This window comes from Bufo gargarizans, chromosome 1, assembly GCF_014858855.1.
Source record: "Bufo gargarizans isolate SCDJY-AF-19 chromosome 1, ASM1485885v1, whole genome shotgun sequence".
NCBI lineage: Eukaryota > Metazoa > Chordata > Amphibia > Anura > Bufonidae > Bufo > Bufo gargarizans.
The window spans coordinates 313,549,885-313,621,973 of record NC_058080.1 but is presented as its reverse complement, the minus strand read 5'-3'; the positions used below and the strand labels follow the sequence as shown (position 1 = coordinate 313,621,973).

At 40.9% G+C, this 72,089-nt stretch overlaps 1 protein-coding gene across 6 annotated transcripts; it reads left to right on the top strand.

Annotated features, from left to right (window-relative positions):
* The first annotated feature begins 15,982 nt into the window (after positions 1 to 15,982).
* TBC1D2 (TBC1 domain family member 2) lies at positions 15,983 to 69,651 on the top strand. Of its 6 annotated transcripts, none has more exons than XM_044305360.1 (14): positions 15,983 to 16,073; positions 17,482 to 17,904; positions 18,245 to 18,374; positions 27,240 to 27,369; positions 32,704 to 32,792; positions 37,646 to 37,818; positions 40,207 to 40,587; positions 40,697 to 40,807; positions 43,057 to 43,247; positions 46,752 to 47,222; positions 52,871 to 52,991; positions 61,514 to 61,699; positions 64,508 to 64,629; positions 68,675 to 69,651. In XM_044305360.1, the coding sequence occupies exons 2-14, from the start codon at positions 17,488 to 17,490 to the stop codon at positions 68,874 to 68,876; spliced, it is 2,724 nt and encodes a 907-aa protein (XP_044161295.1). In that variant the 5' UTR covers positions 15,983 to 16,073; positions 17,482 to 17,487; the 3' UTR covers positions 68,877 to 69,651. The 6 variants fall into 6 exon arrangements, with proteins under 6 accessions (XP_044161295.1, XP_044161303.1, XP_044161275.1 ...); XM_044305368.1 differs by lacking the exon at positions 15,983 to 16,073 and adding an exon at positions 16,082 to 16,262 and having other exon boundaries at positions 37,649 to 37,818; XM_044305340.1 differs by lacking the exon at positions 15,983 to 16,073 and adding an exon at positions 16,082 to 16,262.
* The last annotated feature ends 2,438 nt before the right edge of the window (positions 69,652 to 72,089 follow it).

Here is a 72,089-nt window from a genome sequence, read left to right as displayed (position 1 = left end):
TTGCTTTCTGGATCTCTTACGAGGACCGACGGGGCTTCAGCATTCTCTCATACTGGACGGCTCTCTTTGGCGCCTGGCATGCAGGATTTCGGGAACTCCCGCGGAATCGAGGGAATTTCGGAAGTGACTCTGCGTCTTTTGGAGGACGCACGGGCTCCCGGCACAAGTAGATCTTATAGAGCGGCCTGGAGATCTTGGACTAACTGGTGCCTGGCTCGGGACTTGGATCCCTTTTCGGCTCCTGTAGCGGAAATTTTGCAGTTCCTTACTTCCTTGTTCGAAGAGGGCAAGGCTTACCGCACAATTAATTTGTTCAGGTCGGCTATCTCCTCCTCTCACCAAGGATACGACGGGCAGGCTGGCACCCCTTGGTGTGTTGTCCACTCCGTGGTTCACGCCTGGCCAGGCCCCCGAAGCCTCGGTTCTCCATGACTTGTGTCTTGTCTCTTTTTTCTACCTGCCAGTCCAACCTAGATCTCTCTTTGTGCCAGTTGTCGGCCAAGCTAGTTACACTTCTGTGTCGCATCTCTTGTAAGAGAGTGTCCGATGTCCGGGCTCTGAACTACGATGCCTATTCATTCACCCCAGAAGGCATTACTTTCAACATTACGCGCCGCACCAAGACGCACATTCACGTGGTTCATTATCCTGATTTTCCTTCTACCCCAGCGCTCTGTCCGGTACTCTGCCTCAGGGAATATGAGGCTCATATGTTGGCATATCGCTCTCCCGCGTCTCCCCAGCTTTTTCTCTCGTTCCATCAGCCCTTCTCCCCTGTCACCAGCACTACGTTGGCTCGATAGGTTAAGTGGGTTATGTCCTTAGCAGGAGTGGATACGTCAGTCTTCATGGCTCATTCCACCAGAGGAGCGGCAGCCACTTCTATGTCGGTAGCAGGTGCTAAACTGGAAGACGTCATGAGATTGGCAGATTGGTCCAGAGTTTCCACCTTCAGGGAATTCTACTTTCGGCCGCCACTTCATGCTTTCTCGTCGGTTACGGGTCGTCTTTGAACTCGCAATAGGAGCCTCTGTGTCTTGAAATAAAATTGCATGATTTTCCTATTTTATGACGTAAAGTCATCTAAAATGTACATCTAACCGTTTGTGGTCATAAAAATACAGTGTCAAAAGAAACATTATTATATGTTGAATGTGGTGCCCTGTGCCTATAAACATATGTTTATTTGCCAGATAACCAATTGCAGTCATCTACAATATTTATCTATTTGTGGGACATATTTTAGCTAATACCCAATATAAAAGTTAAGTTTTAAGTAGGTAAATTTTTCAGTGATAAACATGGGAGATGGGACTTGAACACAAGGAAAGCATCCTCCAATTTCAAGGAGTTAAAGGCAGAAGAGATGGCACTGAAGTTGGCTATACCAGAGGTAAAACACAGGAAAATTGTCTTCTATTCCGACAATTCTACAACAGTGGCCTAAATAAACCGTCAAGGGGAAACGAGAGTCCCTTCCCTTTTACTTCTATGCCAGAAGATCTTTTATATAGCGGAGGAAAGAAGGCTTTTTCTGTCAGCAGTGCATCTGAAGGGGAAGGAGAATGTCATAGCAAACTTCCTAAGTCGAGTCTCCTTAAAACAAGGAAAATGGTGTTTAAACAAAGATTTTTTTTTGCAAATAGTCAAGAGGTATGGTCTTCCCACAGTTCTTCCCTCAAGAGTCAACAGAAAACTAGAGAGGTTCTTCTCCCTCAACCATTTGGACGGCCCATTAGCAATAGATGGGTTAGCACAGGACTGGAAACAGGAGTAAGGGTATGCCTTTCCTCCATTTTGCCTTATTGCCCAGGTATTGAAGAAATTAGAAAGACAGGGGGCCTCGGTTATCCAGATAGCTCCAATGTGGCCAAAGAGGTCCTGGTACTCCAGTCTGCTAAAGTTGGCAGTAGAGCCTCCGTGGCCCCTTCCGTTGAAAGAGGATCTTCTGTACCAGGGTCCGCTAGTCCATCCTAGCCCAGGAATTCTCCATCTCTCGGTGTGGATTTGGAAAGGGAAGTTTGGTCTAGAAGGGGATTATCCGCCAAAGTAGTCTCCACTGTGCTGAAGAGTAGGAAGGTGGTTACCTCAAGAAAATATAACAAAGTTTGGAATGTTTTTTCAGCCTTCTTAGGACATACCCCAGACCCTTTAAGTCTCCTGAACGAAGATCAAAGATCCTAGAATTTTTGCAAGGAGGGCTAGACAGGAAACTTAAAGCATCTACATTGAAAGTCCAGATAGCTGCTTTAAGTTATTTATTTGATCCCAGTTTAGCAGATCATCTATGGATTAAAAGATTCTTGTCGGCAGAATCAAGAATGCCCCCTTCTTTAGGACCCTTGTCTCCCCCTTGGGATTTGAATACTGTCCTTTCGGCCCTATCGCAAAAGCCGTTTGAACCATTAAGTGAGATTTCTATTAAAATGCTTACTTTCAAAATGGCCTTCCTTTTAGCTATAACATCTGCTAGACGGGTTTCAGAAATTCAGGCTTTCTCTGCCTTTCCTCCCTATACTACCATTTTAGAGGACAAGGTGATTATTAGACCGCTTCCATCATTTCAGCCTAAGGTGGTCATAGAAGTCAGGTTTGTTTCTTCCCTCCTTCTGTCCAAATCCAACCAATATGTTGGAAGAAAGATTCCATTACCTGGATGTCAGAAGGTGTTTAGTATTTTACCTAGACTCCATTTCATCTTGGAGAATAGATGAGAATCTCCTTATTCAGTTTTTGGGTAACGCTAGAGGGTGCAAAGTCTCTACTAGTGTTATTGCTAGATGGGTAAAGAATTCCGATTCCCTGGCCTATTCTTCCCTTAACCTGACTCCTCCTTCAGGGTTCAGGCTCATTCCACCAGATCTGTGGCAGCCTCTTGGGCAGAAAGAGCGATTGCTTCTCTGGCCCAGATATGCAGATTTGCTACTTGGAGCTCTCCCCATACCATTTTTAGACATTACAGACTGCATCTTGACTCAGATGCAGCCCCATCTTGACTCAGATGCAGCCCCCTAAATTCTTTATCTTCTATTTTTCTCTCGCAAATAGAATTTTTTTTTTTTTAAAGGGAGGTATATAGATATACAGTACAGACCAAAAGTTTGGACACACCTTCTCATTCAAAGAGTTTTCTTTATTTTCATGACTATGAAAATTGTAGATTCACACTGAAGGCATCAAAACTATGAATTAACACATGTGGAATTATATACATAACAAAAAAGTGTGAAACAACTGAAAATATGTCATATTCTAGGTTCTTCAAAGTAGCCACCTTTTGCTTTGATTACTGCTTTGCACACTCTTGGCATTCTCTTGATGAGCTTCAAGAGGTAGTCACCTGAAATGGTCTTCCAACAGTCTTAACGGAGTTCCCAGAGATGTTTAGCACTTGTTGGCCCTTTTGCCTTCACTCTGAGGTCCAGCTCACCCCAAACCATCTCGATTGGGTTCAGGTCCGGTGACTGTGGAGGCCAGGTCATCTGGCGCAGCACCCCATCACTCTCCTTCATGGTCAAATAGCCCTTACACAGCCTGGAGGTGTGTTTGGGGTCATTGTCCTGTTGAAAAATAAATGATGGTCCAACTAAACGCAAAACGGATGGAATAGCATGCCATATCTCTTTAGGTTTCCTGTCCTGGATAGGAGGTCCTAGTTGCATGGGTGTCATCATGGGTTTCAAGAAAAACAAAACAATTACCGGTAAGAGTAACTATTGTTTTCCCTCTCATGTGTTCTCTTCTGTCCCTTATACTAGGTACCTTGATGCAACTACAAGGCCCTTGGATTTCTAGTGATGATAATCAGTTCTTCCCTCTCCTGTGTTTTTTCTTATCCTTATACTATAAATAGTGATAAACAGGATGTTCTAGTGGTAGCTCTCTCCTCCTGTGTTCTTCCCTGTCCTTATACTATAAACATTGATGAGCATGATGCTCTAGTGAAGATAGAAAATCAGTTCTGAGCTCTCCTGTGTTCTTTGCTGTCTTTATACTATAAACAGTGATAAGCACTGTTTTCTAGTGGTGATAGATAATCAGTTCTCACCTCTCCTGTGTTCTCCCCTGTCCATTATACTATAAACATTGATAAGCAAGATGTTCTAGTGATGATAGAAAATCAGTTAGCACCTTTCCTGTGTTTTATCTATCACCACTATAACAGCCTGCTTATCACTGTTTATAGTATAAGGACAGCAGAAAACACAGGAAAGGTGATAACTGATTTTCTATCATCACTAGAGCATCCTGCTTATCAATGCTTATAGTATAATGGACAGGGAAGAACACAGGAGGTTCTAGTGGTGATAGATAAACAGTTCTCATCTCTCCTCTCCTTATACTATAAACAGTGATAAGCAGGGTGTTCTAGTGATGATAGAAAATCAGTTCTCACCTCTCCTGTGTTCTCTGCTGTCCTTATACTATAAACAGTGATGAGCAAGGTGTTCTAGTGGTGAGAGAAACTCAGTTCTCACCTCTCCTGTGCTCTCTCCTGTCCCTATACTTTAAACAGTGATAAGCAGGCTGGTCTAGTGGTTATAGACAATCAGTTCTCATCTCTCCTGTGTTCTCTTCTATCCTTATACTATAAACAGTGATTAGCAGGCTGTTCTAGTGGTGATAGAAACTCAGTTCTCATCTCTCCTGTGTTCTCTCCTGTCCTTATACTATAAACAGTGATAAGCAGAGTGTCCTAGTGGTTATAGACAAATAGTTCTCCCCTCCCCTGTGTTCTCTCCTGTCCTTATACTATAAATAGTGATAAGCAGGATGTTCTAGTGGTTATAGACAATTAGTTCTCCCCTCCCCTGTGTTCTCTCCCGTCCTTATACTATAAACAGTAATAAGCAGGATGTTCTAGTGGTTATAGACAATCAGTTCTTCCCTCTCCTGTTCTTATACTATAAACAGTGATAAGCAGGGTGTTCTAGTGATGATAGAAAATCTGTTATCACCTCTTCTGTCCCTTATACTCCTCTAGGTATCTTCATGCTGCTCTAAGGCGCTCAGTTACATTGACTGAAACTGCTGCACATGCTCGTTAGTAAGTTCCTTCTCTAAAGACAAGAAGTGGAAGTTCACTACTGGGCATGCCTGCACTCATCTCCGAACTGCTAAACAGAACATAAGACAGCATTATAAGTGTTGTCTGGGAATAAGTAACTTTTAACAGGTGCCCGCAGTCTGCCTCCTCAATGGAAAAAATCATACTTGCTTACTCCCCACCCCTCTGGTCCTGCATTCCAGCTGGCATGTGTACATCTCCTGGTCCTCGGCTTGTGTAATTTGTCCTTGGCACAGGCATGATCATCTGCACCTCTGCAGCCAGAGTCCTTAGTGGTGGTGTCTCTTGTGGACACGTCATCGCTGAAGCCAATCATTGGCTGCAGCAGAGCAGATGATCATGCAGGAAGCAGCAGGCAGCTGTGAAAATGTAATTATTCCCAGACAACCCTTTTATGGCAAGCAGTGAATATGACAGCTACGCTTTTTACATGTTTCTTTTATTTTCATTCAGACTTGCACATGATTCTCAGCATTTCCAGGACATACATATAGAGCTTTTCTAAATTTTCTAGGACAAATAACAGTGTATAACATGTATAAGGCTCCATTCACACACACAGTGTGCTGTCCGCATCCGCATTTCCGTGCCGCAGACCCGAACTTCCAGGCTTCGGCCCCGAACTTCCAGTCCACAGCTCCGCAAAAAATAGAACATGTCCTAGTCTTGTCTTGCAATTGCGGACAAGAATAGGCAGTTCTATGGGGGGTGCCAGCCGGGTGTATTGCAGATCCGCAATTTGCAGATCTGCAATACACTATGGACGTGTAAATGGACCCTAACAGTGTTTTCCAGTTATTAAACACATCATGCATTGCATATTTACATAAAAGAAATTAGAAAATTTCAGACATTTTATTCCAATAAATATGGTTTTAAGTTCTGTCTAAGTGGCCTAATTACTTACATGATAGTAAGAAAATGCCCAATCCAACCAATATGTTGGAAGAAAGATTCCATTACCTGGATGTCAGAAGGTGTTTAGTATTTTGTATATAAAGTGAATGGGCACTCTGATAGATGGAGTCATATACAGAATTAATACCAGATTTATCCAATTTAATAATACAAGTATAAAATCCTAGCATAGATTACCATAAAAAATATATAAAATACATATATAAAATACACAACTTAAAATATTGGCACTGTATGGTACTGTAATATACTGAATAATATTGGCTGATGTTAGTCCGACAATTAATATCCTCACAATTGTTCGATGGACTTATACAATGTTCATGTAGAAAAAGGAAGAAAAAAGGAAAAAAAAAAGGAAAATCCGGAGTTCCTCAATATGGTTATGAATGCAGATTATTATACAGACTCATAGTGATCTTTGCAGAAAAATGATGATGGTAGCAATTGATATTGTTATTTTCAATATATGATGGTATATGTTAGTAATACCGCACTCAGACAGTTTCTATATAGATCTTTCCCAAAGAAAAAGGATGACAGCAAGCAATGCTTGCACAAATTTTGCTCAGCTCTCGGTATGAGCAGCTATTACTCACAGTTAGCAGCTTCGGTTCGTGGCGTCCCACGAGCTGTCCTTAAGTGGTGAGATTGCTTCTTTCTTGGAAATTTTTCATACAGTTGGTATACCGAATCTTTGTTCTTTCTATTGGAACACGGCTGTGTGGAACTGTAACACACGCGGTCTCAATATTTGAGCTGACTTCCTTTGGCGTTCCACGTGTCTCCGAATGTATGGAGCTTCAGTGTTTGCTGAAATACCTGCTGTAGACCGGTAGTTTGCAGGCTGTGGATACCGCCAGTGGATTTCTTTAGTGAAGCGCTTCACTTGTGGGCCATCTAGTCGATGTTATCCAACATATGTCCGGCTATTTGAGTCTGATGACCGAAGGTTACCGCCAGACGCGTTTCGGGGACTATACTCGTCTCCTTCCTCAGTGGCTATGTTCGGTCTCTGTATGTGGCCGGATTTTATACGTTTCCTCTCTGGATTGTCTGGAAAAAGTGGACTGAAAATCCATGGTGAGTCAATGTTAGAATGTCTTTGTAATTGGCTCACCCTGTTAGTGCGATATATGTGCGTCTTTCTATGATTTCAGAGGGGTCTGTGTCTCTTATTTCTCCAGTTTCTGTGCGTTATATGCAATCAGTTTGTGACATTTGTATAGCTCATTGTATCTAAAATAATAGATTGTTCGAATATTTATTCGGCATTATAAAAAGTTGCCAATTCAAATACAGTCTGGAATAGGTATCAATGTAAGATCAATATAAAAAGTGCGATCAATGTTTAAAATCATTGCAATATATATTTATAAAATGTTTATACACAGTCATTCTCAAAGTTTCTAGACAATAATTTAAAAAATATTTTTAAAAAAAATATATGCATCATATATGGTTTTGAATTATATATTAATATTAATTGTCTACCATATTCTGTTGTTCTATTTGTTCTTTTTTCATTGCGGGCAAACTCCATAGATATTATGAACATGTCATTTTCCCATATATCCCAAACTATTTATCTGGTGATCTCCTATTTCGTCCTAGATTCCTACCGCTGCGGTTGTCTTGCGGTATATATGCGTTTTGAATATATAGACCTTTATCTAAAATCTTTCTTTATTTCTCCGAACTGGAATTGCTAGCTATTATCCAGCACTATATATATCATATAGGATATCTATTTAATCTGGATACTTTTCAATGCCTGATTTCATGCAAAATTAAGTGCAAGTTTAATAATACTAAAACAGTTCTCGGCAATATATATCTATTTCTAATGGATATTTCTAGTGTATCAATTATGTGACAACTCGTGGTGTGGTCGTGATACTATATATTAATGATACTATATATTGATACATACTATAATTATAGTGTGTTTTTATATTTTTATAAATTTATTTTTGGTTTAATTTTATTATTTTTTTTTTTTTTTTTTTTCATTAGGTGAATACCTGTGAGTTATCTATTACCAAAGTGTCCCAAAAATTATGTGAGTCTCTATAAGTGACTATATTCCTATAAGGTTGTTAAATATAGGTCTATATATTTATAAAATCCTAAATAGATATATTTTTATTCTTTTACAATTAGTCCTACATTTGTGATAGTTATAATGATGATGATAATTGAGTGATGGGGGTCACAGTGCTAGGCTAAAAACAGCCTGACTGTGGTCCCCCGTTCCACCAAGCATCTATCTCTTCATAGGAAGCCGAATATCTCTAGTTCGGCATTTAAACCGTCTGGCACCAGGCTGCCAAAGTCAAAAATCCTTCTGGACTCTGCTCTCGACATTCTTGCTACATGGTCTCCTCCTCTCCAATCGCATGTTATTTGTTCTAATGCTACAAAACTCAGGTATTTGGGGTCTTTATTGTGTACCAATTTGAAGTGCTTAGATAGTGTATGTTTCTCATAGCCTTTTTTTATGTTGTTGATGTGTTCGGCTATTCTAACTTTCAATGATCTTTTTGTTCTTCCAATATATTGTTTGGAGCAGGTACATTGTATTAAATAAATCACATTGGAAGTGCTACATGTCATGAAGTTTTTTATTTCCCATACAAATGAGTTTTGTGTTGATTGCACTTTGGTGGTTTTTCTGGGAAACGATGTATTTTTACAGTTGATGCAGCTTCCACATCTATGGAAGCCACTCATGTTCAGCCATGTATTGATCGATTGGTTTTCTTTTTTATGATGTTTGATTGAGGGAGCTATTTTGAGTCCTAAATTTGGAGCTTTGGTATACACTATCTCAGGGGCCATAGGGATGAGAGAACCCATGACTTTATCTTTCTTAATATGATGCCAATGTTTCCTTATAATTCTCTCAATGGATTTATACTGTGCATTATAAGGGAGTATTATACGAAGTATATCTTCATCTCGTTTCTTCTTTATTTTCCCTAAGTCCGGAGAAAAAAATGAAGTCCTGTCTAAATTTCTTGCTTTATTTAACGCGTCATCTAACAGTTTTTCAGGATAATTTTTAAGTTGGAATTCTGACCTCATCTTAATAGCTTCTTCTTCAAATTTATCCCTATCAGTGCAATTCCTTTTAATTCTTCGGAACTGTCCGTACGGTATATTTAGCAACCATGTTGGTAAATGGCAGCTAGAATAGGGTATAAAACTATTTATTGCTACTGGCTTGTTATAGGTATTGCACACATATTTTTCTTTATCTTTTGTGATTTGTAAATCTAAAAATTCTGTATTTTCTTTATTAATATTAGAGGAAAAAATGAGATTATAAGAATTATTATTAATCTCTTCCAAAAAGATATTTAATTCAGGCTCTCCCTTTTGCCAAATGAACACGACATCGTCTATATATCTGTTCCAAAGCACCAGATCCGTCCCCAGCCTAGGCTCAATGGTCTCACATTCCCACTGAGCCATAAATAAATTAGCGTAGCTGGGGGCGAATCTGGTGCCCATCGCAGTGCCCTGAATCTGCAAATAATGGTCGCCTCCAAAGAAAAAATGGTTGTGGGTCAGTATAAAATTGACACCTTCTGCCAAAAATTCAACCTGTTTCTGATTCATATCTCCATTCTTTTCTAATTGACCCTTCAAAGCTGCTATTCCTTGCTCGTGGTTTATAATTGTGTACAATGATTGTACATCCAATGTACCAATTATCCAGTTTGGTTGTACTTTCAGACCCTCCAGAATTTGTACAATCTGTGTGGTATCTTTAATGTACGAGTTGATCTTTTTTACAGCTGGCTGAATAAGACGGTCAATATACTGTGAAAGGTTGGCTGTTAGGGACCCAATTCCAGATATAATCGGACGTCCTGGAGGTTCAGTCAGATTTTTATGAATTTTCGGCAGACAATAATATATTGGTAGCCTCCGTTGGGTCCCCAAAATGTAATCGTATTCTTGTTTGGTCTAGCACTGTGACCCCCATCACTCAATTATCATCATCATTATAACTATCACAAATGTAGGACTAATTGTAAAAGAATAAAAATATATCTATTTAGGATTTTATAAATATATAGACCTATATTTAACAACCTTATAGGAATATAGTCACTTATAGAGACTCACATAATTTTTGGGACACTTTGGTAATAGATAACTCACAGGTATTCACCTAATGAAAATAAAAAAAAAATAATAAAATTAAACCAAAAATAAATTTATAAAAATATAAAAACACACTATAATTATAGTATGTATCAATATATAGTATCATTAATATATAGTATCACGACCACACCACGAGTTGTCACATAATTGATACACTAGAAATATCCATTAGAAATAGATATATATTGCCGAGAACTGTTTTAGTATTATTAAACTTGCACTTAATTTTGCATGAAATCAGGCATTGAAAAGTATCCAGATTAAATAGATATCCTATATGATATATATAGTGCTAGGATAATAGCTAGCAATTCCAGTTCGGAGAAATAAAGAAAGATTTTAGATAAAGGTCTATATATTCAAAACGCATATATACCGCAAGACAACCGCAGCGGTAGGAATCTAGGACGAAATAGGAGATCACCAGATAAATAGTTTGGGAATATATGGGAAAATGACATGTTCATAATATCTATGGAGTTTGCCCGCAATGAAAAAAGAACAAATAGAACAACAGAATATGGTAGACAATTAATATTAATATATAATTCAAAACCATATATGATGCATATATTTTTTTTAAAAATATTTTTTAAATTATTGTCTAGAAACTTTGAGAATGACTGTGTATAAACATTTTATAAATATATATTGCAATGATTTTAAACATTGATCGCACTTTTTATATTGATCTTACATTGATACCTATTCCAGACTGTATTATGAATTGGCAACTTTTATAATGCCGAATAAATATTCGAACAATCTATTATTTTAGATACAATGAGCTATACAAATGTCACAAACTGATTGCATATAACGCACAGAAACTGGAGAAATAAGAGACACAGACCCCTCTGAAATCATAGAAAGACGCACATATATCGCACTGACAGGGTGAGCCAATTACAAAGACATTCTAACATTGACTCACCATGGATTTTCAGTCCACTTTTTCCAGACAATCCAGAGAGGAAACGTATAAAATCCGGCCACATACAGAGACCGAACATAGCCACTGAGGAAGGAGACGAGTATAGTCCCCGAAACGCGTCTGGCGGTAACCTTCGGTCATCAGACTCAAATAGCCGGACATATGTTGGATAACATCGACTAGATGGCCCACAAGTGAAGCGCTTCACTAAAGAAATCCACTGGCGGTATCCACAGCCTGCAAACTACCGGTCTACAGCAGGTATTTCAGCAAACACTGAAGCTCCATACATTCGGAGACACGTGGAACGCCAAAGGAAGTCAGCTCAAATATTGAGACCGCGTGTGTTACAGTTCCACACAGCCGTGTTCCAATAGAAAGAACAAAGATTCGGTATACCAACTGTATGAAAAATTTCCAAGAAAGAAGCAATCTCACCACTTAAGGACAGCTCGTGGGACGCCACGAACCGAAGCTGCTAACTGTGAGTAATAGCTGCTCATACCGAGAGCTGAGCAAAATTTGTGCAAGCATTGCTTGCTGTCATCCTTTTTCTTTGGGAAAGATCTATATAGAAACTGTCTGAGTGCGGTATCACTAACATATACCATCATATATTGAAAATAACAATATCAATTGCTACCATCATCATTTTTCTGCAAAGATCACTATGAGTCTGTATAATAATCTGCATTCATAACCATATTGAGGAACTCCGGATTTTCTTTTTTCTTCCTTTTTTCTTCCTTTTTCCACATGAACATTGTATAAGTCCATCGAACAATTGTGAGGATATTAATTGTCGGACTAACATCAGCCAATATTATTCAGTATATTACAGTACCATACAGTGCCAATATTTTAAGTTGTGTATTTTATATATGTATTTTATATATTTTTTATGGTAATCTATGCTAGGATTTTATACTTGTATTATTAAATTGGATAAATCTGGTATTAATTCTGTATATGACTCCATCTATCAGAGTGCCCATTCACTTTATATACATTTGTCTAAACCTGGTGAGTAGGGTGTCGCACTAGTTTGGAGCACCTATACATCACCAGCACAGGGGTGAGCCGTCCTATATTTTTCTGTGTTTAGTATTTTACCTAGACTCCATTTCATCTTGGAGAATAGATGAGAATCTCCTTATTCAGTTTTTGGGTAACGCTAGAGGGTGCAAAGTCTCTACTAGTGTTATTGCTAGATGGGTAAAGAATTCCGATTCCCTGGCCTATTCTTCCCTTAACCTGACTCCTCCTTCAGGGTTCAGGCTCATTCCACCAGATCTGTGGCAGCCTCTTGGGCAGAAAGAGCGATTGCTTCTCTGGCCCAGATATGCAGATTTGCTACTTGGAGCTCTCCCCATACCATTTTTAGACATTACAGACTGCATCTTGACTCAGATGCAGCCCCATCTTGACTCAGATGCAGCCCCCTAAATTCTTTATCTTCTATTTTTCTCTCGCAAATAGAATTTTTTTTTTTTTAAAGGGAGGTATATAGATATACAGTACAGACCAAAAGTTTGGACACACCTTCTCATTCAAAGAGTTTTCTTTATTTTCATGACTATGAAAATTGTAGATTCACACTGAAGGCATCAAAACTATGAATTAACACATGTGGAATTATATACATAACAAAAAAGTGTGAAACAACTGAAAATATGTCATATTCTAGGTTCTTCAAAGTAGCCACCTTTTGCTTTGATTACTGCTTTGCACACTCTTGGCATTCTCTTGATGAGCTTCAAGAGGTAGTCACCTGAAATGGTCTTCCAACAGTCTTAACGGAGTTCCCAGAGATGTTTAGCACTTGTTGGCCCTTTTGCCTTCACTCTGAGGTCCAGCTCACCCCAAACCATCTCGATTGGGTTCAGGTCCGGTGACTGTGGAGGCCAGGTCATCTGGCGCAGCACCCCATCACTCTCCTTCATGGTCAAATAGCCCTTACACAGCCTGGAGGTGTGTTTGGGGTCATTGTCCTGTTGAAAAATAAATGATGGTCCAACTAAACGCAAAACGGATGGAATAGCATGCCATATCTCTTTAGGTTTCCTGTCCTGGATAGGAGGTCCTAGTTGCATGGGTGTCATCATGGGTTTCAAGAAAAACAAAACAATTACCGGTAAGAGTAACTATTGTTTTCCCTCTCATGTGTTCTCTTCTGTCCCTTATACTAGGTACCTTGATGCAACTACAAGGCCCTTGGATTTCTAGTGATGATAATCAGTTCTTCCCTCTCCTGTGTTTTTTCTTATCCTTATACTATAAATAGTGATAAACAGGATGTTCTAGTGGTAGCTCTCTCCTCCTGTGTTCTTCCCTGTCCTTATACTATAAACATTGATGAGCATGATGCTCTAGTGAAGATAGAAAATCAGTTCTGAGCTCTCCTGTGTTCTTTGCTGTCTTTATACTATAAACAGTGATAAGCACTGTTTTCTAGTGGTGATAGATAATCAGTTCTCACCTCTCCTGTGTTCTCCCCTGTCCATTATACTATAAACATTGATAAGCAAGATGTTCTAGTGATGATAGAAAATCAGTTAGCACCTTTCCTGTGTTTTATCTATCACCACTATAACAGCCTGCTTATCACTGTTTATAGTATAAGGACAGCAGAAAACACAGGAAAGGTGATAACAACTTTTTACATGTTTCTTTTATTTTCATTCAGACTTGCACATGATTCTCAGCATTTCCAGGACATACATATAGAGCTTTTCTAAATTTTCTAGGACAAATAACAGTGTATAACATGTATAAGGCTCCATTCACACACACAGTGTGCTGTCCGCATCCGCATTTCCGTGCCGCAGACCCGAACTTCCAGGCTTCGGCCCCGAACTTCCAGTCCACAGCTCCGCAAAAAATAGAACATGTCCTAGTCTTGTCTTGCAATTGCGGACAAGAATAGGCAGTTCTATGGGGGGTGCCAGCCGGGTGTATTGCAGATCCGCAATTTGCAGATCTGCAATACACTATGGACGTGTAAATGGACCCTAACAGTGTTTTCCAGTTATTAAACACATCATGCATTGCATATTTACATAAAAGAAATTAGAAAATTTCAGACATTTTATTCCAATAAATATGGTTTTAAGTTCTGTCTAAGTGGCCTAATTACTTACATGATAGTAAGAAAATGCCCGATGTCACCATTTTACTACAGTAAATATATTACTTAGGGCTCTTTCACACTTGCGCTTTTCTTTTCCGGCATAGAGTTTCGTCGTCGGGGCTCTATGCCGGAAAAATCCTGATCAGGATTATCCCCATGCATTCTGAATGGAGAGAAATCCGTTCAGGATGCATCAGGATGTCTTCAGTTCAGGACCGGAACGTTTTTTGGCCGGAGAAAATACCGCAGCATGCTGCACTTTTTGCTCCGGTCAAAAATCCTGAACACTTGCCGCATCGACGGATCCGGAATAATAGCCCATTGAAATGTATTATTCCGGATCCGTCCTAACATCTTCAGTTGTTACGACGCGACAACTGATCCGGAAGTTGCGTCTGCGCCTGCGCCAGGAAGTAGGAAGGAAACTTCCACTAGACAACCCGCGCGGGAGAAGACAGGGCGTGAAAGAATCTCCTGGAGGTGAGTATTGTGTGTGTTTGTCCCTTGCATATTTTATTTGTTGTAAAACAAACTAGAAATTTTCTGATAAGAAATCATTTACATACCGGATCCGCTCATCAGTACACGATGGATCCGCTGCTTCGACGGATCCGGCCCCATACCGGATCCGTACAACGGATCCTGAAAAAACCCGTTGATGTTGGCTTCAGGATTTCCGGATCAGTATCTTACCAAAAAAGCCGGAAAGACGCATCCGGAAAGAAAAAATTATGCATTCTTACGCGTTTTTCCGGATCCGGCGTGTAATTCCGGCAAATGGAGTACACGACGGATCCGGACAACGCAAGTGTAGCGTTATTCTTTTCCGGCATTGAGTTCCGTCCTAGGGGCTCTATACTGGAAAAGAATTGATCAGTTTTATCCTAATGCATTCTGAATGGAGAGCAATCTGTTCAGGATGCATCAGGATGTCTTCAGTTCAAGTCTTTTTGCCTTTTCAGGACGGAGATAATACCGCAGCATGCTGCGGTTTTATCTCCGTCGAAAATTCTGGAACACTTGCCGGAATGCCGGATCCGGCATTTTTTCCCATTGACATGTTTTCCAGCGAAACGGATCTGGCATTGTGGTCTGCGCATGCTCAGACCGCAAAAAATGTGAAAAAAAAAATGCTGGATCCGTTTTTCTGGATAACACTGGAGAGACTGATCCGGCATTTTAATGCATTTGTCATACGAATCAGGATCCTGATCCGTCTGACAAATGCCATCAGTTTACATACATTTTGACGGATCCAGCAGGCAAGTACCCTAAATTATTGCAAGAGTATTAACTTTGGCTTACCGACTCCACAGCCCTGAGACATAGCTGTCAGCATGGCTTCATCAGGGGGAGTGATGGCAGTTAGACCCCCACCAATCAGATATTGACCTATCCTGAAGATAAGTTATCAATATTTTTATGGAAACAAAATCTGAATGTATACGTTTCTGCTATGTCCTGTAGTATTAGTTGAATGCAACTTTATATGTACCTCAAAATGCTGCCTTCCTTTTAAGATGAAAACGTCATTATAGAACAAAAGGGCATAGAAAGGGGGTAATACCCAGAAAAGATGGTGTGATCCTACCGCTAAAATGAGCCCTGGTCCTTAATGGGTTAACTATAACCTATCATCATTGTGGTTGCATTACTTGCGCTAACATTGAGCAACATGTATTTTAACATCTCAGAGAAGTCCAGAAGTATATGCTACATGCACAAGACCAGCTGGCTGACTCACTGCCTGCTTTCACAATATCAGAGGTCAGCAGGCACGAGCTTGAAGGAATGGTATACCCTCCCCTGACTCTGGGAGTGTTTCCTCTGGGAGACGTCATTGTGTGAGTACTTGAGACACACAGAAGCATTGACAGACAGGAACAGTGTGACAACAGGCTGAGGAGACAGTCAGGAAGGAGTTTCTATGAACTGCATGGAATTTCCTGAGGTTTCATGTGTTAGCTTGCCCAGGTGATTCACAGAGCAGGAAGTCTGCAGACACTTCAGCACTGGGAGCTGCCTTGACTCCAGTACGCAAGTATATGGCTATCGCCTTCACTTTGTTCAGAATAGGCCTCCAGTATCTTCTAGATCTTAGGTATAGGCCAGTGGGTGCATGCCTAGAGGTTGTTGACAATACCCTCACTGTATAGAAGGTTGATCGGGGGTACTAGGCATCATTGATTTCAGTAGGGATACATGACTTGGAAACATTGAGAAACTGTTCCAGACCAGTATTAGATCATGCACCAGTATGTACTGTATCAGTATTGTTTTTCTAACCTCTGAATTTATCTCTGAAATATTAGGTAGCTATACATTCTCTTTTTTATTTGGATGTCCTCTAACTCAGTTTGCATAGGGTTAAACTGGACATTGCAGCTACTGTATAAGAGGCTGGAGGGTGTACTGTAAGTTGTTGTCAGTGCTGATGTTCACCAGTAGAGGTTACCCACATACTATTAGGCTCCACTGGGTTATGATATATAGATGATATGCTATTGACACCCTCTTTTTTTTGCATTGGCCTTATAATAGATAATAAACCATTTAAGATTGCGTCAGCATTAAATACATGAGGTGAGCCCTCTGATGGCTCAGGCCATACCTCCTCTCTCTGCACTCCTGAATGCTCCATTTTGATTTGTCTATTTCAGGCATGCTCAACCTGCGGCCCTCCAGCTGTTCCAAAACTACAACTCCCAGCATGCCCGAACAGCCTACAGCAGGGCATTGTGGGAGTTATCGTTTTACAACGGCTGGAGGGCCGCAGGTTGAGCATGCCTGGTCTATTTTATTTGGTTATAGATATGTAACAGGAAATAAAGGAATGAAAACATGCCTGTCACACTGGTCGTGGTGCCATTCAGAATAGTAGCCATGATGCAAATATGAACAGAGCCTTATGCAGAGGTGACCAGGTTTATCACTACAGTCGTTCTTTTGATTGCTTGACTCTTGTACTTGACTCATTTGGCCGACAGCTATTTCAACTGACTCCCAAATAACATGCGCTACGCTGAGCCGCTGCTCAAAACAGGGATAACTCATAAGGCACATTTAAATTCCATGTACCCGATCCTTTATTCCTCTGCCATCTGAGGAGTCTGATCCCCCCATACGCACTTGATTTTTGTCCTATTTTCAACTGAACATGTATTTTATTAAACTACTAGAAACATAGATAAACACAATAGTACATAAATCTCAGAGATCACAGCATCGAGTTATTGGTTTTTCTTATTTCAGAAAGAAATGAGTGAACTAGATGGAAATGACAAGGAACCTGATATACTTCAGGAGACACCTTCAGAGTCTGGAGCTCCAGAGAAACCTTTGAACGCTGAGACTGATGTACAGGCTGAAGACCAGGTCACGGTTGCTACCACTGATGTTCCATGTCTTACTCCAAGTAAAGTGGGTGAAGAAGGGACGCCCAATAAGCTCTGTGGATATCTTTATAAACTGGGAATGAAAGGGCCCCTGAAAGCTTGGAAGTACCGCTTCTTTTGTTACAATGACAAGAAGTGCCATTTGCTCTACTACAGAATGGCTACAGATGTTTGTCCACTTGGAAGTATAGATCTGCATACTGCAACTTTTCATTTCAGCATGGAAGCTGAAGAGGGAATATTTGAAATTAAAACACCGGCAAAACCATATATTCTAAAGGTCTGTAACTATTTTACATCATTTTTTACTATTTTACTCTAGAACAGTAAGTAAAGGCCAGTCACTTTGCAGGGAAAATGTAGATGTCATAGCTAATTGCTTGAGTTCCCACCACCTGGAACCACATTATCAAGGAATGGTATGTAAAGAATTGGGGTAACAAGCTAAGGAAATGTATCAATGGCAATTTCCTAACTGTGTATTATTATTGGAGATGTTCCCATAAAATCTCTACGACTCAAAGGATTTCAAATTCCCCTTGCTTGCCAAGCAGAACTGTCAGGAGACTGTGCCAAATTGAGGTTGTTGTCCTTCTAATCTTATTTGTATTTTCACTAAGGCAATTAACAAGCATGCCAAGATGTACTGGTTGCAACAACTGCAGAGGAAGAGATGGGAATATTGTAATAATACGTCAAAAATGACTATGTCTTCAGATGTTCTTGACAGTGATGATCTGCACAGTGCAGGTATGTATAAGATACATTAGCTCAACTACATTTGGATCTGTTTCATTATTAATCTTCCTATAGATGCTTAGTGCAATGTTTGGACCAACCATACTACTGATCAATTTTTTTTCAGTCCACATATTAGACAAAACAAAATGACACTCTTTATTTTAAAGAAGCATTATAATTTAAATATTACCGTTAAATGAACAGAAGTAAAGGCTATGTACACCTTTGAAGTACTTTTTTTTATGATTGCATTTAACTTATTTTTGGCTAAAAATCATGTTTTCAATTGGGCTATTGAGCTGTTTAGTCACAAAGGGTTAACTGTTTTTCTAAGGGTCCATTCACATGTCCGTGTGTGTTTTGCCGATCCGTGGATCCGCAAAACACGGACTTCGGCGATTTTTGCATTTTATATAATATATATATTTAATAGTCTTTAATTGCCTATTCTTGTCCGCAATTGCTGACAAGAATAGGACATGTTCTATTTTTTTCGGTATCGGAATTGCGGACCCGGAAGTGCGAATCCGCACTGAAATGGGTCCGCAATTTCCGTCCTGCAAAATGCAGAACGAAATTGCACACATGTGAATGGACCCTAACTGTGTGACTGGTACTTTCACTTTCTCTTTATGCCACCTTATCTCTAAACTACTGAGAGGTCATAAACACTCATTTAAGCCACATTCTTATCAGTAAGATAAGGATTGAACTTTATTGAGGGATTATAATGTCAGAGAGCAGAGATAAGGAGTCCATCTGCTCCTCAGATGACAGAAAAGAGAAAAAATGCAGAAAAAAGGATTCCATATTGTTAATAAAGACCAATTGAAAAATGATTTTTAGCTCAAAATAAGTAAAATGCAAAGATAAAAAAATTGCCCCCAAAGGTGTACATAGCGTTTAAAGGTTGGTTATAAAAAAAGAGAGTTTTTTTCTGCAATATAACTGATTTCTAGAGAGGAAAGGCTACTCAAACATGGATATCTCCCAATTGGTATGAGCACTGAATGCGTTTGGATTATTTTTATTTTTTTGTAAATTCTTTAAGTTTTCAGAAAGCAAAAATACAAAAAAACAATTGAAACAGAAAGATCATAAGAGTACATAAAAATACATCAGCATCACTGAAAAGGCATATTAGGCATACTGCAGTATCTACTATCTGAACAGGATTAGCAAAGTATCCGAGGAGAGATAGTACCCCCCCAAATATAGAGGTAGATACTGAAGAACAAGAAGAGAGAACAAAAATGGGGGGTGAGCCCTGAAATTAAATCCAATGTCACCATGTTTTGTGAAACTTGGCATGTATGCCCCTCACCGAAGCGGTAAGGTACTCCATCCTTATGACCTCCTGAATTTTACTGAACCAGAGAGCTATGGTTGGAGCCAACATCTGTTTCCACAGACATGGGATACAAGCCCTTGCCGCAGTTGACAAGCGGATGTCCCTATGGTGAAGCAAAAATAAGGCAGGTGACTTAGGGAGAACATGAGATGTGAATTTAGAAGAGATGCGCCATACCTTTTCCCAGAAGCCAGCGAGCACAGGACACTCCCAAAAGACGTGTAGTATTAGGAAGCGGTTGGAAATAGACAATGACGTTTAGAGGGTACCCTATACCACCAGGAGAGGACCCTGAGCATTTGGATTTTTAGCTTACTTATTTTTAGCATACTTATTTCTTGCACATCATGTATATAATTGCTGTTTTATATATTTAGAATATATATATATACACTGTACAATATGCACTGTTTTATTTAAAAAAGGAAAAAATTTAAGGGGAAATCTGATTAGTTGCTATGGGCAACTAAGCCAGTTCTACTTTATACCAATTTGATAAATCTCCCCCAAAGAGTATTCTTAGGCAAGATCTTGAGTAAGATCATATGCAATACTGTATATAGTGGAGATAAAAAGTTGACACACCCCTGTTAAAATGTCAAGTTTCTGTGATGTAAAAAAATGAGACAAAGATAAATCATTTCAGAACTTTTTCCACCTTTAATGTGACCGATAAACTGTACAACTCAATTGAAAAACAAACTGAAATCTTTTAGGAAGAAAAAATATAAAAATAAAATAATATGGTTGCATAAGTGTGCACACCCTTAAACTAATACTTTGTTGAAGCACCTTTTGATTTTATTACAGCACTCAGTCTTTTTTGGTATGAGCATGGCACATTTTGACTTGGCAAGATTTGCCCACTCTTCTTTGCAAAAACACTCCAAATCTGTCAGATTGCGAGGGCATCTCCTGTGCACAGCCCTCTTCAGATAACCCCACAGATTTTCAATCGGATTCTGTTCTGGGCTTTGACTGGGCCATTCCAAAACTTTAATCTTCTTCTGGTGAAGCCATTCCTTTGTTGATTTGGATGTATGTTTTGGGTCGTTGTCATGCTGAAAGATGAAGTTCCTCTTTTTAGCTTTTTAGCAGAAGCCTGAAAGTTTTGTGCTAATATTGACTGGTATTTGAAACTGTTCATAATTCCCTCTAGCTTAACTAAGGCCCCAGTTCCAGCTTAAGAAAAACATCCCCAAAGCATGATGTTGCCACCACCATGCTTCACTGTGGGTATTGTGTTCTTTTGGTGATGCGCAGTGTTGTTTTTGCGCCAAACAAATCTTTGGAATTATGGCCAAAAAGTTGAACCTTGGTTTAATCAGACCATAACACCTTTTCCCACATGCTTTGGGAGACTTCAGGTGTGTTTTTGAAAAATGTTGCCTGGCTTGGATGTTTTTCTTCGTAAGAAAAGGCTTTCGTCTTGCGACTCTACCCCATAGCCCAGACATATGAAGAATAAGGGAGATTTTTGTCACATGTACCACACAGCCAGTACTTGCCAGATATTCCTGCAGCATCTTTAATGTTGCTGGAGGACTCTTGGTAGCCTCCCAGACCAGTTTTCATCTCGTCTTTTCATCAATTTTGGAGGGACCTCCAGTTCTTGGTAATGTCACTGTTGTGTCATATTTTCTCCACTTGATGGTATATCTAATGCCTTGGAAATTCTTTTGTACCCTTAAAATACCTTTTAAGAATGAGATCCCTCTAATGCTTTAGAAGCTCTCTGTGGACCATGGCTTTTACTGTGGGATGCGACTAAGAAAATTTCAGGAAAGACCAACTAGAGCAGCTGAACTTTATTTGGGGTTAATCAGAGCCACTTTAAATGATGCCAGGTGTATGCTCTTATTTAACATGATTTTAAATGTGATTGCTTAATTCTGAACATAGCTACATCTCCAGTTATAAAAGGCTGTGCACACTTATGCAACCACATTATTATTTTTATATTTTTTCTTCCCTCCACCTAAAAGATTTCAGTTTGTTTTTCAATTGAGTTGTACAGTTTATAGGTCACATTAAAGGTGGAAAAAGTTCTGAAATGATTTATCTTTGTTTCATTTTTTTTTACAGCACAGAAACCTGACATTTTAACAGGGGTGTGTAGACTTTTTATATCCACTGTACATTACATATAGAGGGTAGACAAAAATTAGCAGATAAGATTTTTACAAAATTTGAATAAAAGCTGGTGTATAGTTAATAATACCTGCTCAGGTAAACAGATGAAACAAATACAGCGGACAGGACACAAGGTAGAAATTAATAGGGAGGAAAAGGATTAATAGAGAGGGGAAATAATACACAATAAGGTAAAAGTGCCTAGTATCATTTTATGTATACCAGGTTCCCCAAGTATTTCCAAAGAGTTCAATTTTATTCTGAATTAAAGCAATAATATATTTTATAGATTTAATTTCTGCAATTCTAGCGTACAAGTCTAATAGGGTTGGAGGGTTAGTTTGTTTCCAGTAGCACTAGAAGTTTTTTTCCGCTATTGCGATTGCTCGTCCCCATAGAGACTCGCTGTTTGCCGGCAGAAGATCCCTGTTTAGAAGCACGATCTGCTGCCTGCAAATGACGATTTAGCTGACCACATGAATGAGTCGATTACTCGATGAATGAGCTAGAATGATAAGGAAGATAACGTAGCTTGAAGATATGAAAAAGGTAAGAGTGTTCTTGTTATCAGGTCTACAATATCAGCAAAATGGAAGAGTTTGTTTTGAAACCAAGGCTTAGACATATGTGTTGTAACACTATCCGGAATTAAGGGTTGATAAAGAAAATAGGTAATTGAAGAATGTTGTGTAGCTAAGGGAAGCCGGCTACTACAAGTCTTCCTAATGGTTTTAGTAAAAGCCCAAATAAACCTGTAAAGGGTGTGGGGATTCGCTCTGGTAGATAGGAGAAGAGGGTGCAGTATAGAGGCAAAGACACGTTTGTAACTCAAAAACTGCAGTGTATATTGACACTAGTTGCAGGTTTACAGTATGGCAGTCCATATTTCAGTATTGGTGTTAGTTCACACCCAAAACAGTTCATACAGAAAAAACATTCACCTTTGATCCTGGGTGTTTAATCCACACCCGGCTGAATGCTCAGCCTCAGAAAGTCCACCTGCAGGCTTTAGGCAGCCTGCTCGCCTGACACACTGTCTTCAGCTTCCAGCCAACACACAGGCCTCAGATCTCAGCAGAGTTTCACACAGCTACAGCGTCAGAGAGGAATAATTCACTCACCCAGCACTTTGACTACTCCCAGTAAGAGACGTCCCGGATCAGCTATTTACAGCCATACTAGATAGCAAGGTGTCAAACAGCAACTGCTGCTGACACAGAAAACTGGCTCTTACTCCGAGGCCAGGAACCTCGGTGACACATACCTATCATCTAAGATGATTCCTTGTACCTTCTTACAAGGGCCAAATAAACCTGATCAGACAGGCTTGCATCATTTAAGGTTTTGCATGGGGACTGCAATTGGTAGGGTCTCCAATAAATATAGGAATTTATGGTGGATTGTACTTTTAACAGCTGCCAGTCTGCCAAATAGTGATAGTGGCAACTTGGACCATTTCTTAAATTGGTCTTGTTTATTACAGTATACAGTGGGAAAGTTGGATTTATATAAATCTGCGTAAGGAGGGGTTATATTGACCCCTAGATAGCAGAGTGAGTCCGTATTCACTGATAGAGAAAATTCATTTGGAGTTTCCCTATAGTATTGACCTTATAGCCCCATAGCTTCCCAATTCCTGTAAAGTAGAATGGAGATTAGGCAGAGAGATATGCAAGGTAGTTAGAGTTAGGAGGACGTCAGCCACGACTAGAGAGATTTTACATTCCTTGTCTCTAACCATAACATCCTGAATATTAGGATTTAACCTAATGGCAGCAGTCAGAGGCTCTATCCAAAGTGCAAACAATTAGCAGGACAGGGGACATCCCTGAAGTCTGCCGTTTTTAATAGATATTGGCAGGGAATATGCATGCAGGAATTCGACAGTCGTTGTTGGGGTAGAGTACAGACCACGTATGGCCTCAAGAAAGGGGCCACTGAAACCGTAAGCTCTCAAGGCAGCAAACATAAATGGCCAATCTAATCAATCAAATGCTTTTTCAGCATCCAAACTTAACAATAAGCAATTTACAATCTCGAGCAAATCAATAGCTCTCCATGTATTACCTCCACCCCGACAAGGTACAAAACCAACTTGGTCCTCGTGAATTAATGAAAGGAGAAAATAATTCAATCAAGAGGCCAAAACCTTTGTGAATATTTTAAGATCAGTGTTAAGGAGGGCCATAGGTCTGTAATTCTGGCATTCTAGAGAGTCCTTCCCTGGTTTTAGAATTAGAGTGATATGAGTGAGGCATACAAGTAAGGACCAAATTGCCTTGCAGAAAAGAGTTAAAAAGAGAGGACATGTGAGAAAGTAATTCTAATTTAAAGATTTTATAACAGAGATATGAAAACCAGGTGCTTTCGCCTCTTGGAGGTCTTCTATAAGATCTCTCCGCAATCTACTTGGTTGTAATAGGCCTATTAAGTACCGCTACTGCTTCCATAGAAAGAGTAGGTCGATTACAGGAACTCAGTAGATTGTTCCTAGTTTTCTTATGAATTGGTAAATTATCTGATAAACTACAACCTAGAGAAGAAGGCATGGAGCCTAGCAGATGCACTGTTTGGATCATAATGGTTCATTTTGGGGGCAGGTTCACAGTCTTCTCTAATCTAAATAACCCATCGATGACCCATTTATTATATGAAAACACTATACAGCAAATTCTGACCAATTTTATATGTACATAATTTAACTATGTGTGAATATATTTAGTCATATAAGCAGGTTAGAAAATACTGTCTTTGTGCTCTTACCTTCTTCACTCCTGGCCCCCGTCAGTGGATGCCACAGAGCTGGTAACGTCTAGCTTTATCCCTCTTCTGCTAAAAAATATGAACTAGGGTAAACTCTCTACAGCTGGAATCCCTGTGAATAATGTCTTCTGGAAACATTCTTTAGTCTGGAAAATACTATCACATATAAGATGCTGTGTCAGTTGGGGAGTCAGAGTGTCCCATGTCCCATGACAAAGCCGAGGACCAGAAAGGAGGGGATGGTAAGCAGTTACCTTTCTAATGGTTCAGAAAAATAAAAGTTTTGTGGGAGTGCTTCAATAGCATGCTCAGTTCTTAGTTCCAAACCCACCAGTTGCAAGCGTATCCATTTTGTATGGGGATGCTTGACTGTCCCCTGAAGTCTGCTACTAGGAGAAAGAAGGATCAGGTATACAGGGAGTGCAGAATTATTAGGCAAGTTGTATTTTTGAGGATTAATTTTATTATTGAACAACAACCATGTTCTCAATGAACCCAAAAAACTCATTAATATCAAAGCTGAATATTTTTGGAAGTAGTTTTTAGTTTGTTTTTAGTTTTAGCTATTTTAGGGGGATATCTGTGTGTGCAGGTGACTATTACTGTGCATAATTATTAGGCAACTTAACAAAAAACAAATATATACCCATTTCAATTATTTATTTTTACCAGTGAAACCAATATAACATCTCAACATTCACAAATATACATTTCTGACATTCAAAAACAAATCAGTGACCAATATAGCCACCTTTCTTTGCAAGGACACTCAAAAGCCTGCCATCCATGGATTCTGTCAGTGTTTTGATCTGTTCACCATCAACATTGCGTGCAGCAGCAACCACAGCCTCCCAGACACTGTTCAGAGAGGTGTACTGTTTTCCCTCCTTGTAAATCTCACATTTGATGATGGACCACAGGTTCTCAATGGGGTTCAGATCAGGTGAACAAGGAGGCCATGTCATTAGATTTTCTTCTTTTATACCCTTTCTTGCCAGCCACGCTGTGGAGTACTTGGACGCGTGTGATGGAGCATTGTCCTGCATGAAAATCATGTTTTTCTTGAAGGATGCAGACTTCTTCCTGTACCACTGCTTGAAGAAGGTGTCTTCCAGAAACTGGCAGTAGGACTGGGAGTTGAGCTTGACTCCATCCTCAACCCGAAAAGGCCCCACAAGCTCATCTTTGATGATACCAGCCCAAACCAGTACTCCACCTCCACCTTGCTGGCGTCTGAGTCAGAATGGAGCTCTCTGCCCTTTACCAATCCAGCCACGGGCCCATCCATCTGGCCCATCAAGACTCACTCTCATTTCATCAGTCCATAAAGCCTTAGAAAAATCAGTCTTGAGATATTTCTTGGCCCAGTCTTGACGTTTCAGCTTGTGTGTCTTGTTCAGTGGTGGTCGTCTTTCAGCCTTTCTTACCTTGGCCATGTCTCTGAGTATTGCACACCTTGTGCTTTTGGGCACTCCAGTGATGTTGCAGCTCTGAAATATGGCCAAACTGGTGGCAAGTGGCATCTTGGCAGCTGCACGCTTGACTTTTCTCAGTTCATGGGCAGTTATTTTGCGCCTTGGTTTTTCCACACACTTCTTGCGACCCTGTTGACTATTTTGAATGAAACGCTTGATTGTTCGATGATCACGCTTCAGAAGCTTTGCAATTTTAAGAGTGCTGCATCCCTCTGCAAGATATATCACTATTTTTGACTTTTCTGAGCCTGTCAAGTCCTTCTTTTGACCCATTTTGCCAAAGGAAAGGAAGTTGCCTAATAATTATGCACACCTGATATAGGGTGTTGATGTCATTAGACCACACCCCTTCTCATTACAGAGATGCACATCACCTAATATGCTTAATTGGTAGTAGGCTTTCGAGCCTATACAGCTTGGAGTAAGACAACATGCATAAAGAGGATGATGTGGTCAAAATACTCATTTGCCTAATAATTCTGCACTCCCTGTATTAGATATGTTATCATTCCTGATCTTTTTTTACCTTCAGAAGATAAGCAATGCAGAAAATAAAATGTCATATAGATGTTCTCGAAACTAATGTTAAGTCTTAAAGGGCATCTGTCAGCAGATTTGTACCTATGAAACTGACTGACCTGTAGCATGTCTGCATGGCAGATGAAGGCATCTGTGTTGGTCCCATGTTCATATATAACGCATTCCTGAGAAAGATTATGCTTTAATATATACAAATGAGCTTCTAGGAGGAACAGTGGTGTTGACGTAAAACCTAGAGGCTCCGCTTTCTCTGCAGCTGCCATGCCCCCTGCACTTTGATTGACAAGTCCAGGTGTGATCACTTTTACACTGCCTGGTCCTGTCAATCAAAGTACAAAGGGTGTGGCAGCAGTAAAGAAAGTGGAGCCTCTAAGAGTAATGGTAACACCCCCGTTGCTTCTAGAGGCTCATTTGAATAGTATAACAACCTCTTTTTTCTCAGTAATGTGGGGACATATGGACATGGGATCAACACAGATGCCTTCAGCTGCCATGCAGACATGCAACAGGTCAGCCAGTACCAGTCATAGGTACAAATCTGCTGACAGATGCCCTTTACTGTTATTTATAAATACAGTATGTTCTAATAGTACAAAAACATTTTCTTATTAGATGGTGACTTTTTGTCTCCTGTGAAGACACCAACTGAAGTGGTAGGATTGACTGTGGCTTCCATGCCAGTTCCCCAGGAATCAACATCCCTTCAAAATATCTCTCTCAAACACCCATGGAAAGAGATACAGTAAGTGGAATCCATAATTGTTATGTTACGCACAATAAATAGTCAAACTACGCTTTTTACCAACAGTGTTTCGCTATATGTAAAACCTTTCTTACATGATCTGCGCTACTCTATATTTCCACACTGCACACACAGATTCTCCTCCCTACTGACAGAACCAATTGCTGGTGTACATCTCCACTACACCACCTTTGTGGTGAACCAGGTTTTTCTCCCCCAAAAAAATGTAATTGATGTTTCTATATAGTGAAGTACAGTGAGTTAATTGATATCCGCAACACTTTAGATATACTCGCAAAATGCTTGTGTTAGCTCGCATATCATTAGAAACATAGAATGTGTCTGCAGATAAGAACCATTTGGCCCATCTAGTCTGCCCAATATACTGAATACTATGGATAGCCCCTGGCCCTATCTTATATGAAGGATGGCCTTATGCCTATCCCATGCATGCTTTACACTCCACTGTATTTGCAGCTACCACTTCTGCAGGAAGGCTATTCCATGCATCCACTACTCTCTCAGTAAAGTAATACTTCCTGATATTACTTTTAATCCTTTGCCCCTCTAATTTAAAGCATGTCCTCTTGTAGCAGTTTTTCTTCTTTTAAATATTCTCTCCTCTTACCTTGTTGATTCCCTTTATGTATTTAAAAGTTTCTATCATATCCCCTCTGTCTTGTCTTTCTTCCAGTCTTTTAGCCCCACTGATCTCCAGTCTGTCCTCCACATACCTGTACGTTGCCTTTTTTTTTTTTTGCGGGGAGAAAACTGCGACTTTTTGACTGCACAAAAGTATATAGCATAGAAAAGGTCCCCCACAATGTTTATGCTAAAAGAAGTTTAATATACCAGTTATAATATACAATAGGAGTGAAAAAAAAGCTTACAATCTAAAGATTCAAGAAACAAAGTCTGGTGCCTGCCCTGAAGTTATGTGGTATACAGTGCCTTTCAAAAGTATTCACCCCCCTTGACTTTTTTTATATTTTGTTACATTACAGCCTTAAGTTCAATGTTTTGTTAATCTGAATTTTTTGTGATGGATCAGAACACAATAGTCTAAGTTGGTGAAGTGAAATGAGAAAAATATATAAAAAAAACTATTGTTTAGAAATAGAAAACAGAAAATTGGCATGTGCATATGTATTCCTCCCTTTTGTTAGGAAGCCCTTAAAAATCTCTGGTGCAACCAATAACCTTCAGAAGTCACATAATTAGTGAAATGATGTCACCTGTGTGCAATCTAAGTGTCACATGACCTGTCATTACATATACACACCAGAGGCTGCAACACCTAAGCAAGAGGCATCACTAACCAAACTCTGCCATGAAGACCCAGGAACTCTCCAAACAAGTAAGGGACAATGTTGTTGAGAAGTACAAGTCACGGTTAGGTTATAAAAAAATATTCAAATCTTTGATAATCCCCAGGAGCACCATCAAATCTATCATAACCAAATAGAAAGAACATTGCACAACAGCAAACCTGCCAAGAGACGGCCGCCCACCAAAACTCACGGACCGGGCAAGGAGGTCATTAATCAGAGAGGCAGCACAGAGACCTAAGGTAACCCTGGAGGAGCTGCAGAGTTCCACAGCAGAGACTGGAGTGTCTGTACATAGGACGACAATAAGCAGTACGCTCCATAGAGTTGGGCTTTATGGCAGAGTGGCCAAAAGAAAGCCATTACTTTCAGCTAAAAACAAAAAGGCACGTTGTGAGTTTGCGAAAAGGCATGTGGGAGACTCCCAAAATGTATGAAGGAAGGTGCTCTGGTCTGATGACTAAAATTGAACTTTTCGGCCATCAAAGAAAACGCTATGTCTGGCACAAACCCAACACATCACATCACCCAAAGAACACCGTCCCCACAGTAAAACATGATGGTAGCAGCATCATGCTGTGGGGATGGGACTGGGAAACTGGTCAGAGTTGAGGGAAAGATGGATGGTGCTAAATACAGGGATTGTCTTGAGCATAACCTGTACTACTCTGTGCGTGATTTGAGGCTAGGACGGAGGTTCACCTTCCAGCAGGACAATGACCCCAAACACACTGCTAAAGCATCACTTGAGTGGTTTAAGGGGAAACATGTAAATGTGTTGGAATGGCCTAGTCTAAGCCCAGATCTCAATCCAATAGAAAATATGTGGTCAGACTTAGATTGCTGTTCACAAGCACAAACCATCCAACTTGAAGGAGCTGGAGCAGTTCTGCAAGGAGGAATGGGCAAAAATCCCAGTGGTAAGATGTGGCAAGGTCATAGAGACTTATCCAAAGCGACTTGGAGCTGTGATTGCCACAAAAGGTGGCTCTACAAAGTATTGACTTTAGGGGGGTGAATAGTTAAGCACATTGACTTTTTCTGTTATTTTGTCCTATTTGTGGTTTGCTTCACAATAAAAATTAAAAAAAAAATTATTTTTTCTAAGTTGTGGACATGTTCTGTAAATTAAATTATGCAAATCCTCAAACAATCCATGTTAATTCCAGGTTGTGAGACACCAAAATACAAAAAAAGTCAAGGAGGGGGGGAATACTTTTGCAAGGCACTGTAAGGGCTCATGTACTTGACCATATTTTTCTTCAGTGTGCTCTGATTATTGGCTATTCGTTTGCAGTCATTGCTCCATATAAACAGACCATCAGCTGCTATAGCAAATGCTTGATTGTTGGCTTAGCGCATTTTTTATGCGGCCACAAAATTGTAGTGAATGAGGGGATTAAAGGGGTTTTCCGAGATTTTAATACTGATGACGTATCCGCAGGATAGGTCATTAGTATCTGATCGGCAGGGGTCCAACACCTGAGACTACTGCCAATCAGCTGTTTGAGATAGCAACAGCGCTCCTGTGAATGCAGCGGCCTTCTCACACATTGCCAAGCACAGCACAGTACATTGTATAGCGGCAGTACTTGGTGTCACACTCTGCCTCATTGAAGTGAATGGTAGCTTCACAATGGAGGCTTGTTTTAGCTATAGATGCAGAATTTAGTAGTATACTTTGGGGAATTTCATAGTTTGCACTGTGGGTAGATTTGTGTGGCAAGGTTTTTTGTATCATTTATAATGCAATATATGAAATGTTATCATTGCATAATTAGGGAAGTATTATAGGCATAGGAATTAGTTTACACTGTAAATTATTACACAACAATACTAAAATAGATCAGTGGAAATTCAGGACACACTTGTCAACCCATGACCAGTGATGACTTGGTGATCGGTACTGTACCAGAGTACCAACTCTGCATGGCTGTACTAAGAACTTGTCTGTCATTTCTTTTAGTACCCAGTGTGGAGGACACCATTTTGTGGGGAGTTAAGGTTTCCTCAGTGCTTTGTGGCCAGGGGCAAGGGAGCACATAGCCTTGCCTGAGGCAAAATTTTAAACTGCCTTACCCCTTCCCTACAGCAAGAAGTGTAACATGACCAGCATGCACTTTCTATAATACCAGTGTCTTCTTATTTGGCACAAGGGTCTTTGGCCCCCTCAGGCTCCTGGGCCCGGTAGTAACTGCTACCTCTACACCCCCTATAGCTATGCTCCTGCTGTGTGTGATGCAGTTATATTGACACACTACAATATATCTTTGTTTTAGTCTAGACCAGTGATGGCGAACCTTTTAGAAACCAAGTGCCCAAACTGTAACCCAAAACCCATATATTTATCGCAAAGTGCCAACACGGCAATTTAACCTGAATACCACTATAGTATATCTTCCATGTCCTTTATTATTTATCTATAGTAGCGTGCCTACATTTAGTGCGCTGCCTGTGCTGTTCATAGTGCGCCCTGCGCTGATGAATGGCAGGAAAAGTCTAAGGCATATTGGTACACCATAGACTTTTACCAGGGCACAGGTGCCCACAGAGAGGACTGTGAGTGCCACATCTGGCACCCGTGCCATAGGTTCGCCACCACTGGTCTAGTCTGTACAACAGATGTCCCCAATGTTTTGCCTCTTCACATATAACAGAAGGTGTAAATTAAAAAGGAAAAGTCTATTGAAGATATGACCAAGAGATATGGCTCTTCGTATTTACTGCCAGATTTTAATATTAATTAATGCTACAAAAGCCCTGGTGCCCCAAGTGTACAATAATATATGGCTGGGAAGCCACATGTAGTGAGGACAAGAGCTTATAAACCTATACATGTAACAGGTAAGATTTGATTCAACTTTGTCATTGTACAGGTACACACCCAATGAAACATTGTTAACGTCCAACCAGAGTACAAAAAACGACATATGGAATAAAAAGTTAAAAAGACACCTCATGCACATGGCTCTAGTTTCAGTGCAATTCCAGATCTGGTGCGGAACCAATCATCTCAATGGGGCCGCAAAAGATGGGGAAAGCACACCCGTGTGACATCTGCATCCCCAAGTGTCTTTGTCCTATTCGAGTGTGTTTTGCAGACAAGGATAAGACATTTCTGCTTGAGTAATAAAAAAAATGGCGGCATGCACTCGGCCGGTATACATGTTTTGCGGATCTGCAATTTGCTGACTGCAAACGACTTACTACCGTGTGCATAAGCCCTTAATCTTTTTATACAGCGCCGATGGCACCTATAGCGCTAACTAAAGGGGAAAGTTTAAACAGGTTGTGATTTGAATGATAAATATCTCCTATAAATATCTCCTAAAGTAGCATTCCCACAAAAAAACATTATTTTCTGACTTGTTAGAAAGGTACATGATGTAAACTGTAGTGAATGTAATCTTTTCATCAGTTGCTATATTTGTGAGTTATCCCCTCCCTTCTGATCCTTAGCAGTGTCATGCGACCAACAACAAGTCAGCTACGCAAGGAGACAGTAGACAAAGGGCACATCTAGGGAGGCAGGGACTGAGGTAGTGACAGAAGGGAGGCAGAGATGCCGTCCTCTGTGTGCTCCTTAGTCATCTTCAGCACTCAGTAGAATGCTGAAGACAGGCTGTCCTTATAGCCTGTTTTCTAGTACAAAGAAACATCTCTCCCTAACAAAGTAGGTCTTCAGCGTTCTGCACTGACAGTAAGTGTGCTTCATTACACATACTGTCATTAGGTCTGCCCCTCTAGCCTGTGCTTATTAAGTAAGAGGGAAGAGTAGGTAATAGAGCCTAACTAGCAGAGCTGGCAGCAAGTCAGATTGGCAGGGTGATGGGCAGTGATAGTTAGGGCACACTGAGGTAGTGACAAGAGGCAGGCCAGAAATCTCTGCATGTTACATAGACACACTCATTACAGTGTTTGTTAATATAAAGAAATTCATGTTGCCTTTCTAAGAATTATATAATTTTTACCAATTGATCATCTGATTATTTCTTTGTTTTTCCAGGAACACAGTTCGTAACATCTGTGGTTCAAAGCCTTTTCAATTAAGTAGGAGTGTTTTTCATTTTGAAGAATCTGAACAAGCAGCAGAAGGTATATTTCAGTTTCATAGAATATTTTGTACACATTACATATAGTGTTTTAGGAAGACCCATTATAAACCACAACTTCAGTTCACAGACCTGCAAATGTTGGAGCAGATGATACTACTGCTCAACTCAAAGCAATGATATAAAGAAACTACTTTAGTAGAGTCAACTGCAAATAATGAACAAGAGCTTGTAAGCTATTATCTTGCGCTAGCCTTGAAGAGCAACCATTATTAATATTAAAGGGGTTATCCAACCCCTATAATGACCCCCACTCAATGCCCGGGCCCCTCATATATTATACTTATCCCGCTCCCCGGCACCTGCACGGCTTCTGATCTCCGCACGGCCTCCCTAGCGTCACCCACGATGCTAGGGAGGCCAGTCCCTGTCACAGCCTGCTATTAGCTGCACCCCCCACCCTTCCTCCATTGCCGGATGTAGGGAGATGCAGCATCGGCCTTGCAGGGATCAGGAGCGATATATGAGGTGCTTAGCATTAGGGGGGTCATTATAGGGGTTGGAATAACCACTTTAAGGGTGTATTAGACCCCCTTAGATGATTGTTGGGAGGGAAACGTTTCTTCCCGCCAATCGCCTGCTCACTAGCAGAGGAGACCCCTGCTATTACATGCAGTAATCTCCTCCTCAGCATGGGGAGGAGCGAACGCTATGCCATCGCTCATCCTGATGCTATAGTGGTTTGACGACAGCAGATTGTAATTAGACGGTACGATCTGCCTCCAGTAAATCCTGATCTTTCAGCATGCTTAAAGATCTGTATTGCCCGATAAACGATTGCCCGATCGTTAACCAGTGGACATACGAACACTTGTTACCATTCATCGGGCTTGAAATCTGCCCATGTAATACACCCTTTGCTGTTGTGTATCACTCATAATTGGATTGCTCCTGTTATTATGCATAAAGACATAGAAAGATTAAACCAGCCTTATCTCAGTTTAGGTGTTTTCCAGGACAGAGTAAACTTAAATATGGATTATTTGTATATAATCACTCACATAAATCTTTGAAATCGTATTTTAGTGATCTGGATAAATTAAAACTTAGCTTTTATTATAGCTCTTATAAGATAAATGAGATTTTGTTCCTCAAGGTGAAAATAAAGAGGTAGGTAATCGTAGATTGCTCGCAGTATCCCACAATAACGGGATTTGTACTGAGGGCAATACTAAAATGTCCACAAAGGCAAAAATGTGAAATAACTGATGTATTCCAAACGTGATGTTTCAAGGTCTAGACAATTAGAGTGGTACACATCAGTATTCAAGCCGCAAGTTGTCGGATTTGGTACACACAGGCACCAATATCTGATACATCAAGGTGGACATATAACAAATATTAAACAACAAAAAACTATATGCACAACGACAAACACAACATAAATAATGACATGGATGTATGTATATATCCGTGTTACATATTGCACACTCATACATCCACAGCATATAGGTGCACGGCGGCACCGCTTGAAAAGAAGAAGACACACCACCAGGTGTCCTACCGTACAGGTTTGATGTACTCCAGGCACCTGTGTTCTTTATGTCTTTATCAGACAGGGTGGTCCTTTTCGGCAGTTGGAGGGTATGTAGAGGGAATAAAAACGATGATTTTTCCTCTTTTCTATCCCTAACTGGCCCTCACAGCCCTACAATAAGCCTCCAAAACTAGCCACGGGGTGTCCCACTAATTGGGCCCCCGTCCGGAACCTAGCCCTGGAATTGTGGTCCCTAAAAGGTTTTCCAGGACAGTGAATAACCAGCATTTGTATTAGTTTGAACTTGCTGTGTCATTGCTATACCATGCTTCCATGAACAGATCTTGATCAGATCATTATCTTGAGATGTAATTATTATTGACCTGGGTTAAGCTGGCCATGTAATGGCATATGTTTGCATTAAACTTAATGACAACCTGACTGCGAAAATTGCAGGCACAAATTATATAGTTAATAGTGAGATCTTCCTGAAAAAGTCCACTGTGTACTCTGCAAATTTTAGAAAGACAGGCTTTTATTAATACAGTTCATTGTTACTAGGCTCCTGGTCATGTAGATGCAGTTTTGGCCTTACAAAACAAGTTACTGGAATATAATTTACAGTACAATATGTAAGCAGTAAAATAAAAACTTTAAATGCAAAGATGGAAACTACATACATAGCTAAATCGGAAGATAAATATGTTTCACACACAAAGTATAAAAAACAACACAGTGCCAAATCCATAGAACAACACAGGGAAAAAAACATATGATCAGCATTTAAGTATGTATTATGCAGAGCCCTTGACATACGTTTGTAGAAGAATGATGCAGGTCAAAGGGTATTATGTACTTTACCATGCTGATTATGGTTTTTTAACACTTATGTAAATTAATTATAAATATTATGTAATCAAACAAGGGAAAGGTTGTGAATTCAAAGGCAATGAAGCAGTGGGTGCCAGAATAAGTATTGATCTTCTCTCAAAATTCAACTAAGCTTTGTGCATAGATGTATTCCATGCAATCTTGTGGATTGGAACATCTAATATGTAACTTTCATACAATATAGGTATGGATTGTTATTCACTACTCACAACAAGTTAGGGATATTTGGCTTCTGGGTGAAATTTCAGGACTTTTCTAGGTGAACTTAATGTGACCTTCTCTAAAATGTTGAATTTACATATCCAACTGTTCAGTGTTTCAGTACTTTTTGCACAACTTGCTGTTCTCTAACAAGGAGCTTATCTGCAAAATTCACAACAGGTGTTTGATCCATGAATCACCCAATACATTTCCTGGTTCATTTAGAATTGGTATTTAAACAGTCCTCCTCATGCTGTTCACATTTTGACATCATGAGACCAAGATGACACATAACAATTGATCAACAGTACCTCACCTTTACAAAGCTTTAAGCAGGATGTTCTCCAGTGGAAGTGGCCACTGAGCTTAGAGTGTCACAGAGTGAGAGTGTCATCAGCAGGTTGCAACAGCGATACAGAGAGACTGGAAGAGTCACATAAAGGCATAGAAGTGGGCGTCCTTTGGCCATACCCCACACTAATGACCACTTCAGAAAAAAAAATGCCCTGCAGAACCGGATGAAGAATGCCACACATTTCAGCGCACATTTAATGGAGGTGAGATGAACCCAAATGTCACATCAGACCATTCAAAACCATTTATATCAGCAGTGGTCTGTGTGCTAGATGACCGGCAAGGGTACCTGACCAAGGCGTAATCGTCTTACATGGGCCAGGGAGCATCTACGCTGGATAAAGGACCAGTGGGCCTCAGTGCTGTTCACTGATGAAAGTCGATTCACGCTGAGCAGAAATGATGGCTGCCAACGAAGTTGGAGATGTCAAGTAGAGCTCTATGCATCAGCCACTGTTGTCACCAGACGATCTTTGGTGGTGGTGGTGTTACAGTGTGGGCAGGTGTGTCTAGTCAATACAGAACTGCCCTACACTTTGTGAATGGTACAGTGACAAGCCCATACTACTTGAATAACATTATTATTCCAATCATTGTGCCTCTGCGTGAACAACACAGACCTAATTTCAATTTCATGGATGACAAATGTGCCAGCTCATGGAGGTCGCATCATTAGGAAACAGCTGCTGGAGACTGGGGTACCTCAAATGGAGTGGTCTGCACTTTCTCCAGACCTGAATCTCATTGAAAACCTATAGGATCAGCTGAGTCGCTGTGTAGAGGCTTGTAACTCTGTACCCCAGAACCTCTATGACCTGTGGGCTGCCCTTCAAGAAGAGTGGGATGCCATGCCTCAGCAGAAAATAAGTCGACTTGTGAACAGCATGAGACTTCGTTGTCAAGCTGTAATTGATTCTCAAGGCCACATGACACGTTATTGAGACATTTACATTTTTGTTGGCTTTTGTTCCAATAAATTGTTTGAGATGAAGAAATCACCATTGCATGCTTCTACTTAAATGCCCTACTTTCATTATATACAGTATCACTGTAGTGTGAACTTTTTACTATTTTCGTAAATTTCACCTGAAAGCCAAACATCTCAAACTTTTTGTGAATAGTGTCTATTCAAAACCATGTAATATATGTAATTTTTCTAGTTTATGTACGCTGATACTGGGTAGTCAGCTGACCGGTCACCTAAAGTATCCTAATATTTAATCAGTGTAGAGGTGAGACGTTTGTATATACGTTTACATTACTGACCCCAATGTTGTGTATGTCTATGTAGCAGGTCTCCAGTGCAAAGCACACAGTTGTATAATTAAAAGTGTAATATGTAGTAATATGTAAACCTGTGATTTCTGCTTCCCTATCTGAGAAAAGCAGCAGGAGAGAAACTGATCCCTGTGATGTATAGGTTTCTATGATTTGGAGCAACATTTTTGAGTTAAAAGCAGAGTAAATCCAGACAGGACTCCTATGAGAGAAGGTAAGAGTCCTGATCGCCTCACCAAGAAAGAGTGATTGACAGTTCTCCTATTATCCTGTTCATGATGAGTGGGGAGAGATACTGTCTCTCCTAAGAGTCCTGTCAGGATTTACTCAGTTTTTTTTTACTGAGACACCATGCCCCAAATATATGAAAATACATTTATTACAGAGTTCAGCTTCTCTCTTTCAATCATATACTGCTCTCAGATAGGGCAGTGGAAATCACCCTACAGCTTCATTTTCACATACCTGTTTCATCATTACTTAATGACGGTTATTAGAAGTCTCATAAAAACAAATTGCTGTTCTTTACAGCGTCCAAAGTGCTCAGTTATTCCAGTAATTTTTGCCATGACTTGGCGTAGATATTACATCTTTGGGAAGATTAATGCAATCACATTTATATCCTTTTCTCACAGTAGAAGGAACTGCAAAACAGTTTGAGAAAATGTCTCCATCATTAAACTTTGCAAGGAAAGCAAGGAAGCAAAATGGATGCCTCCCATCTAATCATGATAATATTTCTCATGAAAAGATGAACAATTCACAGCTCCAAATTCAAGCAGTAACTGAAGAATTAAAGTCTCAAAAGGTAGACATGTATTTCATGAATGTTTCCTGTCTGGCCTTAGTTCTACCTGTCAGTGTTATCTCCTTTGTAGCAAACAATTTCAGTCTTCATAATTTATAAGTTAATGGGAGCATTGGGTATGTTAAAATCTCCACTCATCTTGAGAGAAATTAGGGATTATGAGCTCACTGATCAGGTTACATGCTGCCCATAGTAGTTTATTTTTTACACTATGTCACATGTCTTAACTCCATCCAATACCTATCTACACAAGCCCAATCCCACCTGAGCCTGCTTCACAGCAGCACATGCAAAGAACAAAAAAATAACTTGGACAACCCTTGTATGGAGCGGGCTCACAAGCTGAGCATGCTCCATATGCCGTAGGTGCAGACTGTATCATACACCTGACAACCACCGGCCTGACATCCCATAAAGTGCAATTGCATGTTCAAGACACCTTAGGGAACTAAAAATGACAGTAAATTTTTTTTTAAAGTTAAATGAATAAACACAAAAAATATGAATTCAAATCATCCCCATTTCCCATTTTTACATATAAAAATAGACATATGGTAATTAGTATCGCCATGTCCAAAAATGTCTAAACTATTAAAACATGAAAATATTTTTCTGCAGGGTGAAAAGCGGTAACAAAATAAAAAATAAAAATGTGTAATTCACCATTTTTATCGTCTTCCCCCCCCCCCAAACATTTTTTTAATGAAAAGTGATCAAAAACTTCTATGCGTCTCAAAGTGGTACCAACAAAAACTACAGCTCCCCGTTCTAAAAACAAACCCTCATACAGGTCTCTGGATAGAAACATAAAAAAATGAATGGGTGTCAGAATATGGTGATGCAAAGAAATCCTATGATGCACCTGCCCATAAGACGCCCCAAGGTTTTAAAGGAGGAAAATAAGAAAAGAAAATATTTTTCACCAAACCTCAGCTCAGAGCCCCAATGTTAATCAGACCTGAGCTCAGACTCCCAATCAGACCCCCCAAAGATAATCAGATCTTAGCTCAGACTCCTAGTGTTAAATTGACCTCAGCTCAGACCCCCAAAAAGACCTCAGATCTGACACCCAATGTTAAGAACCTCAATCAGACCTCAGATCATACCCCCAATGTTAATTAGACCCCAGCTCAAACCCCAATCAGACATCAGATTAGACCCCTCAATGTTAATAAAACCCCCAATCAGACCTCATATCAGACCCCCAATGTTAATCAAAGCTCAGATCAGACAAATAAAAAATCAAGTACACTTGTAGCTCTTATTGTGGTCCCTATTTACAGAAAAAAAACATTTTGTTTATGCAAATGAGCCACTTGGTACAATGATGGGGTTGCCTTTTTAACTAGTGGCTCCGCTCCTTTTCCCTGCAATCCTCGTCCCCACCACTTTGACTGACAGGGACAGGCAGTGTATATGTAATCTCGCCCGGACCTAAAATCTCACAACAGTGTATTCCCGTACATGCAGTACAGAGCTGGAGATCACTGGACAGATGGACTTCTGCCTAGCACCATTCAGCCCTGTACTGTGATGAATGCACTACCGCGCAATTTCAGGGCCAGGCGCCATTACATCTACACTGCCTGGACGTATCATTCAAAGTGGTGGGGATGCGGCCATCAAGGAAAAGGAGCGGAGCCTCTGGGTGCAACGACAACACTAAACTATTTCTCTAAATAGGGGCCACTGATCAAGGTGGCACAAAGTGTACTGGAATCAGTGGAGAAGCGCACATCTACACAGGGAGAAGGTTTTGCTATGTGTAACACATGAATTGCGCTGAAGGGAACCACAGTATGAGTTATAGGATACTCATATCATTGGGCAGAATATATTACATAATTCTGGAATAACTTGTGCGAAAACATAGAAAAATAGCATTTTGGTGAAAGATACTCTAGATAACCATAGATGCAGCAGTGACCAGTAACAGTCCTGCTGTATAAAATTATGTACTGTCTTGGGTAAAGAAACAATTTTAGCTGTTGTGTTACTTTGGTCAGAATTCTAATGGACAGTATGTCATATTTTTATACATCTATTAAATAAACCACTAATGAAAAAAATATAAGGGGTAAATATATAAGGGGTAGATATGAGCCTAGTAAAGACATTGGGGGAGATTTAACAAACTTGTGTAAAGTAGAACTGGCTTAGGTGCCCATAGCCAATCAGATTCCACCTTTCATTTTCCAAAGGAGCTGTCAAAAATGGAAGGTGGAACCTGTTGCTATGGGTAACTAACCCAGTTCTACTTTACACAAGTTTGATAAATCTCCCCCATTGTATTATACTGAATCTGCAAGAACATTTAAAGTGATCAGCGATTCTTAGAAAGTAAATAATTCCAACAATGTAAGTTCCCTTTATTATTGTTTCCACCAGGATCTTGTTAAGCTTCTTCACCGTGCTCTTGAGTCTGCTCAGGAGGAAAAAAGAGCATGCTCTGAGTATCTGAGTGCCCCAGAGGAGAAAGACAGGCTGGAATTAATACGACATAAGGTTAGGCAAATTGAGGACCTGAGGCAACGTGTGGAGGCCCTGGAGCAGAAAAAGCTGGACCTAGAACAATGTGTTAGCTTCAAGGAGATTCATATGGAGGAACTAAAGGAGCATGTACAATTGCTAATGGAAAAGAACAATGCAAAACAACAAGTTATCATGAAGCAGAATGAGCAGCTTCTTAGCCAGATTGATTCCGATCATAAAAACAGAACTGACATTGAGACCTTACAAGGGCAATTGAGGAAAATTGACAGCTTAATGGTAAGCAAATTGTCCATGCAAACAGATATGGTTGTAAACTGTGATATGTGAACTCCTAGAGTAAGTGACTTCTAACAGAACATTAACTGTACTTGTTATCTTTCAAAAGGATGACATTGATGCCTATAAAACGCAGAACCAGTTCTTAAACTCTGAAATCCATCAAGTGACACAGCTATGGAGGAACACAGCTAAAAAGGAGACAGCTCAGCATATGAAGGTAATGGCCATCATGCTTATTGGAAATTGTACAGATTGCTGTAGTTAAATCTGCAGTACGCATGCCCAGTGAATGTACCCCATTAAAATATGTATTGACTAGTTGACCACACTCTCTAAATGCCCCCTAGCAGTGATATCCAAGAATACCTTAAAGTGTCACTGACCTGTTAAAAATGTTTGCTATGTCATAGCGACATATCAAAGGTTTCGATTGGTAGGGGTCTGAGTGCTGATCCCCCAGCGATCACTAGAACAAGGAGAGAGAAGAGCTCACATAGCGTGTTGTCCCTCCTCGCAGCAGGAGATGGGCTCAGTAGAAAGTCAATGAGTCTGTCCCGATTCCATCTCCTGCAGAGAGGAAACAGAGAATGCGTTGTAAGAGCTTCTCATCCTTCTAGCGATTCGTGGTGGTCTAAGCACTCAGACCCCCACTAATTAAAACCTTTGGTAAGTGTCTATGACGTATCAAAAAATGTTTTTAAATGGAACCTGTCACCTCCAACAAACATCCCAAGTTGGCAGCAGTACCTGAGAGTAGCCAGCAGCGTGTTTGTAACGATCATTTTCTTCCTGCAGGCAGATGCAGCAAAAGCTGTAAAAACGTTCTTTAATCCCCTGCCGGCGCGCTTCTCTAGTCAGGCTTGAAGTCACGGAGGCAGCGGCCTCCTTGTTTCAAGTCACGGTAACCACGTCCCCTTCGCTGTGACTGGCAGCCGGCAGTTCGGCAAAGCCAGCCGAACTGTCGTACATAAGCGCTGTCAATCACAGCGAAGGGGCAGGCAAGGGGGCGTGGTCACCGTGACTTGAAACAAGGAGGCCGCTGCCTCCGTGACTTCAAGCCTGACTAGAGAAGCGCACCGGGCAGGGGATTAAAGAACGTTTTTACAGCTTTTGCTGCATCTGCCTTCAAGAAGAAAATGATCGTTACAAACACACTGCTGGCTACTCTCAGGTACTGCTGCCAACTTGGGATGTTTGTTGGAGGTGACAGGTTCCCTTTAAGTTCTGTGACACTTTAAAGCCAATCTGTCAGCATATAATGCTGTCCTATGTAATAGCAGAATATTACAGCTACAGATCCATACTAATGCAAAAACAGCACAAATAATTTTGGGCTATATGGCTACTAGGAGCACTGAAAGTATCCAAGTGACACATAGTTTATGAGTGTATTCATGAGGGGAGCACTCCCCCTACCTCTCTCTCCCTTCAGAATGCAAATTGACAGGTTGCTATGTATGCACATATTCAGGGTATGCAGTTCACTGTCCTAGTGGGGTGGAGGATTGCTCTCCTTGTAAGATATCTCTATAATATATTCTCTCAGGACTCCTCGACAATGTTTTTGGTTACTACTGGTACGGACCTGTATCTTTATTGTGCTACCCTTACATAGAACAGCATATTAAGCAGACAGTTCCATTTTAAAGGGGTTCTTCAGGAATTAGTAAAATACATTTACTGAAAATACTTTAATATTACTTTATTATAAATATATTCCAAAATACTTTTCATTAGTTCGGGAGCATTCATCAGGGAAAATAAAATAGCTGATGTCCTATTAGTACACACGAAACCTGTCATAATCACACAGCAGGACAAGTTACTTCAGAGCACTGAGCTAAAGAGCTGCCTCAGCCTCCTCTCTGCTCTACTTGTCAGGGATTATGATTCTGAATACAGCTGAATCTATGTAGGAATGGAGTCAGGAATGAGGAGACATCAAAAGTAAAGAGAAGACGGACAGGACAGTCTGTGGTAATGCGGGGCTTTGGTAATGCAGCAGACTGCAGACAAGTGCTGCTGCTCATTAGCCAAATCCCCATCTCCTCTCTGTACTACATGTCTCCTCATGACCTCTATTCCTACAGAGATTTATCTGAATATCTTATCAGCTGTATTCAGGATCATAATCCCTGACAAGCAGAGCAGAGAGGATGCTGAGGCAGCTCTTTACCTCAGTATTGTAAATTAGCTTGTCCTGTTGTGTGATTATGACAGGTTTCGTGTGTACTAATAGGATGGCGGCCATTTTATTTCTCATAATGATTGCTCCATAGAGCAAACAAACCATTATAACTAATGAAAGTTGTTTTTTTTTTTATTAAAAAAATATATTTAAGTATTTTTATCTTATTAATTCCCAGAGAAACCCTTTAATACACGGTCTGATTTGCTTTAATACATGGTGTAATTCACACATACAATACACAATATCCTTGTACTTGAAGTTCTTTTCCATTACAGAGTTCTTACCTGGAAGCTAGGAATTGTCAGATAGAAAGCAAATATTTAATTTTACTGAGAAAGCTGCAAGAAGTTCTGCCACATATGGATGCTGAATACTGTGCAGTCATAAAACGTTTAATAGAAGATGCCTTAGAGTCGGATATAAAAGTACCTCTCCAACCATCCACTGTGCACTTTAATCCTGTCAGGTAAGAAGTTAAAATGAGGAAACATAATGGAGTTATACGCCAGTCAGCTTAAAGAGGACCTTTCATCAGTTTAGCCCTAGTCTAATTATGGTCTTGCCTTATAGGGCAGCCCCCACTGATGCCATGGCACTATTTTTTTTTCCTCCTCTCTGCTGGGCTGGCAGCAACTGACTCACAAAACCCTTTAGAGTTCATAGCTCCAGGCCAGTAGGTCACAGTGAGAATGTTCTGGGACCAACGGATCTGCCTGGGTTCCGGCTACAAGTAGAGTCCAAACATGGTACCGTTATTTGATTTCTGTGGGGAGATATGTATATCTATAAATTTACGGATGTCACTGGCCAGATTATTCAAGAAAATCACAGAAATAAAATAATAATGCACTTAGTAAAGTAGATGCAAGCACTATATACGGACAAAGTCCTCACTCTGATGTGATAAAATCTGAGACACTTAGCCAAAATATTTTGACCTGAGACCACCTTGGCGCTTGGTACGCGGGCACAGATGTGTTTTGATCAAAATATATTGGCTAAGTGTCTAAGATTTTATCAGATCAGAGTGAGGACTTTGTCCATATAGATATGTATATCTCCCTTTCCTGGCATCCTAGCATCAAGCCAGTACCACGTGGATGTTTGGCTTTGCCCCAGGATCACAAAAAGACGGACGATTCATAATTCCTTATGAAATGTCAGTGCCAACATGTCTGTGGGAAAGTGATAGATCTGGTCCGGGGCTGAGACCTCCTGCCGAGCATTTTCCTGCTACATCTTCCTGGTGCCTGTCAGCTGGAAGAGGTGTGACTTTATCCACCTGGGGCCTCCTTGAAGCCTGGACCCCTGGTGGGTTTTCTTCCTTGCTATCTGACAGCAGATGGCTGGGGGGTAAGAACATATTTTGCATGTACACTGACTGTGTACAAGCAAAGGGTAAATCAAATGAAAATCAGGGCTGCCAGTAAATGATAATCCACATGCCTCACAGTATCTAAACACCCCATCAATAAAACAACAAAATAGAAAACACTGGTTTGTTTGCTAAACAGATCTTTTTCTAGCATAAAACTTACTTACCAGTCAGCAGAACAACTCCCCATGTAAACAGGGAATGTGCTGCCAGCATAATTTAAAGTTTATAGGAGAAGATTAATCATAAAAATGTACCGCTCTGAAAAAAATAAACAAGGTGAACGTCTCAAGTCTGATCACGAATAATGTGAGGCGTTAAAACTAATATACTTTATTATAACTGATTAAAAACAGAGTAACAGCGTTTTTTGTTTTGTTCCACTACGAGCTCTTTCAGTTTGCCAAGTAAATTGCTCCTGATGAATTTATCTTGATGAAATGCGCTGAACCTTAGACGCGGCATTGGGGAGCTGTATCTAGTGGCGGGAAGATAGGTTTTAATCACCATTCATTATACTACACTATGTGATAATGGTCAGATCATCGCAGCTGACATAACTCCGGCAGAAACGACATACTGATCAAGTGGTCTCTGCCACCTAGGTAATCATTTGCATTGATACCTCCTACCCAGCTTCCTTTTTATGTCACTGTCTATTCCACTGGTTAACATTAAATCCAGTCGATACATTAGGCAATATTGCCTGACTGTGCCTCTCTATGTACTGTATGTACATTTGTGGACACGACCCCCTGGTTTTAATCAGTTATAATAAAGTATATTAGTTTTAACGCCTCACATTATCCGTGATAGAAGATTAATCATAGCAGCAATCATATATTCCACATGTACCTTCCATTAACCTGTGTAAATGATCCTTTAAAGAGCGCTGATAACTTGCATATTTTCCAAATAGTTTATGGTTTAGGACAGTGGTCAGCAAACCGGGGCTCGCGAGCCACAAGCGGCTCTTTAGCCCCTTGAATGCGGCTCTTACAGGTGCGTGCTCCCACATACCCGAAAGACCAACCCCTCCTGCTGATTTGTGAAGCCCGCACTACAGTCTTCTTGCCTGTGGAACGCATTTGCGTTCCACAAAGCTGTAGAGGGCGTGTACATCTCATATCACATGCCCATATTTCCTTCCACGCGCATCATCACACAGGATGCCGGAATAATCGCCTTCAGTTTGGTGTACACACCTCCTTCCAAACGTCGTAACGTGCTGCCTCACAACAGGAAGTGACGAGGGTTGTGAAAGTTCCCGGGTAGGGAAATATAACAGAACACCGCCTCAGGCGCTTGATGTGCTACGAACATGATGCCATAGTAGGCATAGTCAAGTGTGCTACCTCCTTCTACAGGTGACTCTCATTAATTATTTGGCATCATCATTAACATGGCATGTAAACTATTTAAACAGAAAAAGTAATAAAATAGGTGTGCACACCTTGCACTGGCTCTGCGTACAAGTTTAATAAAAGTAAAAAATTATAAAGATAAAATGAAATAATAATCAAGATCAAAATAACAAAAAGTACATATAAAAATATGTAAAAACACACTCTAATAGTCCTCAATGGTACTGTTGACGCAATAAAAATATAGAAAACATGAGACATAGAAATCATTTATGTCATGCCCAAAGTCCGATGTCAACATAAAAAGTGCAGACTCCAAAGGCAACGCAGTGATGTATTATAATTCACCAATGGACAATGCAATGATCAAACTGTAGAAAGGTGAGATATTGCAGTTTAGTTAATAAGCCCCACAAAAATAGGGTGTCCCTGAGGCAATTTCAGTATAGTGTGTCTTTTGCGGCTGATAGTCTTTTTATGTTTTCACCTGAAGTTTATGTCACCCTGATGGATTTATGTGTATACTACGCTAGTAATCTTCTTCATATTGATTATCATCAGCGGACACTTATTGAAACTAAAAACAATGTACCTTCCTATATATTTTAGGTTTTAAAAATGTGGCTCTTAAAAGAAATTTCAATCGCGGTTGTTGATATTTGGCTCAGTTGACTAAAAAGTTTGCCCACCACTGGTTTAGGATAAGATAAGGACAGGACAGCAAGTGCAAACCATAGACAATAATTATATTCCTTTTGGCTTTAGACATATTATGACGTGGGCATCAGCAATTTAGGAACTTTCAGTACACTTGATGCCATTTTAGTGACAAGAACATAGTTATTTCATTATTTATATGTATTTTTTGTTACGTTAGCAGGACCAAGTTGTCACAAGTTGTAGTCTCAAAAACTATATAATCCAGCTTTAAATTGTTCAATTTACATGAGCATTTTTGGTGATCTATATATTTTATTTATTTGTCAGTGAAGTCTGTAGAAAACGATGCTGTCTCCCAAATTCTACATTTTGTTCATATTTGGAATGAAATGGATGACTTTATGTTGCCCGGGAGCCATGGTTTTTCATCTCTCCTGGCCATTGTGCATAGTGCAAATAAAAAAAATATATAATAATAATAATGCAAAATATTCAGGCACAGGTGGATACAGATAAAATGCTGTGCATTCTTCAGTTTGAAAATAATATTTTACTACTTTGTTCATTCCAGTGAATATGATGATTATGGATTCATGATCATTCCTGAGCATGAGGTTGAACACTTGAAACTTCTAGCCAAAATCCAGGCATTGGAAATTCGATCTAACAAGCTGCTCACTCATGAGGTTGTAGATAAGCCCTTACAAATGAAATGGGACAGCATTGAGGAGTTGTCCCACTCAACTGAGCTAAAAACCCTGGTGAGATGTGGTATCCCAACTGAGCACCGAAAACGTGTCTGGAAATGGCTGACAAGTCGACGGATTCGTATCTGTGCCAATCATTACAAAGACCTCCTGAGAAAATGTGAGAGTGCTCAACATCCAGCCTCTCAGCAGATCGAACTGGATTTACATCGAACTTTGACCAATAATAAACACTTTAACAGTCCTACCTCAGAGGTCATTCAGAAGCTAAGACGAGTGCTATTAGCATACTCATGGCAAAACCCCACCATTGGCTACTGTCAAGGACTGAACAGGTAAAACGCCAGTTTGTATTAAAAAAGGGAGATTTGCAGCGTCTGGTAAGTGCAGCATGCAAAATGAAGAACTTGTGGCGTTGAAGGTGGAAAAGTCTAAATGTTTTATTCATCTCCTGCTACAAAACCTGTTAGAATATGACATTGGTGGGTATCAGTAGCATGGCCCTTCTACAATGTATGCAAACATATTAGCAGTTATAAGTCAGAGCAACTGGACTTGACTAGCAAAATGTTTTCAAGAAAAAATGATATACAAGTCCAGTTGCTCTGACTTATTACCACTAATATACCATGAACTGGATGAATGAGAACCTTCACAGACATTTATGCAGACTTCATTGGACAAAGCCCAAAAGATCACCAAACTAAAAAGCAGAAGACTTCAAGCCAGGGGTGGACACAGACCGCAGAGGGCCTCTGTGCAAAGAAAGTGCCTGTCCCCCAAAACTAGACATAAACATATACATATCTCTTACATCTACTAAAATCTCCTTTGATTCAGACGTTCTCTTTCCTTATCTCCTCTGTTTGACCCAGTTCACCATGACAAATTTTTTCAGCCGCATCTCGTCTTTGCAAAGTTTGTAATATGTTAGATTTCTCAATTTCTCCATCAACCTCCCGCATTTTCAATACAAACTCAATGTCAATATCAGCCTGCTGCCACTCCCAATACTGTGCTCCCCAATGCCCCCAAATACTATTCTGCTGACAAAATAGTGAGCCCAGTAGAAATAATGTGCCTATAGTGCCTCCAGAAATTAGAATGCCCCGTAATAATAATGTCCACTGAAATGCCCCCCCAACAGTAATAATATAACCCTACATTGTGCTCCCAGCAACAATGAGTGTCCCCACAAATAATGTCCTGTAATATTCCCCTGCAATAGAAATACCCATACAGTGCCTCCAGCATTAATATCCCCTATTTGACTCCCAATGAAAATGCCATTATAGTGCCACCAGTATTAATAATGTCCCCTATAGTTCCCCCAGTAGTAATGCCTCTGTACAAAAAAAACTACAGTTGTGCCCCAGTATTAAAATGCACCCAGTTTCTCCAGTAATGCCCCAAATAGTGCCCTCATACTAGAAAATGCCCCGGTAATGACCCCTATAGTGCGTCAGTATTGGAAGTCCCCAGTGCCACAAGTAATGCTCCTTATTTTGTCCCTGGTATTAATTCCCCTAGAGTGCCCTCAATGATACTGCCAGTTATGTCCCCCACAGGACCCTCCAGTAGCAATGCCCCCCCACAGTGCACCTCCATTAGTAATGTCCCCCACAGTAGTAAGATCCCACACATTTTGCCCAATAGCAATGTCTCGCACAGTGCCCCCGCAGTAGTAATGTCCCCTACAGTGCTGCCCAATATCAATGTCCTTCACAGTGCCCCTACAGTAGTAATGTCCCCCAAAGTGCCCCTACAGCAGTAACATCGGCCACAGTGGCCCTACATTAGTAATGTCCCTCACAGTGACCCTAGAGCAGTAATGTCCCCCTCACTCCTCCACAGTAGTAATGTACAGTGCCCCCCAGTTGTAATTCCCCCTCTGCTCTTCTCTCTCCTCAGTAATATCCCCATGGGAGGATTAGCCATAGAGCTTACACTGGACTTTCCCGGTGGGCCAGTGCCCTGGGGGCCACCCAAACCCTTCTCTCTGCCACTGGCTGGGTATATAATGCTCTCTCAGGGGTAATTAAAGCTGTGAGAATCAAGTACTTATCCACCTGGCCAGCGATCGCATATGCCCTCCTGAATTAAACTGCTGTGGCCCGTATGTCACCTACTAAGCCCCCTGCTCCATATCCTAATCAGAAACAAGTGGAGGAGGACAGAAAATCGCATATATTGATGGCCACCACAGAGGGACAGCTTTTGGTGCAATTTTTCAGTCACATTGGTGATCATTTTGGCCCTAATCTGGAGCACTGTGCCCCCTCCCATTCTGGGCCCCAGTGCAGCTGATCCGACATATGGACACCTGTTCATTTGCATCATACATACAAAATGAATCAATTTTTATAAATTATGTTCATTTTAAATTTCTACCATTTTTTTTGCTGTAGAGTCTGTGCAGCTCCTGAACATAGCTAGCTGTGCTGCTTCTTCTGACATTACAGAGATACCATTAGGGAGGGAAAAGGGAGAAGATATCCCTCATGGACTATAGAAGGTGAATGCAGTGTGATATAGTGAAGAGTCAAGACATCAGCATTCTTGACATACAGATCCAGCATATGTAACAGGAAGGGACGGATCCACATTAGAAAAGTCTGAGGCTAGGAGCAGTTTGTAAACTGATTATCAGGGGGCCTGAAAATGAACAAAAGAATTAAGACTGCAACTTGAAACTTTGTGCGATCCCCCCCCCCCCCTCAAGTTAACCACTAATATATGTGCAATCGTTTATTTCTATATCAAAGGTGTTCATAGCTTTTAGCCCATTTATGACATCAGGCATACATGTACACCTGATGATGGGACTTTAAAGATGGTGCCCACTCAGAAACTGGGCACCATAAGCCACTGTGCGCCTGCTGTTTTATACAACAGATACTCAGAGGGATTGTCTGTGATCGGCGATAACACAAATCATAGACTTTTAACCCCTCGGATGCTGTGGTCAGTTGCAACCACGACATCTGCACTCCCGTGCCAAATTGCTCCCTCGCGCTTAGCTCAAGAGAGCCGTTCGGTTTCTATGGCAGCCTTGTGCCTTCTGAAGGCAGGGCTACATAAGAACATAGTAAATCTGCCAAAAGCTGCAATGTCAAACCATTGCAGTCTATGGGAGAAGGGGTCAGATGATCACATGTTAAAGTCCCCTTGGAAGACTGAAAATTTATGTAAAAAAAAAATATAAAAAAAAATATGTTAAATAAAAATACTAATTCAAATCATCACCCTTTCACCATATTAAAAATAAAAACAAATAAACAATAAAAAATCACTTATATTGCCACATCCCAAAATTCCCAAACTATTAAAATACAAACATATTTATCCTTTAAGGTAAACGTTGTAGCGAAAAATTTAATGGCCAATTAGCCACTTCACCTCACAAGAATTGAATAAAAAGTGATCAGAAAGTGGTCAGAATATGATGATGAAAAGATTTTTTTTTTAACTTTTTTCTAAGTTTTTTTTAAAGTATTAAAACGATATACCGTAAAGGTGATATCACTGTGATTGAACTGACCTGGATAATGAAGTTAACAGGTCTTTTTTATGTAGGAATTGCTTTTTTTCCAATACCATCCATATGGAAAAAAAATCCAGCATTTTTTCCTACATTGTATGCAATATTAAATGTTACCATTAGAAAGTACAACGTGTCCCGCAAAAAACAACGGCTATTTGAATGGGGGAAAAAAAATGGCTCCAGGAAGGTGGGGAGTAAAAAATGGAAAATCGCTGTGACACAAAGGGATTATAGTATGAAAAGCGTGATACAAAGTCTGCACATTCTTATTTTACACTGCTTTCCCTTTGATGACACTTTCCTCAAACCACTCATAATTCTATCAGTTTCTCCTTGGCAACCCTTTACAAATGTGTTGTCATACTGTCACTAATAAAGCAACACTTTGTATTTTGTTGCTAAGAAGAATCTAAATGTGTTAAATGTTATGTACTGTGTGCTGGGTTGATTCTCCATAAGGCAAGCTTACCATTAGTTGGTGATTTATTTAAAGTGGTTGTCCAGGATTTGCATGTTGATGTCCTATCCTGTGGCCTCTTCCTAGGTCAGCGGCATCACGTTCATCAGTCACGTGGCCTACTAAGAGTAGTGAAGACCAATATCAGCAATGTTGTTATCTTTGTAATGGCAATTAAGACTCTGGTTCAGATAAGTGCTGAAAACTTTCGACACTATACTAAACTGCTGTACAGGCCCTTGAATGTATTATTATTTTTAAATCAAAGCTCAGAATGCTATAAAATAATAAACCTAGTAACATTTGGCTTACCAGCCCGCTGTCCCCCCATGTCCCCATGTTCCCCACTGGTTTGTGTATACTGTCCTCCAGCGGTGACATATCTGCAGTGACTCAGTGGTGTCTGCTGCAGCCAGTGATTGGCTGCAACAGCCATGTGTTCATGATGAGACACTGGAGGCCAGGACTCGGGGACCTGGAAAGCCACAGCATGGACGGGTGGAGGATTTGTGAGGTGAATATTACTCAGTTTGTTATTTTATACTATTCTCAGCTTTTGGTGCACAATTTCCAGGGGCTGAAAGCCACTTCATTTAAAGGAGCTGTCTGACCACAGACATTGCTACAATTTTCCACCACCATTGTTTAGCTCAAACCATTGTGACCCCCAATTACTCATTGGCAGCCGATATGCTACTAATGTCTGTTTTTGATTTGTTTTTGGATAGTCTATTCAACTGAGTTTCTTGTACTGAGGTTGTTTAAATTCCTTTCTATATAGCAGATAAAGGGTTAATATACATTTAATTATATATAATACAGCTTCTCTCTTTGCTGGAGCTGATGCGGCAACCCCAGTTACAGGGTAAATGTAACTGTAATATAACCAGTCACTTGTCATACCCAGCAGCTCTGTCCTCCTAGCAGAATCTCAGTGATACTACAGGAAAGAGAACTGCCATATACTGGAATATCTACACAAAGCGCCATCAGTGAGCAATGCGTATATAGTGATAAGGTAGGTAAGTGCTAAAAAAACCGCTTCTGCATATATCCACAGGATAGGTTATAAACGTATCTTAGGACTTCCATGATCATAAATCCCCTAGTGCACACGTGAGCTCTGCTCCCTTCACTTCTATGGACCCCCAGCGTTTATACATTGGATAGTGATAGATTATAATTTTTGTTCATTGGCAAATCCCTTAAAAGGGTTTTGCCCGTGAACAAAAACAACGTATACCTGGTCTACAGGATAGGGGATAAGTGTCTGATCTGCAGGGGTCTAACTGATGGGGGTACGCTTCCATATCATTCAGCTATATGGGACTGCCGGAGATAGCCAAGTAACAAGCTCTTGGCTATCTCTAGCAGCCCCATAGAGTTGAATTGAGCGGCTGTACCTCCATTCAGACAGGAGAAACACGGGCTGCAGTTCTAGTGATCAATGAGGGCCCCAGTGTATAAGGGATGAGTTGTCATAAGGGGACAACCCCTTTAATTACTGGTATAGGATATTGTAAGAAACTTGATGGGTTCTGACACTACGCCATATCAACAAATCAACTCTGCTTAGAAATCAAAGTCCTTTGCTTAGGAAACTTGTAGTCATTGAAAATGGATATACTTTTACAAGAGAATTTTATATTGCTCCATTGTATACATTTAAATAAAAAAGGGAAACAACTTTGCAAATAGTGTTAAAAATATTCTGCCGTTTTATGTATACAGCTCCTGTGAAGACCTATGAATCTCTGTGGTCATGAAGAAACCTGGCCCTGCAGTTATGTGTCACATACATCAGTTTGCCTCCTGCAAGCCTTGTTTAGCAGAACAGTATACTCACCTGCGTTTATTTTACAGAAGAAAAATGGAGACTGGTTCCCCCTTAAAATGTGTTTCCATTCTTTATAATTATCAGATTAGTCTAATAATCAATGACCTCATTAAAATGCGATTACAGCGTAGTTTCTATTTTGTAGGTTAGCTGCAATGGCTCTGTTAGTCCTGGAAGACGAGGAGAGTGCATTTTACTGTTTATTTGACATTGTAGAGAATATAATGCCAGCCGACTACTACAGCAATAATCTGTCTGGATCACAGGTATGATGTCTTCACATTCTTCTATTTTATTTATCTTCTAAAAAAGAATGTAGCCGAGAGGCAGAATGTTTCCTCCCTGACCCCACACCCTACTGTATAGCTGCCAACAATGCTAAAAATGTCCTTTCCAGGTGGGTCTTGTATAGGGGCTTATATACTGTTTATACAGTATAGTGTATTTATTAACAGACCCTTATTGAGTGTTTGGAAATACTACATGCTCAGTCCTGTGATTTCCTATCAAGGGTATAATATCCAAATTGACCACCCTATTTACTAAAACATCACTTTTAGGCCTCAAGCATGGGTCCATGGACTGCATTTTCCAAGTATAGGATATGTTCTGTCTTTTTCCAGAACAGACATACAGATGCGAAAAGCACAAGGATGATACGTGGTTGAGATCTCTGTACTGACCCTTAATATATGGTCATTAGATCTCCCCTCATAGGAAGAAGGATATGCTTCGATTTATATCCCTGTGTAGAATCTAATTTTGGGAAGATGATGATATGCTGTTGGTAAAAGACCTAAGTTAGGACTTGTTCATCACCGTTATGCATTCCGTTATAGCTTTCCGTTATAACATGGTTATAATAGAAAATAACGGACCCATAAGATGGAAATCAAAACAGAAGCCTTTAAGAGGCATTCCGTTTTGATCCGTCATAATAGAAGTCTATGGGCAGGCATAATAGATCCGTCTGGTTTCCGTTATGCTGAACGGAAAACAGAGTCTATGCTCAAGCATTCTGCAGCCCCACAAATAAAATAGAACATGTCCTATTCTTATCCATTTTATGGACAAGGATAGGACAGTTCTATAGAGGGCAGGTCGTTCCATAACACAAAATGCAGAACACACACAGCCAGTATCAGTGTTTTGCGGACCAGAAAAATGGCAACGGGCATGTGCATAAACCCTTAGGCCTCTTGCACACGACCGTATGGCTTTTTCAGTATTTTGCGCTCTGCAAAAAACTGATCAGCAAAAAATACGGATGACGTCTGTGTGCATTCCGTTTTTTGCGGAACGGAACAGCTGGCCCCTGATAGAACAGTACTATCCTTGTCCATTATGCGGACAATAATAGAACATGTTCTATCTTTGAACGGAACGGAAAAACGGAAGGCATACGGAGTACCTTCCGTTTTTTTTGCCGATCCATTGAAATGAATGGTTTGGTATACGGTCCTTATACGGAACGCAAAAAATTGGAATGTAAACAAAAAAATATATACGTTAGGCCTTAGAGAGATCTGTGTTAGCAGCAAGGGCGTCAGACTGCAGCTGTATGCCTGTATCACTACACAAGAAAGTGAAATGAAATACCAGATCAATAAAAAATCATGTCTAGTTCTAACAATGATAGTTTAGTGTGTGAAATAATACAGTGAAAACAAAACCAGCAGCTATAGTCGCTGGAAATACCATACATAGGGATAAATGTTGTATAGAGAATAGAGAGTATTGGACAGGGTATAATTCATATATAGTGCCTTGAAAAAGTATTCATACCCCTTGAACTTTTCCACATTTGTTCACGTTACAACCACAAACTTAAATGTATTTTATTGGGATTTTATGTGATAGACCAACACAAGTATGTGTGAAGTGAAAAGAAAATGACACACGGTTTCTCAACATTTTTTATAAATAAAAATCTGAAAAGTGTGGAATGCATTTGTATTCAGCCCCCTTGCGCTCTGATACCCCTAAATATAATCCAGTGTGACCAATTTCCTTCAAAAGTCACCTAATTATTAAATAGAGTCCACCTGTGTGTAATTTATTCTCAGTATAACTACAGCTGTTCCGTGAAGGCTCCAGAGGTTTGTTAGAGAACATTAGTGATCAAACAGCATCATGAAAACCAACGAACACACCAGACAGGTCAGGGATAAAAGTGTGGAGAAGTATAAAGCAAGTGTCACGGCTGAGGATGGGGAAAACCCTCAGCCGTGCGATGACAGAAGATGGTAGTCGCTGCTCGACCAGGACGACAGAATTAGGGAGCAGGTCACCTCCTAATTGCATCCCTAATCTGACCCTGACTCCTAGCTGTATGAGCCGACCCTGATGGAAGGAGGGCTCATACTTCGGAACCTTGAAGTCCCTGCTAGCCCTCAGGGTGGCCTTAAACTAGAAGCAGGGTAAGACAACCTGTTCCTTCTGGACACGGAGGAACAGGAGTCTCACTGGCCAAGCTGCAGGGAAAAGGGGAACACAAACAGTCCTATGGATATGGCAGGTGAACTGAACTAGTTCCACCTACCTGCCACAGCCTTGCTGACTGGATCCCTGTGCTGAAAAGCTGATGTCCACACAACATTAAATGAACCCAGCAAACACACATCCACACACAGGAACCCAGATCCATAGCTGCACCAAATAACAAACGGAAAATATCAACTGAACATCACATAGACATAAACTTATGACCACAAGGGTGGCCCCCACTGGCAGATGGTAAATAACAGGAGGATGTCTCCAGCAACCAAGGCTGAAGAACCCCTCAGCTAACTGAAACCAGCAGAGGCTTTATAGCCCAAAGTAGCCACACCCACACTCACATACACTAGGAAGGAATTAACCCTTTTCACACCAGGGAAGGGAAGACAACCACTTAAAGGTGAAAGTGAACACATAACATGTAACACCCCGTGCACACCGATAAAAGGCATACCTATAAAGAGAGGTTGCCAGGTGCAACCGCATGCACATTGCAGCAAACTGCCTAGCACCAGCTCAGGCTGCTATACTGCCACATACATAATAAAAACATGTTGCCAGCGGCAACCACAAGTGTGGCAACAAATAAGCGGCCCTCACCTGTGGTTGAAACAACGAAACGAGACCGCAGGCAACAGCATGCGGTTCAAGAGTCACGACCATGACCATGGTCGTGACACTCCCACCCCTCAAAGCCCCCCCACCAAAAAAAAGGGAAATTGGTGAGGGACCCAACAAGAGGATAGGAGAAGGGGAATCAGAGTCATATTATGCGTGTCTCCCCAGGACTGCTGCCGGCCCCTGAAACAACAATCAGGAACCAGGAGCCGACTGCCAGGTTCTGGAACAACACACAGGAACCGGAGACCAGCAAAGAAACAGCCCGGGGAGAGCGCACTGACCCTGCGTCCCTTCTCCACACACATCCCCACTCCAGTCGCTGCCAGCAGACACCCCTAACCAGCACACAGCCGGACCACTAACGGAATGCTGCCAGCAGACGACCAGAGATAGGAACATGGAGAGGGACGAGGGATCACCAACATGGACACGGAAGGTAAGGTGGCGGGGAATAAGCCACCAACCGCACCGTTAACGGTGATCCCCATAACACTCTCCCTCCGGAGAACGCGCATGCAGGCAAAAAGCAAATGGCTTTGCATGCTGCACCCTCTTTCAAAGGTGTGCAACCGCACACCAAACAAAACAACGGTGAGGGAATAAAAAGTAAGGGGACGCCAAGACAGACAACGGTGAAAGAATGGTGGGGAAAAGCCACTCACCGCGCCGTCAGCGGCGAAACCCCCAAAATGCTCTCCCTCTGAAGAACGCGCATGCACCCCATCAGCAGATGGCGGTACATGCTGCACCCTCTTTCGAGGGAAACGCCACGTGAGGAGCCTTTGTGGTCATACTGTCACAGCTGAGGATGGGGAAAACCCTCAGCCGTGCGATGACAGGAGATGGTAGTCGCTGCTCGACCAGGACGACAGAATTAGGGAGCAGGTCACCTCCTAATCGCATCCGTAATCTGACCCCGACTCCTAGCTGTATGAGCCGACCCTGATGGTAGGAGGGCTCATACTCCGGAACCTTGAAGTGCCTGCTAGCCCTCAGGGTGGCCCTAAACTAGGAGTAGGGTAAGACGACCTGTTCCTTCTGGACACGGAGGAACAGGAGTCTCACTGGCCAAGCTGCAGGGAAAAGGGGAACACAAACAGTCCTATGGATATGGCAGGTGAACTGAACTAGTTCCACCTACCTGCCACAGCCTTGCTGACTGGATCCCTGTGCTGGCAAGTTGATGTCCACACAACATTAAATGAACCCAGCAAAAACACATCCGCACACAGGAACCCAGATCCATAGCTGCACCAAATAACAAAAGGAAAATATCAACTGAACATCACATAGACATAAACTTATGACCACAAGGGCACCCACTGGCAGATGGTAAATAACAGGAGGCGGTCTCCAGCAACCAAGGCTGAAGAACCCCTCAGCTAACTGAAACCAGCAGAGGCTTTATGGCCCAAAGTAGCCACACCCACACTCAGACACACCCAGTGCACATACACTAGGAAGGAATTAACCCTTTTCACACCAGGGAAGACAACCACTTAAAGGGGAAAGTGCACACATAACATGTAACACCCCGTGCACACCGATAAAAGGCATACCTATAAAGAGAGGTTGCCAGGTGCAACCGCATGCACATTGCAGCAAACTGCCTAGCACCAGCTCAGGCTGCTATACTGCCACATACATAATAAAAACATGTTGCCAGCGGCAACCACAAGTGTGGCAACAAATAAGCGGCCCTCACCTGTGGTTGAAACAACCAAACGAGACCGCAGGCAACAGCATACGGTTCAAGAGTCACGACCATGACCATGGTCGTGACAGCAAGATTAGGTTCTAAAAAAATATCCCAAGCTCTGAACATCTCAAGGAGCACTGTTCATTCCATCATCCAAAAATGGAAGGAGTATGGCATAACTCAAAACCTACCAAGACATGGCCGTCCATCTAAACTGACAGCCGAGGCAAGGAGAGCACTAATTAGAGAAGCCGCCAAAAGGCCTATGGTAACTCTGGATCAGCTGCAAACATCCACAGCTTAGGTGGGAGAAACTATACACAGGTCAACCATTATTTGTGTTCTCCACAAATCTGGCCTTTATGGAACAGTGGAAAGAAGTAAGCTATTTTAGAAAACACATCCTGTTTGCCACAAGCCATGTAGCAAACATGATAGAAGGTGCTCTGGTCAGATGAGACCGGACGCAAAACACCATCTGGGACACCACCCTGCACATCACCCTTAACAAACCATCCCCACCATGAAATATGGTGATGGTAGCACCCTGCTGTGGGGATGCTTTCTTTCAGCAGGGACAGGGAAGCTGGTCAGAGTTGATAAGAAGATAGATGAAGCTATATACAGGGCAATCCTGGAGAAAAAATAGTTTGGATGAAAGCATATTCATGTGTTAGAATGGCCCAGTCACAGTCCTGACCTAAATACCGTTGAGAATTTATGGCAAGACTAGAGAATTGCTGTTCACAGATGCTCTCCATCCAATCTGACTAAGCTTCAGCTATTTTACAAAGAAGTATGAGCCAACAATTCATCCTCTAGATGTGCAGAGCTGGTAGAGACATACCCCAAAAGACTTGCAGCTGTAATTGCAGCAAAAGGTGGTCCTACAAAGTATTGTCTCAGGGAGGCTAAATACAAATGCAAGCCACACTTTCTAGATTTTTATTTATTAAAAATTTTGAAAACAGCTATTTTCTTTTCACGTCAAACATACTTGCTACACAACGTTGGTCTATCACATAAAATTCAACTAAAATACATTTCAAGAGGTTGGCCACTTTCTGGTTACTGTTGACCACGTATTTTTACAATGGCATTTTCTAATACAGCCTTTGTTGAAATTTTGCACCATTTTCTATATTTCATAAGTCATACCCCTTGTTTGCCAGGTCTTTTGATGGAAGGTCATGTGGCCAGGCAAATCACCTCCATATGATATCTTCTTCATTTAAACACACGGGGCACATTTATTAAGACCAGCGTTTTAGACTCCGGTCTTAATAAGGCCCTGCGCTGGCGGTGGATCCACTGAAGTTATGTAGAGGCCGGCGCAGCATCACTTCAGCAGATCCACCACCGATTCTAAATCTCTGCCAGCTCCCTTCCTGACGTAGATTTAGACCTTTTCTACGCCTAAAACAGACGTAGAAAATGATGAATGAGATGGACCTCCCGGCCCATCCCTTTTCCCCACCTGTGCCATTGCAGTGCAATCTGCACCAGAAATACGCCTAATATAGACGTATTTCTGTTAGGCCTCATGAGCGTGATGGATTGGCTCCGGATGCGTTTAGGGCGCGTTCAGTGAAACTCGCACCATTTTGCAAGCAAGTTCAGTCAGTTTTGTCTGCAATTGAGTTCAGTTGTTCAGGGTGCAATGTGTTTTGATGCGTTTTTTACGCGCGTGCTAAAAAAATGAAGGTTTACAAACAACATCTCTTAGGCCTCTTTAACACGGGCGAGATTTCTGTGCAGGTGCAATGTGTGAGGTGAACGCATTGCACCCGCTCTGAATCTGGACCCATTCATTTCTATGGGGCTGTGCACATGAGCGGTGATTTTCACGCATCACTTGTGCGTTGCGTGAAACTCGCAGCATGCTTTACTTTTTCACACAATGCAGGCCCCATAGAAGTGAATGCGGTGCGATTTTCACCCACGGTTGCTAGGAGACGATCGGGATGGAGACCCAATCATTATTATTTTCCCTTATAACATGGTTATAAGGGAAAATAATAGCATTCTTAATACAGAAGTCTTAGTAAAATAGGGCTGGAGGGGTTAAAAAAAAATGATTATAATTTAACTAACCTTAATCCACTTGTTCGCGCAGCCCGGCTTCTCTTCTGTCTTCTTCTTTGCTGTGCCGTAGGAAAAGGACCTGTGGTGACGTCACTGCACTCATCACATGATCCATCACATGATCCACCACCATGGGTGGTGGATCATGTGATGGACCATGTGATGAGCGCAGTGATGTCATCAAAGGTCCTTTACCCAGGTCCTGAAGAAAGAAGAAAGAACAGAATCCGGGCTGTGTGAACAAGGGGATTAAGGTGAGTTAAATTATTATTATTTTTTTTAACCCCTCCAGCCCTATTGTACTAAGCATTCTGTATTAAGAATGCTATTATTTTCCCTTATAACTATGTTATAAGGGAAAATAAAACAATCTACACAACACCTAACCCAAATGGTGCATAATTTCAACAAAGGCTATATTAACCCCTTCTATTATGTAAGCCCTACAAAGTGACTTCAGACCTGAACTGGTCCTTAAAATAATAAGATTTGCTTCTAAACTTCTAAGCCTTCTAACGTCCCAAAAAAAGAAAATGTGATTTACAAAATGATCCAAACATGAAGTAGATATATGGGAAATGTAAAGTGATAACTATTTTAGGAGGTATCACTATCTGTTTTAAAAGTAGAGAAATGTAAATTTAGAAAATTGCAAATTTTTCAAAATTTTTGATAAATTTGGTATTTTTTATAAATAAAAATAAAATATTTTGACTCAAATTTACCACTGTCACGAAGTACAATATGTGACGAGAAAACAATCTCAGAATAGCTTGGATAAGTAAAAGCGTTGACACATGTCAGATTTGCAAAAAATGGCTTGGCCCTTAAAGGGGTTGTCCAGGTTCAGAGCTGAACCCGGATATCCCTCCATTTTCACCCCGGCAGCCCCCCCGACATGAGCATCGAAGCAGTTCATGCTCCGATGCTCTCCTTTGCCCTGCGCTAAATCGCACAGGGCAAAGGCATTTTTCTGAGTTCCGGTGATGTATCGGGGCTCTCCATGGGGCTGACAGGAACCCCGGTAACGTCACCGGCACTGATGGGCGGGATTTGGCTCTGCCCTAGCCAGTAAAACGGCTAGGGCAGAGCTAAAGCCCGCCCCTCAGAGCCGGTGACGTTACCGAACACACCGCTGGGCGGAAGTTACCGCCCGGCAGTGTGTTATTAAAAACAAAAGAGCCCGTGCCCTGCGCGATCTAGCGCAGGGCACTGGAGCACATCGGAGCATGAGATGCTCCGATGCTAAGCTCAGGGGGGCTGCCGGGGTGAAAATAAGGGTAAGTCCGGGTTCAGCTCTGAACCTGGACAACCCCTTTAAGGTGAAAAATGCAAGGGTCCTGAAGGGGTTAATAAGTGCCATATAGGTATCTTACATACACATTGGTGAATAGGAAACAGAAAGTGGCTAACACCTTTAAGCTTTTAGGTGTAATGTGAAAAAATTTGGAAAAGTGTAAGGGGCATAAATACTTTTTCAAGGCACTGTGCCTACGTTGTGTAGTAATACAGAGGCTCATCAAATGGTGAGTTAACCATTGGCAGGTTGGCTATATTGAAAATAGTCCCAGTATATGAAGTGGATTAAGTGAGCTGATAGCGAATGACGACTCAAGATAAAGCCTCATTACACAAAATATACTGTGAGAGGGCATATGGCGTGGATACTTAGCACACAAATATTCTGAACATATCTCTACCTTGGATATAGCCCATAGTGGCATATTGTGTGAGGTGTTTACAGTATTTGTAAAGTAATCCTTTCTATATGGTATAGAGATGAGTGATACACGTGACTTTACAGTACAGTATAGTTTACAACGTCATTCTGTTTGCTGTAGAAAATGAATTGCTATGCCATAAAATAACTTTTTGTTTTTCAAGGTAGATCAGAGAGTGTTTAAAGACTTCTTGTCGGAAAAACTTCCCCGTTTGACTGCACACTTTGAACAGTACAGAGTTGATCTGTCACTTGTCACTTTCAACTGGTTCCTTGTGATATTTGTTGACAGCCTAGTTAGTGATATTCTCCTAAGAGTCTGGGATGCCTTCTTGTATGAAGGGACAAAGGTAGGTGTCTATTTTCTATTTTAATTTTTAGCACAAACACAAAAAGAGCATTGTATAAATGTGGCATACACTCCTTTTAGGAAGCTGATTTCATAGGTATTTATAGTATACAGTTTCCCACTGATTTCAATGGTAGTTTTTTTCTTCCATTCCTTTAAAGGGGTATTCCTATCTCAGACAATGGGGGCATATTGCTAGGTTATGCCCCCGTTGTCTGATAGGTGTGGGTCCCACCTCTGGGACCTGCACCTACACTGAGAACTGAGCCGGCAAAGTGAAGGAGGGCACACAGCGCATGCGCAGCCACCCTCAATTAATTTCTATAGGGACACCGAAAATAGTCGAGCGCTGGCTCGATGTCCATCAGCCCCATGGAAATGAATGGGAGCGCACCATGCTTCCGCAGCCACCACTTCCATTCACTTCAATGGGGCCGACATAAATAGCCATGTTTGGCTATTTTCGGTGGTCCCTTAGAAATGAATGGAGGGCGGCCGCTTATGCGCGGTGTGCCCTCCCTCACTTTGCCAGCTCAGTTTATGAGATAGGTGTGGGTCCTACCTCTGGGACCCGCAACTATCAGACAATGGGAGCATATCCTAGCAAAATGCCCCCATTGTCTGAGATGGGAATGCCCCTTTAAGCCATAAGCTCCCTCCAATGATCGCTGAAAGCAGTCAGAATTTTATCATGTAGCTCTGACACCTATATATTAGAAAAGTAATCAGCACATAGTACTCAATGTATTTGACCAAGTAAAATAAAATGCCAGTGACCCTAACCATTTCACCAACCTAGACTTCCCCAGTGCATCAAAAATGATACCGCAATGGGTGGCACTTCTCGTAGAGGGCACTCTGATTATGATGAAGCTTTGAAATCATTAGGAACACGTTTTTCTAGAATGTGGATACCCTCAACCCCATCTCATGGCTGACTATTACAAGAACACTGTGATACAGTGCCACATTGTTAATGTGATGTATAACTTTACAGTCTATGTCTGTTAAACAACTGTAGAAATACACAAAACACATGCAGAGTTGCATTCAAAAATCTCAACTTAGCTGAGCTCCTGTAATATGTTGCATTTCACACTGCACACATTAAACAGATTTTTTACACAATATTTTTTACAGTTCACTACAGCAGGACATATGGGGTGCAGAAGACTGTATTAAAGAGCATATGTCAGCATACTCAACGTCATTTTTATTTATTTGTAGATGACTTAACTGGAGCACTGAAGGGATGGCCAGAGCCCTAAGAGCACTACTTTGTTATACACATTCAGCTTGGAGCCTAGCAGGAGAAACAATGTGCTAGTGCTGAAGGGAGAGGGGATGGACTGAAGCTGAAAGAACAGAGTGGTGCTCCGAGTGCTCTGGCCAGCCCTTCGGTGCTCCATTTAGGTCATTTGTAGGGATGAGCGAATCGACTTCGGACGAAACATCCAAAGTCGATTCACATAAAACTTTGTTTCAATACAGTACGGAGCGAACTCAATACAGTATTATATTGTATTGGCCCGTGAGACTTCACGTAATAACTTCATAAATTGACCACTTGGAACCGAACCTGAGTTAGGGAAATTGATTTTTATAGTAGAAATCAATTTATGAAGTTATTAGTAATTAATAACTTCAGCTCATTGAAGCCAATACATACTAATACTGTATGAAGCCCCTGCTCCGTACAGTATTCAAACTAAGTTTTATGCGAATCGACTTCGGATGTTTCATCCGAAGTCAATTCGCTTATCCCTAGTCATTTGTATATAAATGATAATGCAGTTCTCAGTAATGGAGCTGCGAAGAGTCGTAATAAGGGTATCATTTTCATCAGCATGATCAACCCTACCAGGGTGTATGCCTGGTTTAATATGGGTTGACCACTGCCACCACTGAGGACATTGATTGGCCAGTGACGTGTGTGTAGACACACAGCACAATTCCTGTCCAGCAGGGACTGAAAGCGTAGTACAGTAGAAGGGAACTTGGTGTTTGAATCAGAATTCCAGTGACAGGTGATTCTTTTTTCTAATCCCTGCACCAGGGTTCTTGGTCTTCAGCAGATGCATGAAATTATTTCTCCCACTGCCTAACCCACTCAAGTGATAACCGTGTCCTGTTTAATCCCATATCACCTCTAACTTGCTTTATAGAAATAAGAAGCAGTCTGGAGGAGATTCTGTGACTACAGTATAATACTCAGACTTAAGAAGATTTGTAGTTGCCACCAAGTGCATTCTTGAATAGCTGACATGTAATAGAATTTTCTGCCGGCTATCTTAAGCACTAAGAACTGTACAAGAGGCAGAAGTGACATCAGACATCCTGAGACTTTAGCTGCAATACCAGACACAAAATGGGCAAGGATGATGCAATCTCAGTTACTACAGTAACTGTTTCCTGTGGTTTTCTGGGTTCATGATCTCATTTTCCTGTCTTAGGCACTTAAACGGATTGTCCCATGAAAAATATTCTACATTTTTCAAACCAGCACCTGGATCTGAATACTTTTTGTAATTGCATGTAATTTAACATTTAGTATGGCCACTGAGTTATGAACTTTATTTGTATAGTGCCACCTGCTGTTTTTTTTCTAATTTCTCTGTCCTGCTCACCACGATGAAAGTACTTGCTCATATAGGATGCAGACAACAAATGGGTGAACATTTTTAATTAACCCAATTCTAAAAGTGTTTTTTCATCACATAATAGATGCAATATAGTAAAAAAAAAAAAAAAAATGTTAATGCAGTGTTGTCCATAGCCTTAGATTATAATCCTGTGCTCTCTTTAATAGGTTATCTTTCGTTATGCACTTGCAATATTTAAATACAACGAAGAAGAGATCTTAAAACTAACCGATGAAACGGAAATTTACCAGTACCTGTCATTTTTTACCAAGACCATTTGTGATGGCAGGTAAACACCCATTATAATCTAATCATTGTTTTGTTTACGAGACCGGAAATAAGGCTATTTTATCATGACCAAATATACCGTAATAGACGTCTCTATTCTAATTGACTTTAATTGGATTTTCTTGCTTTCTATTGGCTTTAGTTAGGTTTTGTTCAGCTAGGGGTCATTGCCTCTTCCTAGTAACAAGAATGAAACCTGATGGATCCCATTGAAGTTAAGGGGATCATTATATTTATTTCTGATGTGCCAAAAACGGATCCATCATGGATCAATCAGCAACAGAAACCTTGACACCAGTATGATCAAAGTATTTTGATAGCTGTTACATGCGTCATTTATGACCATAACTGGTCTTAAATGGCATGTCAGCATTAAAATGAACCTTGCATTAAATAATTCTAAAACTCAAGACTGGATTCACACACAGTAAAAATGCTTCACAAAATGTAAATCTATTATGAAAAATGATATACAACTTAAAATGTATGATGAACATATTTTAAATGGTACTGCTGTTACTATCAACAACAAAAAAACTTTCGAAAAAGTTTTTACATCGGCCACTAGAGTAGTCACAATAGGCTGACATTTCCTTTTTTCTCCAGATCACTTGTCAGCTTTGCTGTATAGACGAAGGGTCAATTCACACATCTGTATAAATTGGTCAACATCCATTCCGCAATTTTGCGGAACGGGTGCGGACCCATTCATTTCAACGCAAAAGATGCAGTCAGCACACCGTGTGCTGTCCGCATCCGTAGTTCCGTTCTGCGGCCCCGCAAAAAAGTTGGAGCATGTCCTATTCTTGTCCGCAGCCACAGACAAGGATAGGCATTTCTATCACAGGACCGGCCATGTGCAGTCCACAAAATGCGGAACGCACAGGACCGGTGTCCGTGTTTTGCGGATCAGCAATTTGCGGACCGCAAAACACTTGCGGACGTGTGAATGGACCACAAGAGAGAATAAACAGAGGCATCTAATTATCATTAGAGGGTGGGGGATTTAAAGGGGTTTTCCAGGAGTTTGATACTGATGACCTATCCTCAGGGTTAGGCTACATGCACACGACCGTTCCGCAATTTGCGTAACGGAACGGACGGCCCATTGTAGAAATGCCTATTCTTGTCCGCAACATGGACAAGAATAGGACATGTTATATTTTTTTTGCGGGGCCACGGAACGGAGCAATAGAGTGCTGTCCGCATCTTTTGCGTCCCCATTGAAGTGAATAGGTCGGCATCCGAGCTGCAAAAACTGCGGCTTGGATGCGGACGAAAACAATGGTCATGTGCATGAGACCTAAAAGATAAGCAAATCAATGCTATAGTATCAAAATTTAACCCAAATTTTGAAAAAAATGCATCCGACCTGAATTGAATTGTCAGACATTTGCTCATGACTACTTAGGATAGATCAACAATATCTGATCAGTGGAATCACACTCCCAGCACTGCCACCAATCAGCTGAATAAGAGGCCTCTTGCACACAGCTTACCATAAGTAGTACAGTGTATTATAGAAGCAATGACGTAACAAAGTCTACTTGTGGAACTAATAACTGGTTAAAAAACAACAAATCTCCAAATAAAAAAATAAAAACAATTGAAAAAAGAAAATCCCCTCCACATATTTTGTATTGCAGCATCAGAAACAACCTGCACTATACCATTATTACATAATTTATACCACATGGTGAACTCCGTAAAAAAAAAATGCAATTAATATATATTGAGAAAAGCTCTACCAGCAAACTACTGGAGCTTCAGCCTGTCAGTAACCAACTGAAAAAGAGCAAATAATAATAGTATAGGCTGGCTCACAGTATTTTTGCATACCAATTTATTAATACACTTAATAAAACAAACACCAACTTAGTGTCGACATATCAGCATAAATACATTAGATAGGTATATAAAGTGCGGAGCTCGCGCACAAAACCTAAATAGCTGGAGTACTCCAAAATAAATGAGACCTTATAACTAGGGTGTAACTGCAAGAATTATTCAATTGTATCACTCAAATGTCCATAGAGTTATATGCCGATTTACCAGCTTGTTGGAACCATATGGTTCAGAGGATGTCCTTACTGCAAACTCCTACAGCGAAAGCTCTGTTCTCAGGTGCCGTTTAGCAGTAGTACTTGCGCCGCTTTCAATCAATGGCGCTCCACTTACTTTTTACTTACGGAGCAAACTTCCGACCTGTTCTCACAGCGTCCCACGTGACCAGCTAGATGGCAATTCGCTGGTTGATGGTGTAGGTGCTTGGAGCCATCGGGTTAGCGGAAGCTGATGCAGCTGAGTTCGTAGTTGTTTGAGCCCGTCGGATTAACGGAAGTTTGTTAAAGCAGAGTTTGCTTAGTACTGTTCGGCAACGTTAGATATATCCACATAGATTTAGACCACCTTATCAGTGATCAGCAGATAAGATCTTTAAAAGAGGTATAGGACTTCTTCCAATACTTGAAGAGAGTTCTTTTCTTGCACATTTATAAAAAAAACGCACCAGTAGCCAGGTCTTTGTCCACACTAGACGCGTTTCGGAACTGTGTTCCTTCCTCAGTAGGTGTGAAATGCTGAATGAAGACATGTTGGTTGTATCCTTTTATACCATTGTAGGTTTAATAAAATAGGTGGTGTGGATTCCGGATCTCATTATCCCAAATTGATTTTTCACCAGTGGGATCCTGATCCACTCTCAATCAATATACTACTTAAAATATCAACTTCTTGACCATAATATATCATATATTAAAACCGACATTGTGATATGTCATAAATACATTAAAATTGTATATAACTATAGCATAAATATATTAAAATTATATAAAAATAAAAAAAAAGGGGGAACAACAAACAAATTGTATATAAAATACAGATAAAGATAAATAAGCTGTTAGGGCTTCTGGCTTTTGAGGAAATAAAGAGGGGAGGGGGAGGATGCAGATGGAGTCGGTGCGCCGCTAAACGGCCCGGCAGCGACTCCATATGTATACTAACCCATCTCCCCTATAGGAAACCAAAGATTTCCATCTCCGAGTTTAGACCCAAGGGCATCAGGGATCCAAACTCGAAGATTTTCTTGGACTCCTGTCTGGACATCTTAGCCATGAAATCTCCTCCTCTCCAGTCTTGTTTTATTGATTGTATTGCTACAAATTTCATTTTGCTGGGATCTCCTTCATGATGTAATTTGAAGTGCTTGGACAGAGGGTGCATTTCTGACTGTTTTTTTTATATTATTAATATGCTCAGCAATTCTAGTTTTAAATACCCTTTTAGTACGCCCTACATATTGCTTTGGGCTTGGGCATTGAATAACGTAAATAACCGCTTTGCTGTTACATGACAGGATTTACTTGATTTACCACTTAAAGTTGTTGGAGGTCGATATTATTTCTTTTATAAAAGAAATAATATCGACCTCCAACAACTTCAAGTGGGAAATCAAGGAAATCCAGCAAAGCGGTTATTTACGTTATTCAATGCCCATGCCCAAAGCAATATGTAGGGCGTACTAAAAGGGTATTTAAAACTAGAATTGCTGAGCACTGACGTGTTTCGAGTGGAAACCCCACACTTAGTCAAGCAGAGTAGTATAGCAGTATTAGTGGCTTGAAATTTGCTTACTTCTATGCTACCACTAAGAATGGGACTTCCACTTGAATCTCGGCAGAACGATTGCTTCAGTACTGGTGATCCACACCTCTCTCCATGCCCCGGGATTCTTGATTAAGCTGCCATAATTTATGTCATGAAATGTAGACCAGATCCGTTGCTTGTGTAGATTTTAGTTCTTGTGCACAAACCTGCTGAGTTTGCCTCCTAATTTTTGTGGGGCAACTGAGGCAAGCAGGGCAGAGATTGAGACTGGCATGCAAAAGACGAGTCTCCTATGGTTTTATTAGAGTGGATAATATAGAATTTTTAGTACATTTTTCTCATTGTGTAAACCATGCCAAGTCTACAACAATCAAGATGATCTTTACTGTAACTACTTTTATCAAACACACTGTTGGGTGTTCTGTACTTTGTCTTCTCAGGAAATTAATGAATATTGCATTTTATGAAATGAATCCTTTCCCAATGAAGCTGGTGAGAAATCGTCGTGCTGCACATATGGAAAAATTCAAAGCAGCACTTGTTGAACTGGAAAATATAAAACTGGAGTATGTGAAAAGTAAAAGGGAACTCCGAAGTACAGATAATGACATGGGAGTTAGTGAAGATGAAGAAGATACCTGAATTGTAACAAAAGAGACACAATCCTTAATGACGTGTGCCATAGATCACTGTGTGTCAGTAATATGTTATCCGACTGCTTCACGGATGATGGGCACAAGCTGGCCAGAAATTCTTATTCAAAAACCAGACCTAATGATACCGTTCTCATCGTATGGTTTATTGGAGTGTGTCACTCATTTTCACTAATATACCTAACAACATTGCTCCTCAGAAGTTTGCAAAAGCATTCCAGACATACCTGTGTATAATTTGGCTATTTATTCAATGTCCAGGAAAATCACTTTTATTCTGCTGAAAAAATGTCTCCCAAGTGCTGGGAGGGTTGGCCTTTTAAAGTGTCCAAGCCCACTACTCTGCTCCTCCCCTAACCTCCCAAGGCTTCCTCCCCTGTTCCCTGACATCACAGCAAATCATCTCAAAATCTTGAGTACTGCCTGGGAATAAGCCGCTCCGCTTCTGGCGATCTTCACAAGGGTACGGCACAGCGCCTGTGCAGAACATAGCGCTGAGGCAATATCCTACAAAAAAGAATGTACTTCATAGGCGGGCGCAAGATGAAGTCGGAGAAGAGAGGAGGAAGCCTTGGGAGTGGCCGGCCAACTTGTTTTACATGATGTAGCCCCAGAAACACCTCCCCTAAAAAAATCTCATACATGCTTTTTATTTTGCTCTCCATTGCAGATATTGGCATTATACCTTGTATGGGAATTATTTAATATAAAAATAACTCTATATATAACACAAATCATGTTGACTAAAACAGTATTGAAATGTCTTATTTAGCTGTCTTCATTTGACAAAGATAACACAGTACTCCGCTGTTTTTATTATTACTTGGCTACCACAGGGATTCCTCTGTTCTATCCTCTAATTAATGCACTCTTTTATAAGGGATGGGTGGATATCAGAGCTGAAGTCATAAGTTTACATTTACCTTAGCAATATTCATTAAAACTCAATTTTATTTTTCTGGCCCTGACCACAACCTTTCACATCCTTAAAATATAGCAGTGATTCTAACTGACCTAAGAGAGGAAATGTGTACTAGGATTAAATGTCAGGAATTGTGAGAAATTCGGCTTTAAAAGGGTTTATCCAAGTTTGAATAACCCCCTCTAGGATGCCCGGCCCTGCACATACTGACCAAGTCCCCGATGCTGGGGGGGTAGGTTGCAGCCAATAGCAGGCCACGGCGGTGACCAGCCCCCTTGTGTTACATGTTATGTCACACGTGACTCAAGGGGGCTGGTCACCGTCCTGGCCTGCTATTGGTTGCACCCCCCTTTCCTGCTGTCGACCGATGTTGATTTCTGTCGGCAGGAGAGCTGCATCCACTGCCATGGAGTAATCCTAGAGGAAACTAGGCGTCAGGGACCAGGTAAATATGTGCAGGGTCGCAGGGCAGGGCATGCTATAGGGCATTATTCAAACTTGGATAACCCCTTTAATGAATATGGCTAAGGTGTATGTAAGCTTATGACTTCAACTATAGATAGAAAGATACACTAGATAGATAAGTTCAAGCTGTCACACTGGTAAGTCTGACCCGGCACTGTGATGGGGAACAGGAATAATCTGTTGCAAAGAGCACACATGGACTGTATTCCTGATGCAAAAGTGCTGCTTCCTCATTCAGGTGGTATCTAGGGAACTCCCTGATCTCAGTGACAACACAGGGATTCCCTGGGCAGAGGGGGCCTGGAGACATGCAGAGAAGATCTGATCTACACTTGGATGATTATCATCCATATACCGAGGCTGTGTTTAAAGGTAAGAGAAGGATGTCCATATAAAGCTAAAATGTATATATCTATAATTATTGTTTTTAGTACTATAATTGTGTTATCCAATTGTACAGAAAAAACTGACTGTGCAGTTGAATTGTTTTCAAAGAATTTTGAACGGCTGCTGATCCAAACTAACTTAGCAATTGAATTAGAGAGTCACCTCTCTATCCATTGTACACTTTGATAAGGTGGCCATGGTCAGCGAAACCCTTTCTCCATATGGGGACTCACATATGTCATAAAATGTCCAATACCTTTTCTAAAGTTCATTTAGAAGACAAAGATGTATAAGTTGTGACACGTGGACTTACATGGATTACTTGAACTTCTAAGGATTAGTGCTTGACTTGTAAAATATTTCACACGTTTTCTCAGTGTCGACTATAATTGAGTTCTGTCTGTGTAATATTTGTTCAAATTCTGGTCCTTGAACTTCAGTAAACTAAATTTAGTTAATTCAGTGGCATTTCTTAAATAGAGTCTATCAACACTTTTGACCATGCTAAACTGTTGACAGTACTAGGTAGGGGCTTCAAAGAGCATTACAAACATGCCTTTTGCGGAGCTTTTCTCATCAGGAGTAGTGTAATATGATGTTTAATTCTGCCTAATTCTGCTCTCAAGTGCCCATGGTGTGTCTTCACTGTGAGTGACAGCTGTAGCATCCAATCAGTAGACCACTACAGCTGTCAAGCAGAAGGGAGGGGCTGTGAAACAGCTCGATCTAGAGGAGGGTTCCCCAACTCCAGTCCTCAGGGCCCACTTGCCGGTCAGGATTTAGGAGTATCCCACAGAATGACTACCTGTGGTAAATCCTGATGGATGGACACTAATTATATCAGCTGCCCAATACTAAGGAAATCCTGAAAACATGAACGCCAGGTGGGCCCTGAGGACTGGAGTTGAGGACCACTGATCTAGAGAGCACTTTGCAGTGAAGCTCTGCTGTGGGTACTGGAGACAGCAGAATCAGACAGAATACAACTAGGGATGAGCAAACTCGAACTGTATAGTTCGGGTTCGTACCGAATTTTGGGGTGTACGTGAAACGGACCCGAACCCGGACATTTTCGTAAAAGTCCGGGTTCGGTGTTCGTCGCTTTCTTGGCGCTTTTGTGACGCTTTCTTGGCGCTTTTTGAAAGGCTGCAAAGCAGCCAATCAACAAGCGTCATACTACTTGCCCCAAGAGGCCATCACAGCCATGCCTACTATTGGCATGGCTGTGATTGGCCAGAGCATCATGTGACCCAGCCTCTATTTAAGCTGGAGTCACATAGCGCCGCCCGTCACTCTGCTCTGATTAGCGTAGGGAGAGGTTGCGGCTGCGACAGTAGGGCGAGATTAGGCAGATTAACTCCTCCAAAGGACTTGATTATTGATCGATCTGCAGCTGTGGGTCATTGAGCTGCTGATACTCAATTGCTC

Bases quoted from the DNA above. Each gene is read 5' to 3' on its own strand.
- TBC1D2 (XM_044305360.1), top strand. From the start codon at position 17,488: ATGAGTGAACTAGATGGAAATGACAAGGAACCTGATATACTTCAGGAG. The intron at 37,819-40,206 runs GTAGACATGTAT...TGTTTCCACCAG, and splicing joins AAGAATTAAAGTCTCAAAAG to GATCTTGTTAAGCTTCTTCA. The intron at 47,223-52,870 runs GTAAAACGCCAG...TCTATTTTGTAG, and splicing joins TACTGTCAAGGACTGAACAG to GTTAGCTGCAATGGCTCTGT.